We start from the raw sequence: 72,089 nt of genomic DNA on the forward strand, positions 1-72,089 counted from the left end.
TTTCAAACTTAGCCAATTGCTCTCAATTTAACATATCTTAGAGAATATGCCAAGGACTAATGTAATATCACATTACAAGTTTATTTCATTCAATTTAAGACCATGTGACTTAACCTTTCACTAAAGTTAAATATAAATTAAAAGTTGCAATTCCCATGCAATTAATCCTAATTTAATATACGTGAACAACCACACCAAAACTTAATTTTCTAGCATGCCACAATTCAATTCGAAGTTGTATATCACCATGAGGATTAAATCTTAAACAAGGAATTTAATTAAATGAAAGGTTTGAAAACCTAACCGAATATTCTAAATCAAACATATGTGAAGCTATATGGCATGTAAGTCAAGAATATCAAGTCGGAATTTAAATGGAGTGAATAGTGCACTCGGAGCAAATTAATTAATCAAATTAATTAATAATTACTAATTTTCAAAACACCTCCAATTACTTTCAAATTCAACTATGTTGGAGAGCATGCAAAGGCCTAATTTAATATGCTAACACATATTGATTTTAAGCTAGTTAAGGCCATGTGAATTAATCTTTCACCTAAGATAAATATTAAATAAAATATTTAATACTTATTCAAATGTTCCAATTTTAATACATGACAATGAGCATATCAAGGGGCAATATAAAATCATGCTACATGTTTAAACCAAGTCATAAGCAACCGGGAAAATTAGATCCCGTACAAGAAAAATAAATAATAAAATCTCTAGATTTTATATTTAATCATGCAAACAAGTAGTATAAGCATCACAAACATGCTATATAACAAGAATTTAAACCTAAAACATCCCCTACCTCAATTTGAGATGAAAATCTCAAAAGCCATCAAAATGGAACGGCTCCGAATCCGACGAAACTACTAGGTTTTGTCGGGGACAACGCCGTGAACATAACTCCCATGAAAGCCCCATCAAAATCATAACTTGACCTCAAAACCAAACTCAAGAAATGGTCAAAACTGAATTCTAATAAGGGGGAAAGGTAGAGCACGGCGAGGGGAACGACAAACGTTAAGGCCGAAGACTTTCCATCAAGGAAAAGTGAACCAAAAGAGGAGAGAGAAGATGGCAGCACCCCTTGGGCTGCCATGGGAGATCCAGGTCGTGCATGAAGAGGGAAGAAGATGAAAAATGAAATATCTCACCCCCCCTTTTATAGAAATCTCAAAAAGTGCCCCGAACGGGCCCCGTCGGGTCCGAAAAAGTAAAATTTGAGTAGACGTGCTCAAATGGCAAAACTTTGTGAATAAAAAAGATTCAAAATAATAAAATATGAATAACAGAAGAAACGGCGTCAAAAACCGAGTCCCGAGCAAAAAGTTATGCCCAAAACAAGTTTGGCAAAAATCGGGGCCAGAAACCCTGAAACAGGAAAACATCGACCAGGAGGAAATTCCAAGAGTACACAACTCGAAAAAATGTAAAAATGAATCCCATACGAGGATCCAGGCTCAAAACAAGACATTTTGCAATAACTTTCATTAATTGCATAATGGCCCCTCCAAAAAGTGAAAATGCACTGATGGCCCATAATGAAAATATCTTCCAAAAATATTTTCTTAAAAACCCCTGAAATAAAATATCTTCAAAATATATTTACGAGAAACACCCCAAGAAAAGAAAATAATTTCAAAGAACTTTGCATCCATGCCCCGATGGACACCGGGAGCAACCAGAGTACTTTCTTACAAAAGTAAAGAGACGTATTTCGTGGAAACCACTCAAGATGAAGGCACGTGAAGTCAAAAACCAACTCCGAGCATGAGAAGTGAGGTTGTGCCAACAATGTGACAAATGGGGAAAAGACATAATAGGGAAAAAGACGAAATAGGGAAAAGGACGAAAGACGCATAGTGTCCGAAAAGTGAAAATGCAGAAATGACTCGGTCCTCAAAGGAAGTTGTCAATCCACGGATAAGAGTCTCAGGAACCAATTCCGAGCACTTGAGATGACACTAAGTGACACGAAGTAGAGCTCAGAAAAGAAAATTAAACGAAAAAAAAAATTCATTCGTAAAATTTCAGGAAAAAGGAAAGGAAGGCAAATGATCGTGTCGTTACATGTAATAAGGCCATGGGCCATTGTAGCATGTTTAAAATACCATTTTACACTTGCGTGTATGTTCACATCATCACACAATAGCATATAATGCAATTTGATCATGCCATGGGGAGTCATTTTGATGCCTTAGGGATGACGTACATCTCTAGTGGCCACTTAGTTTCCTTCACTTCCGCATTTCGGATCCGTTATCGAGTCATTTTTTGGTTCATCACAGGACGTACCGGGTTTAAAAATCTAGGGTTGTCACAACTATGAACTAGAAAGCAATGAAAGGAAAAAGGCCACTTTCTTAGGGAACACGATTACATTTAGCATATGCAACAAGCCTTTTAAACCTCTAGGTTACTTCTAGTGGACAAGTGAAGTCTTGTCAAGGTTTCCAGAAACAATACCCACAAACATTAAGCACTTTCTCACTAAAGAGACACCAACATACAAAACAAGCATTGGGAGAAAACTACCTCAAGTATGCAATTTTTCAACCATCTCCAAGCAACTTCCCAAAATTTCAACACCAAGCAAGCAAATATGGTCCTCTACACATCAAGATAATGATCATGCAAATCAAAATAACTCTAGAATCCTTTTTAAGTGAACCGGCATCAAATATGTTGCTATCTAAGCCAACTAATGAAATGATTACATCTGGCCTCAAGCTAGCACACAAATCTAGTACCATTCATCAAGATAAAGAATGAACCTTTTATTAAAGCTTTATTTGATTAGGTGCACTTATTCTTTTTACTCAATTTTTTTTTTTTTTTTTAGGATCAAAGATGGAAGCATGGTACAATGTAGTGATCTCTTAAGCTTTCTAGAAGATTCATGAGACGAGCGTTAGGTCAATGACTCCCAAACTGGACGGCTTTAGGGCACTAGGTGTAGAGACACCCCTATAGACTTAGAAGCTTAAATCAACTAGGCTACAAATCAAAATAACCTCCATCTAATCATTTCTTACTCCTCACCTTTGGTAAAAAGTCCTTACCTTATTTGCTTTTGCAAATTTGTATTTTTTTTTTAACCTAGAGTTTGGGCCTTCTATCTTTCAGAGTGAGAAATTCAATGCTTGATGAGGTTAGAATCCTGGTTACTTAGTGAAAAGGGTTTGTTATCCACCTTTGTCAAGAATGAAAGCTCTTAAAGCATTACTAGCTCAATTGGGATATAACCAAATCAATAATCAACAAAGCATGTACCCCATAAATGAATGCTAGTGTGAGCTGTGCTAGTGTAGAATCCTATAGTGAATCTCAAAATAATCACAAAATCAAGATGATGTGGACCACAAATGCAAGCAAGATATCAATCTTCCGAAAAATTTACTCCTAAATGGCATCAACAAGGCATACAAGGAGTATTGGACTCTTAAGCCAAGCAATTTTTAAATTCTAAGTATCATTGTCCTCAAGAGATCAAAATCATAGCTAAATACTCTTAAGTCATACCATATGCATAGAAATTAAGTACGATATGTAATATATGCTAACACACCCCCAAACTTAATCTGTGCATTGTCCTCAATGTACCAAGAAGCAACAGATAATGGAAAGAGTATACCAAATAGGTGTAGCAAATAAGACCAGGCAACGGAAGCTTAGCATTGGAAGGCGCACCCCCAAACTTAGATTTCGAAAACCTGTCTAAAAATAGTCACACTAGCAACTGTCATCAACTATCAAATGGGATAAGAATATACAAATCAAGCATTCTAAGGCAATATGGCACAAAATGAAGAAGAGATATGAGATCAAGCCCAATAGAAAATATGAAAGTAGCATAACAACACATAAGGGCATAATGGTGATTTTTTTTTGGATCGATCGAAAATCCTTCAATCGATCGAGATGAGCCATGATCGATCAAAAACATGAACATTAATGCCATGGGGTCAAAAATTTCCAACGTGGTTGGCGATCAATCGAAATTATTTTCGATCGATTAAGGCAATATTTGATCGATCGAAGTGAGGTTCGATTGATCGAAGGCTCAAAGAAAGGATTTCATATCAGATCAACATACCTTGAAATTTTGAATAATAAACCAAAAACTTTATCAAGATGCTGTAAGAGGAAAAACAAAAGAGAAGGACTAGAGAAATAAAGTTTTGAAACTCTATAAAAGTAGATTTAACGTCTTTAGACGACGTTTAAATGATCTCAATTATCAAGATAGATGGGATCCACTAAGAGGGCAGCTTCCATATGTCTTTGAAAAACTTGCCCTTCAATATAGGGCTTCAATCTTTGACCATTTACTTTGAATTTGTTCCTATCTTTTAAGCTCTTGATCTCAACTGCCATGAGGCGCAACGGAAATGATTTCATATGGGCCTTCCCATTTAGTACGCAATTTTTCGGGAAAGAGTTTGAGTTTTAAATTGAAAAGCCATCCTTTTTGTCCGGGCTCAAAGGATTTTTTCATAATATGTTCATCATGGAAGGCCTTGGTCCTTTATTTATGAAGTTTGGCATTATCAGAAGCATTATGTCTCAACTCTTCCAACTCATTCAATTGAAGTAAACGATTCTCTCTGGCCTTCAAGGTTGAGCTTTTTAATTGCCCACGTAGCTTTATGTTCTAGCTCAACTGGAAGATGGAAAGGCTTCCCATAAACAAGTATGTAAGGAGACATACCAATAGGAGTCTTATAAACAGTCCAATAAGCTCACATAGCATCATTCAATTTTCTTGACCAATCCTTCTGGGTTGTGTTCACTATTTTCTCAAGAATTTGCTTTATTTCTCTGTTTGAAACTTCTATTTGCCCACTTGTTTGAGGATGGTAATGGGTGGCAACCTTATGAGTGACAGAGTACTTTAAAAATAGCTGCTTCGAGAATTGATTACAAAATATTTTCCTCTGTCACTAATCATTGCCCTTGCCATACCAAAATGAGTAAGGATATTTGATTTAATGAATTGAACTACCACGGAGTGATCATTCATTTTGGTAAGATAAGCCTTCACCCACTTGGAAACATAATCGACGGCAAGTAAAATGTATTAGAAGCCATAGGACATAGGAAAAGGACCCATGAAATCAATGCCCCAACTATCAAAGATTTCCACTGTGACAGCCCTGGTTTTTAGGCCAGTGCGTTAGTAATGAACCGAAAGGATGATCCGATAACGGATCCGAATGCAGAAGCGAAAACAGAAAACAAGACTCTAAGAAGTCAAAGTGACCTTCCATGAGGTCGTGGAACTCAACAAGAACTGATACGGAAGCAAAAGATCGAAAATATGACAAATAAGCCTCCAGGGGTAAAATAGTCATTTCTAAAAACTGTAAATTCGGATGCCACCGAGCACACCGCTAGAAGGACAACGAAAAACTAATCAAGATGGACTCAAGAATCGTATGATTCGGAGTCCAGACGAAGGAGAAACGGCATGACGAAGAAAATAAGGCAAAAAGGGTAAACTGGTAATGATCCAGGAAGAACCGGGTGCAACCAAGCACACTGTTGGAAAAATAGCGAAAAATTAGTCAAGTTCAAAAAAAAATTCACTTGAATCGGAGTCCGAACAAGGTAGAAATGAGTATTTGAAGTTGTGATGTCGCGGCGGCCCAACGAAGGCCATCGCATGCCCCATGCGCGCCCGGTGCCAATACCGGCGCCCCATTCGGCGTCCAATGGCATGCACCATGACATGCTAGGAAGGAAAACAACTCAGCCAGAACTGAGAGCAGAAACGAGGTCCGAAACGACTTTTTCTGGAAAAACACGAAGAAGAAACCCCCCCTAAAATCGAGTTTTCTACCTAACCGAAAAAAACTCATTGTGAAATCCCTAAAATGCCCCTAGATCAGAACTGGACAAGAGGGCAAAAAGCTGCTACAGGATTTATCTACATCTGAGATCAAAAACGGGCAAGAAGATGAATTTTTATGGAAAAACACAAAGAAGAAACCCCCCTCAAAATTGAGTTTTCTATGTGACTTAAAAGAGAATTAAAAAAAACGCAATGTAGAATACCGAAAATGCCCCTCCATGAAATCTGGTCATAGAGGTCCAAAAAGCTGCTAAATAAAACTGGAAGCTGAACTTTGCGATGGATTTCCGGCACCAAGACGACATTTTCTGGAAAAACACGAAGAATAAACCCCCCCCTAAAATCACGTTTTCTAAGCAACCATGTGAAGACTAGAATTTATTTCCCGAAAGAAGACCCCAAGATGCCCTAAAATCAGATTATGCAACAAAGTTGTAAAATGAGTCCACAAGAGGCTCAAGTCACCAAGGATGAGGTTTTTCTTGAAAACAATCATGCACACAAACGTAATTTACCTATTTGGACGCGTTATAATGGTCCATGATTTTAAAATACCGTCGATGTAAAATCCGACCCCCCAACGGCCAAAAAGGCAAAAATAGACTTGAAATGGGAAAAATTAAAACCAAAATTGACAAATGATTTCAAATTACCGTTTGGCCCTTGGCCATACTTCAAACATGATTTATGAGACCCTATGAAAGAATGAAAATGGAATTCCCACACCCGATGCAACCATGGTGAGACAATGACTTGGCATTTTTCAATGTTTTCATAATATTTCATGAAGTTAAAACATACATAAAATTCAATATACATGTCAATGGCCTCCGGCCTCATCTCATACATATCAAATACATTGTAAAGAGTGTACTTAGGTACACATTACATACATGGAATCAAAAGATACAACCTTTGTCAAAATAAACAAAAGCAAATATGATATGCTAACATGTGCATATTCAATGTCATCAAAAATACTTCAAGACTTCTAGCATGTCTAAAAGTGTTGTGTATCCCACAACAAAGCTTCTTTACTTGCAAAACACCTAGTAACTTTGGGGTGAATAAATAAGACTAACAAGTTTATTCGTAGGGGATGAGCATGCATCGACTCGATTTCTTTAGAGATTTTTAGGACTAACATGATATAGTTCAAAAGGGATCATGCCACCTAATGTCTATGTCAAAGATTAGACTCAGGGATCATCCTAAGCTACCATTGAGTATAAGCAACAAGAATCAAGATATATATACATATATAAAACAAGTCAAAGTTGGGATAATCCAAGAACATGACAAGAAGGTTACTTGAACATAGATTAATACGAATTGCATTATCAATACAATTAAGCAAGGCTTGGAATAATTCCATACAACACGACAAAAGGGTGCTAGAATATAGATTAACATGAATTGCATTATCAATACAATTAACATGATTGGAGCATTCCAATTAACACGAAAGGGTTAATATACGAAATCAAGAACATGGCATAATATCTATGCTATTAGACAAAGTTGGAACCATTCACATAACACGAAAAGAGTTACACATGACATCGAGGATAATGCATAATATCTACACAATTAAACAAAGATGGGATATTCCATAAAACACGAAAAGGAAGATACATGGAGTCAGGAGCAAGGCATAATATCTATACATTTAAACATGGGTAGAATCTACCACATAACACGAAAAGAGTCTTAAATCTTCAAGGAATACAACACTTAAAATTTAAGGAGTTAAATCACGAATGAAGCATAAAATCTATGCAATGAGACAAGATTCATGCATTTCATATACACGACAAGTTTAAATCTTCAAGGAATAGCAACTTGAAATTTAAAGAGTGAAATCAACCAATGTGGAAACTTGGATATCGCCCGGATTAAAACCGTACTCTTGAGATCACTTTAGGGCTACTAACCCATGGGTACATTTCCCCTAGTGCGCACTATAGTGTAGAGGGACATTCCCCATACTAGAACCGAGTCCTAGCCATGTCAATTCTTGATTGATATCCTAAGTCCCAAAATCAACAAGTTGTGCAAGTTAAGATTGTATCAAAATACAAGAAATGCATTAACCACATATCATGCACAACCAAGATTTTAGAACACACAAGTCATGCCCTAAGTTCTCAACTATGATGGCATGTGAAATGTCAAGAAATCAATGTGTGCATTTATATAGACCACAACAAAGATAAATAACACATGGAATCCATCGAAGCAAATATACCATAAGTATAAGATACATGATTCAATTGTATACTAAACAACACATGTGTGAATAAACCATTCCGAAACAAAATGAGCATGTTCATTAAGCACATTAATGAAACCAAGATGCAAGAAGTCTAGATACATGATATCAAGGCATGATTAACTCAAGTGAAACATAAAAGGAAATTTAATCTACTTAAGGGATTAAATTATCAAGGTTACATGGCAAGTCCAAATGTTCTACGAACAAATTATGTCAAGGATCATGTCAAGGCCAAGTTCAATATCAAGTTTCAAGTTCATTTCATAAACGACACAACCATGTTAGTTAAGTTCCATACAAAGGAAATGAATAAATATAAGTTTCAAAACTTATCCGATTATGCTCAATGTAATACATGTGAATGAACTTATCAAGGAAATCATGAATACAAGGTTAGAAACTTAATCAAGTGCATAGAACTATTAAATGGATTTTAATTATTTCATTTAATTAAAATTTCTAGATTTTGAAAGTCCTCCAAATGACCTCAATTTAACATATGTTATACAACATGTCATAACTTGATTTAAGAACACAATACAAGTACATTTCATGCAGGTTACGGCCTTGAGTATTAAACTTGAATACAAGAAAATTAATAAATGAAAGGTTTCAAAACCTAATCAAATATTCTAAATTTAATATATGTGAAACTATATGCCATGCATATCAAGAATTTCAAGTCGGAATTTCAATGAAGTGAATAGTACACTCGGAACAATTTAATTAATCTAATTAATTAAATATTACTAGATTTCAAAACTTCTCCGATTATTCTCAAATTAATCTATGTTGAAGAGCATGCTAAGGCCTATTATAATGTGCTATCACATGTTGATTTAAAGTTAGATAAGGTCACATGATTAAATATTTTATTCAAGATAAATATTAAATAAAATCTTTATTGCTTATCCAAATGCTCCAATTTTAATATATGTTGATCAACATATTAAGATGTAATATTAAGACGTATTAAATTTCATACTAAAAAATAAATAATCAAAAATTCTAGATTTAATATTCAAGCATGCAATTGAGTTGAATAAGCATCACATGCACGTAATAGAGCAAGAAAGTAAATTATAACACCCCCTACCTCAATTTGAGATGAAAATCTCAAAGGCCCACCGAAAAAAAAGTGTTCCGAATCCGCCGAAACCGAAGGGTTTTGTCGGGGACAACACGATCAACATGAATCCGAAGGAAGCCCCATGAAAATCACAACTTGACCTCAAACCTAAACTCAAGAAATGGTCGGAAATGAATTCTAATAAGGGGGAATGGTAGAACACGTCGAGGGGAACAAAAAATGTGAAGGCCGAAGACTTTTCACTTAGAAAAGTAGATCAAAGGAGGAGAGAGAAGGTGGTAGCTCCATGGGCATCCATAGCTACTTCAGGTCGTGCAAGAGGAGTGGGGATGATGAAAAATGAAATATCTCATCCCACTTTTATAGAAATCTCAAAAAGTGCCCCAAACGGGCCCCGCCGGGTCCGGAAAAGTGGATTTTGAGCAAACGCGCTCAAACGGCAAAACTCCGTGAACAAAAAAGATTCAAAATGAGAAAATATGAACAATGGAAGATACAGCGTCAAAAACAGAGTCCCGAGCAGAAAGTTATGCCTCGAATAAGTTCGGCGGGAACCAGATCCAAAAACTCTGAAACTGGAGAAAAATGACCAGAACGGAATTATAAGAGTCCACGACTCGACAAAATGTGAAAATGAATCCCGTACGAGGATCCAGGCTCCAGACGAGACATTTTACAATAACTTTCGTTAATTGCACAATGGCCCCTACAAAAAGGGTTAATCGCGAAACTGCCACAGAATGAAAATATCTTCCAAAAGATATTTTCTTAGATACCCCTGAAATAAAATATCTTCAAAAGATATTTACGAAAAACACCCCAAGAAATGAAAAAGATTCTGAAGAATTGTGCATCCACGCCCCTATGGACACCGGAGCAACCAGAGTACTTTCTTGCAAAAGTAAAGATACGTATTTCGAGGAAACCACTCAAGATAAAGGCACGTGAAGTCAAAAACCAACTCCGAGCATGAGAAGTGAGGTTGTGCCAACAATGTGACAAATGGGGAAAAGACAGAATAGGGAAAAGGACGAAAGACACATAGTGTCTGAAAAGTGAAAATGCGAAAATGACTCAGTCCTCAAAGGAAGTTGTCAATTCACATGAAAAAGTCTCAGAAACCAATTATGAGCACTTGAGATAACACTAAGTGACACGAAACAGAGCTCAAAAAAGAAAATTAAACGAAAAAAATTCATTCGTAAAATTTCAGGAAAAAGGAAAAGGAGGCAAATGACCGGGTCGTTACATCCACAACAAGAATATTGGTTAAGGGCATCATGTCTTTCTTTAACATTAATCCCATCTTTTGGCATCGCTCACACTCCTTGCAAAAGTTGTAGGCATCTCTATGAATGGTGGGCCAAAATAGCCTACTTTGAAGAACCTTCAAGGCGGTCTTCTTTGCACTAAAATGTCCACCATATGCAAATGTATAGTAAAACGCGAGGACACTATGAACTTCACTCTCCGAAATGCATCTCCTCACTATTTGATCTGGGCAATATCGAAATAAAATGGGATCTTCCCAATAGTATTTCGGATGTTAGCAAAGAAACGGTTATTTTCTTCCCTTGACCAATTGGTTGGAAGCTTGCCAATTGCAAGATAGTTCATAATGTCGGCAAACCAAGGCAATTTTCCATTAGAAATTTAGAAGAGTTGCTCATCTGGAAATGAATCATGGATTAGAGGACTTGGAAAAGATTCAACCATTAGTCTTGAAAGATGGTCGGCAATGACTTTTTCGGAGCCTTTTTTGTCTTTGATTTCAAAATCAAATTCTTGGAGAAGTAAAATCCATCTTATTAGGCGAGGTTTGGTTTCCTTTTTGGTCAAGAGATGCCTAAGAGAGGCATGATCGGAAAACACAATAACCTTTGATCCTAAGAGATATTACCTGAATTTGTCAAGGGCATATACTATGGCACGTAATTCCTTCTCGGTAGTAGAGTAATTCAATTGAGCTCCCGAGAAAGTCTTGCTTGCATATTATATGGCACATGGAAGTTTCCTACCCTTTGCCCCAAAATAGCTCCCATTGTATAGTCGGAAGCATCACACATGAACTCAAACGGTAATGACCAGTTTGGAGGTTGTATGATGGGAGCGGATGACAATAAATCATGGAGTTTAAGAAAAGCTTCTGGCATGCTTGATCAAAGACGAATGGTGTCTCCTTGGTAAGAAAATTGCACAAGGGTCTGGCAATTTTGCTAAAAAGTCTTTGATGAAAAGGCGATAGAAACCGGCATGACCTAGAAAGGAGCGGATCTCTCTCACCATAGAAGGTGGAGGCAACTCGGATACAAGCTCAACCTTCACTTTATCAACTTTAATACCCCTTTTTGATATTACATGGCCCAAAACAATCCCCTCTTGAACAATAAAATGGCTATTTTTCCAACTAAGAACAAGATTTGTTTCACGACATCTTTTAAGCACCAATGATAGGTTTTGAAGACATAAATCAAAAAAAGACCCAAAGACCGAGAAATTATCTATAAAAACTTTCAAATACTTTTCTACCATATCCAAAAAAATTGACATCATACATTTTTGGAATGTGGCAGGGGCATTGTACAAACCAAATGGCATCCGTCGATAAGCAAATGTGCCAAAAGGACAAGTGAATGTGGTTTTATCTTGGTCAAGACAATCAAGGGCTACTTGATTGTAATCCGAATAGCCACTAAAAAACAATAATATTGTTGCTCAGCTAACCTCTCTAGAATTTGGTCAATGAATGGCAAAGGGAAATGATCTTTTCTAGTGGCGACATTCAATTTTCGGTAGTCAATGCTTACACACCATGAATTGGCGATACACTTAGAAATTGCCACACTTTTTGAATTTTCAACCACCGTAATCCCTGATTTCTTGGGAACTACTTGGGTTGAACTTACCCATTTACTATTAGAGATCGGATAGATGATTCATGCATCCAAAAGCTTTACCACTTCTTTTTTAACCACTTCTTTCATATTTGGATTTAATCTCCTTTGGGCACCTCTAAAGGGCTTCTCATCCTCCTCTATAAGGATGCGATGCATACAAATAGAAGGGTCAATTCCCTTTAGATCGGCCACACTCCACCCAATGGCTTCCTTATTTTCTTTAAGCACTTCCAAAAGATCATTCTCTTGGGCCTCTTCAAGACTTGAAGAAATAATGACCGGTAGAGTCTCCTTTGGGCCTAAGAAGGCATACTTAAGATTGGAAGGGAGTGTTTTGAGTTCAAGAGTGGGTGGAGAGAAGGAACTGGTGGAGTGCTAGAGAGTGGAGGGAGAGGTTCTTTTGGAGTTTTCCAAGGTGGAAAGTCCAAACTTGCAACGGAATCCATCAAATTGCTTACCTCACTCATGGATCCCTCGTTATTAAACCCACAATTTCCATACATTTCTAAAAGACAAGATGCAAGAGGGTCCTTAGAAAGAAGAGATGAAAGATTTTCCTCAAGAGGATTCTTTAGGAGCATGGAAAGAATAGACTCCTCTACAACTTCATCCAAGACATCTACAAGACAACACTCATCTTCATCGATAGGATGTCGACTTGTATTGAACACATTAAGCTTGACCATCATGTTACCAAAAGAAAGGTCCATAATCCCAGATCTACAATTGATTGTTACATTTGTGGTGGCAAGAAATGGCCTTCCTAGGATGATTGGAATGTGGTTGGTAGGGTTGGCAACCGACTCGGTATCTAGAACAACAAAATCAACCAGAAAATAGAACTTGTCGACCTTGATGAGAATGTCCTCAACCATGCCTTTAGGCTTTTTGATGGATCTATCAGCCAATTGAATCATAACCAAAGTTGGTTTCAAATCACACAAACCTAGTTAGACATACACGGAGTAAGGAATCAAATTAACACTTGCTCCCAAATTAAGAAGAGCTCTACGAACCTCATGGTTTCCAATCACACATGAAATAGTTAGAGCATCGGGATCTTTGAACTTAGGAGGAGTGTTATGTTAAAGAATGGAGCTCACTTGCTATGTGAGGAGCACTTTTTTAGGGTTTTATCCCTTATTCTTTCTATTTTGAGTGCATAGGTCTTTTAAGAATTTTGCATATAGTGGGATTTGCCTAATTGCATCTAAGAGTGGAAGATTTATTTTGACTTGCTTGAAAACTTCCATCATATCATGAATTTTTTCCTTTTGTCTCCCAAAAGGTGAAGTCTCTCTCAATGCATATGAGAATGGAGCCTTTGGCTCATAGGATTTTCCTACTTGAGGAGATGATGAAGAAGAAGGAGAATTATCAAGGGAACCATTTTCATCCAAAGAAGTAGGAATAGGATCGAAAACATAATGGGTGCTAACATTTGGTTGCACCGGTTCACTATCTTCACTTGGTCTTCCTACCTTATTATTATTTTTTCTACCACTTCTTAAAGTAATAATTGCTTGCACTTGCTCATGGGAAGGGCATCCCGATGTAGGATTTGCTTCCAACAAGTAACGAGCCTTTGGGTTTTTTTTAGGTTGACTAAGTAGCTTACCAATTTCTCTTGCATTCAAGGAGTTAGCTATCATCCCGATTTGAGATTCAAGCTTCGATATAGATTGAGAATGAGAATGCAATAATTTAGTGTTTGCTTCTAAGCTACCCAATGCCACCAAAACCTTATCTTCAAATGTGGGATTGCTAGGAAGTGCTTGAGATTGGGGAGAATAGATTTGAGAATTATAAGCTTGAGGGTGAGAAAAATGGTTTATTCTTTGATGATAAGAAGATGGAACAAATCCTTGAGAACCTTCATTTCTTTTATGAGGAAGCATATACCGACTTTGAAATTTTTTAGTTTGAAATGGACTTGAAATCTCACTCCACACCAAAACATAAGCATTGAAATAAGGATGAGCAAATGTAGCATTGACTTGTTCATATTGTGTACTTTGAGCATGTCCATGAGGACAATTAGAAGTAGTATGTAACACACTTGAACATGTCATGCAAGGTGTGATACCCCTCGGATCCGAGACATGGGTTGATCAGGCCCAGGCCCAAACCCGAGGGAATATCAAACAATTAATATTTAAATCGAACACAGAATACAAGATGAAATAATAAGAAGTAAATAAAAATGGCTGAAAAGAACTCTAATTGAAAATCCTCAAAATAATGTTATAAATATCCAAACTCCAAAACCTCTAATTAATTAACAACTCGGGAATCCATCTAGTGGACCCCTAATAAAAATCCCAATTGTAAAATGAAATAACTGAAATAAGATCCAAAGCTAATAAGTAAGGAGTCCTACATAGTCGGTGGAATAGAAGTCTGTATCTGCTCTGCACGACCAAGCTCTAACCCTGGAATTGACGAGCACCTGAAAATAATAAAAGAGTGGGTCAGGCCCACACGCAAGTCCTGATCTACTACGATCAAACAAGAATCCGATATGCAGATACATCTTAGATAGACTCAACAATATCTAGAGTAGTCCACATATGTATATATTACACACTATAGGACGCTCACTAGTCCAATAAGTCTGTCTTAGCCTGAGTAGAGATACCATGCAAATCGCACATTACGTGGTCATGTGTACCTAGACCTACCAGGGAACAGCACCTCTATCCAACTATCCATCCTAGGCAATATACGCACCCTAACCATGGTCATGAGACTCAAGCCCATACCATGGCATCATAACATAAATATATAAAGTTCGTGTCCTCCTAATACAGAATATCATCCATCTGATATAGTGGCTCGATATCTGTATAACAATTCATCCCAGAAATCCAATTATGTCATTCAGTTGTTTACTGACCTGACACTAATAGAAGTTAGACTTAACTTTTATTGTTAATCCGAACCTCAATCCAGATTAGGTAGGCTTAGTGTCTGAACTAATCCATACCTAGTATGCCACCGTCCCATACCAGTGCATACTATCCTCCATTTACCATAGTTGGCAAAAACAGTATAAATAGTTATCAACTACATTCCAAAATAAGTACAAATACAATTTCACATGTATAAAACGAAATCATGCATCCAATAATAGAGTTAGAATCCAAATCCCAGTCATTTAAATTTGTAAAATAAGATTACACAATCTACCTCTCCAAACAGTACCATATTGATGCAATGTATAACAGATTTAAACACCAGTTAACTCCATTTAAGCATACACATATTTAAATTACTATATGCCTAAATCACAGCTAAAAATATGATTCTCAATTTAAGATTGTTGCAGAGAAATCAAAGTTTCAAAAATAGTAAGCAACAGAAGTTAATTCTCTAATCCTCTACCTACGGACTCTCTGTTTAAGCTTAGGTTAGTCCCATCCTAAATATCTGAATGTAGGCTTGCTTCCCAACAATTTTATAAGTCTTAAGCAGTGAATTACATCATACAGTAGCACATAGATAGCCTTTGAAAAATCTAGTTTAGCCAAACAAACCTCAAACATCAGTTTTACGCTTCAAACAAGAGAAAGAGAAGGCTCTGAAACAAAAGAGCCTTCTCCACTTCAAGGAGAGCCTTCTCCATCTCAAAAGAGCCTTCTCCATCTCAAGAAGAGCTGTAGCTGTTCTGCGTGTGTCTTCTCCGACTCCGGTGGTTATCAGTCTTTGAAATCAGTTTTATTATAGGTTTTAAAGTCCCATCCTCATCCCAGATTGATCATAAGATAGAGTTATACAATTAAAAATTTAATTACTCATCAATATTTAAAGTAAACAACCACCATATACAACCTGAACTTGTAACAACAGAGCAACGGATTTAATTCAATGATGCTAGAAACTGATTTAATATGTATAAGCAATGTAATTAAGACTTAGTTTAATTCCTGGAGTCTAACTAAGCATGCACAAACACAGATTCATGGGAAAGAGAAGAACAAAGACTTGCCTTTGAAACTTTAGATAAAAAGCTCTAACTGTTGTCTCTATCTTCTTTGTCAATGTTGGTTATGTTAAACCACCCTTGCTGCTCCTACTATAGTCCAGTAACACACACCAAACTTTCCTCCTTGACTCTGCTTTGTGAACCACCCAAATTCCCACTCCGGTTCTCTCTGTATCTCTCTGGTTTTCACTACAAGATTAGAGGCTCTATTTGTGGTTTACAGACTTACGTGTTTCTGTTTTTCAAACCCTAAACCATGTATTGCTTTATATTTATAGGTGTATATTAATACCCTAGTCCATAACTAATCAGAGACTAAGCCCTAATCCCCATCCTAATCAGCCAATGAAACTATCTCAGTTTTAATCCTACGGCGGCTCACCTATACGTGAATTATAATTATAGTAATTATAACTATAACCATAAAGAAAATAAATAACCGTTACATTAACTAAGTAAAACAATTAAATAAGTATAGTAATTAAACAGGTAATCAATCCAAGTTACATATTATTCAGCACTTAATTTAATTTAAATAATTAATTAAAACCAATAAGTCAATTAAATAATAAAAAATGCAATTAACTCAAATAAGCCAATTAATTCAAATAATTAATTAAATTCAATTAAACAATTAACTCAATTAATTCAATTTAATCACCACAATAAAACAATTAAACAATTAATCAAATAAAAATGCAATTAAATCAAAGATTAAATACCAGAAATATACTTTTAAAATTAGGGGTATTACACAAGGCTCACTAGAATGATGATGATGAGTGAAGAAAGATGATTGAATTGCCGGTTTTTGACTCAATAAAAATTGATCAAGTCTTTGGGTAAGAGTTTTAACTTCGGCTACAATCTCCATTGGACTTTCAACTTGACACACTTTAAGGTTGTTCCTTCTTGCATTAGAATTTTGACTCACCCGAAAGGTTTGAGATTTATGCATTGAATTTTCACTCATTTTTTCAAAAAGATGCCAAATGTCATCTTCATGTTTCCCAAAATATGAACCTCCACATGAAGAGTCCACTATGTCCTTGTGGGTATCGGATAAGCTCTCATAGAAATATTGAACTACTTGCCATTTTAGAATGTCATGTGGACACTTCCTTAGTAAGTCGTTCAATCTCTCAAGCTTCATGTAAAAGTTCTCCCTCCCTGTGGGAAAATTATCTAATGGTGGTTCTCATTAAATTGGTCAAGCTCACGGGGTAATACTTTTTCAAAAATATATTTTGCATTTGTGTCCAAGAAGTTATTGTATTTGCCCCCAAATTATTAAACCAATGTTTTGCCTTCTTTTTAAGAATGAAAGGGAAGAGAATTAATCTAAGGAGTTCTTCCGGGACATCCATGTATCTCATGGTGGAGCATACCTCAAAAAACTCATCCAAGTGTTTGTATGGTTCCTCATCATCTAACCCATAGAAAAGTGGATACAATTGAATGGTCTCGGGCTTTATTTCATAGTGATCGGCCCCAAAATTAGGAAGCATGATGCAAGTCGATGCATAGTACCCAATGGGATTATAATGATCACGAAGGGCCATTGGAGGATCGGAATTGGAGCTTGAACTCCGGGAGAAAATTGGTCAAAAGGAGGATGTTCAATGAAATTCGGGTTTAGGTAACCAAGATTGTTTTCAAGGTTCTCCATTGGAGTGATGAAGATGAAGAGTGGGGAAGGACCACAGAAAATTTAAGCAACACTAACAAAAACAAGAACTCATCCTCTACAACATAAATCAATCAACAACAAGCCTCCACATACATTGAACCCATACTCCCATGCTTTTTTAACAAATACAAGAAAATAAATTGCCTCCATGCGAGTCGATGATAAACAATGAATATAAAATGTCTCCACGCAGGCTAACGATTTAACTAAGTAAAAGGAGTTAGGATAGCTCACAAAGGGTCCTTAAGCGACTTCAAGAATTTTTAGGCATTTTGTTTTACTTTGCTTTTGCAATTTTTTTTTTTTTTTTTTATGCTTTGTTTGCTTGCTTGCTTTGAAGCTCCATTTGCTTTGCTTCCCTTTGCTCCAAGTACCTAGCTAATCAAGAGTAAACACAATAAGAAAACAAAATAAAATAAAATAAAACAAGGATCAAAGGAATACTAATTCCTAATCAATTCCTAGTAATGTGTTGCTAATCCCAGGCAACAGCGCCAAAACTTGGTACGAGGTCGCTTGTATACACCCAAATTTTGTATTGAGAGTGCGATTCAAGAAAGCCTTTTTGGTTAAGTTTAAATTTATAAAAGCCATTACCACTACTACTACTAACGTAGGAAGAGTAAGTAGGGATCATCCCAAGGGATTTGCAAGGTACTCCGGAATTAATATCGGATTAGTAGGTCGAATGATCAAATAGGGGTTTGGTTGGTTGAATTAAACTAATGATTCAATTAAAAACATGCAAATTAAGATCAATCTAGAGGTTAAGGTAAAGAGAATGAGAGAAAGGTCTTCTGGCATAGAGTTCACCACTAAGCTTTACTTCATTAAACATTAGCAATTGTCAATTTAAGGGGGTTTCATGTTGTAAAACAAATGTGTGTGCCATTAATTGAAATACTAAGCATAGATGGCAAATTAAGCATAAACTGTCTAATCAATCTAGTGAGTAGCACAACCTATCAAACTAAGCCATTAACCATTGAATAAACCCACAATTAATGCACACATAAAAATCTAGAGAAATGTACTACTTGCACTTATAAGCATGGATTATCAAACAACAAGAATGGATTGTTTACCTATCTAGGAATTTAAAGCAACTAAACTACAACTATGCTAATGACATCAAAATTAAATTAATTAAGCTAAGGAAATAGCACAATCTATCAAGAAATAAGCATGATCCATCAAACAAACCACAAGAGTAATCAATTAAGCACCATGCCTTGACTATCTCTAGATTTATAATTTTAACACACATAAATATGCATCAAACTCATAAAACCTAGTGCAAGTACATGACCATTCATTTTAGCATACATAGACATATGGATAGAAATAAAAGATCAATTGGAAGACTTAATCCATATAAATCATGTAAAAACTCAAGATCTATATAAATTCATGGTCAAAACATAATTTACAACATAAATCCTCAAAAACTACAAAATACTAAGTTTAGGAAGCAAGCCTAGGGGTTATCTCTAACCCCAAGAGAGGTGATAAGCGCTAAAAAGTGCGCATTTAAATCCCTTAATCTTGAATGTTCTAGAACCTTTATCTATCTTATTTTCCCGTTTTAGTCTAATTTTGTGTTTTTCCCTTTTTCAGGTACTTATCTCCAAAACATGTCAAACCAGCTGAATTAGATCATTGGAGGAAATAATCTAAAGTCTAGTAGAAGAAAGGAGCAAAGTGGAAGCAAAGTGGTGAAAAAATCCTCTCCGATCAATCAAACCAAGCTATGATCGATCGCATTGTGATCATTCCAACTATGCCATGATGGATCGAACCCCTTGTCCTTATCCTCAGGAAAATTTCCTATTTGATCGATCCAACCTTTCATTCGATCGATTGTACCTTTTGATCTTATCCTCATAACCACTTTTGTCATTTTCCCATAAATATCTCAACCTTTGTCCTTATCCAAATAAATGCGCTGCCTTACTTCGATCGATTAGAGCAATCATATGATTGATCGAACTACCTCAAAATGTGTGCAAAATAGATTTCAAGCTGAATTGAAGGTATGCTCGTGGTGCAATCATTTGGAGGTCCTAGTACACGAAGTTTAACCATTAGATGTGACATTTGAGCTACCTATATAAGGAATTTAGCTATTTTTAGCAAGGAGGTTGGTTAGTTAGAAAGAATTGGCTAGAGATTAGAGAGAAATTACATTTTGGGAAAGTTCTTCCATTCTTTTAGGGTTTCCACCAAGAACACCAAAGGAAGAGGATGAATTCAACCATGGAGAAAGCCCTTGAAGGTTAGATGACACCAATCATGAGTGGCTAGACTATTCTCTTGGGGCTAGAAATAGCCCTAAGCATGCCTCCTAGACTTTAATGTTTGTAATGAATGGGGATTTGTGTTGTAATTCTTGTTTTGACCTCATATATATATAAATCTTGTTTCTACATGATTTGTGTAGTTTAATACTTCCAATTGATCTTTTAATTCTATTCATATGTCTATGTATGTTAGAATGAATTGTCATGTGCTTTGCACTTGATTCTTTACATTTGATGCATGCCTATGTGTATTAAATTGATGAGTCTAGTGTAGGTCAAGGTATGGTGCTTAATGGATTACTCTTGTGGTTTATTTGATGGTTCACACTTATTTCTTGATGGATTGTACCACCTCCTTAGTTTAATTAGTTTAATTTTCATGTTATTAGCATAGTTGTGGCTTAATTGCCTTAATTTCCTAGATAGGTGGACATTCCATTATTGCTGTTTGATGATCCATGCTTATGAGTACAAGTAGTATATTTCTCTAGATTCTTGAGTGTGCATTGATTGTGGGCTTATGGAAGGATTAATGGCTTAATTTGATATGTTATGCTACTTACTAGATTGATTAGACAATGTGTGTTTACTTGGTCATCCAAGTTGAATATTCCAATTAATTGCACACACTTTGTTTACAACACATAATCTCCTAATTTATCAAATGTTGAATGTCTAGGAAAGTAAGGCTTAGTGGTGAACTCTATGACCCAAGAACCCTCTCTCGTTCTTTACATCTCACTTATTTTACTTGTTTTACATTGCACTACTTTAGTTTACATTGTAGTATAATTAAACCAACAAAATCCTCTTTTGATCATTCGACCTACTAATCTGACATTGATTTCGGAATACCTTCCTCTTTCCCTTGGGACGATCCCTACTCACTCTTGCTACTTTAGTAGTTATTAGTGGTAGTAGCATTTTACAAATTTAAACTTGGCCACATTTTATCACAATTCAAGCGTTGGTCCGACGATACGACCAAGTTTTGGTGCCGTTGCCAGGGATTGAGCAATGCAGTATTCGGGAATTAATTAGGAATTAATATTCCTTTAATCTTGTCTTTACTTTATTTTATTTTGTTTACTTATTGTATTTGTTCTTGATTAACTAGTACTTGAAACCAAGGAAGTAAAGCAAAGGAACTTCAAAGCAAAGAAGCAAGCTAAGCTAAGCAAAGCATAAAAATAAAAAAATTTGCAAAGCAAGGCTAAAAGCTAAAAATATCTTGAAGTTGCTTAAGGACGTTTAGTGAGCTTTCCTGACTCTTTTTACTTAGTTAAATCGTCGGCCTTCGTAGAGGCAATTCTAATTTGCTTAGTTAAATTATCGGCCCGCGTGGAGGTAATTTATTTCTTGCATTTGTTGAAAGCATGGGAGTATGAGATCAATGTATGTGGAGGTTTGTTGTTGATTGACTTGTTGCGGAGGAGAAGTGCTTACTACTTGCTAGTTGTTGAGTTGTTGTTTATTTGATTTGCATTGTGCATGAATGGTCATAGATCTTTGAATCTTACTCTTATCCCACTAAATTTTCATCTTGAATCGGTTGTTTATAACCCAAGGGGAAAGGGTAATCCAAGTGACTCCATTTCATCAATGGATGTCCATAATGAGGACCATGTTGAAGACCTTGGTCACATCGACCAACAAGGCATTTTTCACCCTAATGTGCATCAACAACATGATAACATTCAAGTACCATTAGGCATGCCTAAACCTTTCATTCCATAACAACAAGGCCAAGTCCCAATAGGAATGCCAAGGCCATTCTTTGTACCACCACCTCTACCTCTCATTGTTCAAGCAAATCATGGGACTTATGTAGAGCAACCGGTTGTGAATCCTCCCCTTGCTTTAAGAGGCCATTATGTGCCAAATGAGTATAATGCACCAATATGCATTTAACTCCCTCTATTTAAAGCACACCATTATGAGATTATACTACAAACAATTCAAATGCCTCCAAATTATCATGGGCTACCCAATGAAGAACCTTATAAGCATTTGGATGAATTTCTTAAAGTTTGTTCCACTGTGAAATACACGGACATGCTAGAAGAAGTTCTAAGGTTAAAATTTTTCCCTTTCACCCTAAAGGACAAAGCAAAATACTGGTTTAACAATTTGAGGCCTTTTTCTACAATTACTTAGGCAGAGATGCAACAAAAGTTCTTGAAGAAGTATTATCCGGTGTCTAAGACCAATGTAATGAGAACTTCAATTCATGAATTCTCACTAGGGAATGGGGAAATGTTTCATGAGGCATGGGAACGAGTAAATGATTTGCTTAGGAAATGTCCATACCATGACATCCCTAAATGGCAATTAGTTCAATACTTCTTTGAAAGTTTGTTAGACAACCATAAGGGTATGGTTGATGCTTCTATGGGTGGTTCTCATCTTGATAAGTATGAAGATGATGTATGACGCTTATATGAGAGCATGAGTGAAAACTCAATGCACCGTTCTTTATCATCTAAAAATGGTAAAAATGTAGGTGGAAGGAAGAATGTAGTTTTATATCAAGTTGATAATTCTAATGATATAGTCACCGAAGTTAAGTCTCTATCTCAAAGGTTTGATCAATTTTTAATCAACCAAAACTTGGCTCATCAAGTGTCTTCCTCCCCTAATCATGTTAATCATGCTCATTATCCTTCCAATGAATCATGCATGACTTGTTCTAGTGTTTTGCATTATACTTCCAATTGTCAACATGGACACATAGTGAACACCATGAGTAAGTAAATGCCACTTTTGTTAACTAAGGGAATAATCCATATGGCACTCATTATAATCCCGGGTGGAGGAACCATCCAAATTTCTCTTGGAAAAGCCAAGGGGAAGGCTCAAACCCTCCCCAAAGTGGTTTCCAAAGTAAATATGTTCCGCCCTCTATGCAAAGCCAAGGTTCCCGAGGTTATCGTTCATCTTACCAAGCATCAAATGGAAATCAATTTTTCAACTCTCGTTTTCCAAACCAATCTTCATATTCTCAAGGAAACTTAAGAAGTCCCGCATTTGAAGAAAAAGTTTTATTCGCTTTGGGTACTTTGGAGGCAAATACTCAATTGCTTCATTCTCACTCCCAATCGATTGCAAAGCTAGAAACCCAAGTCGGGCAAATAGCTAGCACCTTGAATGTAAGGGAGAAAGGAAAAATGCATTTGAATCCCCCGTCGAAGCAACAATTTGTAGTGAAGACCAATTCCTTTTCGGAAGGTTATACACTTGACCATGTGAATGCGGTGACCACTTTGAGAAATGGGAGAGTTATTGACAATCAAGTTGGTGTTACCAATGAAGAGAGTGAACCGGTGTAACCTAGTGTTGACACCCATCCCATCTCACATCCTATTCCTCCTTCGTTGCAAATGAAAAATCCCATTGTTGAAAATGCTTCAAAGAATGTTTTTGAAAAAGCTTTTGAGCCCAAAGCTCAATTTTTGGATGCTTTAAAAGCATCCACCTCTCTTAAAAAGCAACCAAACAAGGCTAATGAAATCATTGATGTGTTTAGGCAAGTAAATCAATCTTCTTCTCTTGGATGCAATTTGACAAATTCTAGCTTATGCCAAAATTTTCAAAGATCTTTGCACCCTTAAGAGGAAAAACAAAAGCCAAGCACCGAAAAAAGTTGTTTTAACCAAACAAGTGAGCTCTATCTTGCAACACAACACCCTCCCAAAGTTCAAAGACCCCAATTCATGAACCACTTCATGCACAATTGGTGATCATGTTATCAATCGGGCTCTTTTAGATTTAGGGGCGAGTGTGAATCTTGTTCCCTGTTCTGTTTATGTTCAATTGGGCTTAGGTGATTTGAAACCGATGTTGGTAGTTTTATAACTAGCTGATCGATCAATTAAAAAGCCTCGGGGTATCATTGAAGATGTTTTGATTAAAATTGATAAGTTCTTCTTCCCGGTCGATTTCGTTGCCATTGACAAGGAACCGGTCCCAAATCCTAAGAGCTAAATTCCCGTTATCCTTGGCCGTCCATTCTTGGCTACCGCCAATGCCAACATCAATTGTAAGACGGGGATAATGAAGATCTCATTTGGTCACATGAAAGTGAAGTTGGACATTTTTAATCCAACCCCTAACTCTTTGGACAAACATGAAGATATATGTGCTGTTGAAAAATGCTTTCCAAATGAATTTGAAAAAAAGGATTCCCTGCTTTGTGTTGAAAATCCAAATGGTTTGCCTTCAAAAGAGTTTTCAAAAGATGTTGTTTTAAAATCCAATGTTGAACGGGCATGGAAGCCCAAAAGTTTTGTTGATCCAAAGCTATTGAAAGCACTTGAACCAAATGCAACAAGTTCTTTAGGGAATGGTTTACTGGGTGGGGTTCAAAGTTCCATTCACCCCATCAAGGAGGGGATGCCTACCAAGATATTTGATGCGAGCTAAAAGAGCTCAAAGTCTTGCTAGAAACGTTAAACACTAGTGCTTCATAGGGTTTCCCAACCCTATTCCTTCCCTATTTCTTTTTATTTTTCACTTCTTGCTTCGTCTAGATACAATCTGGGATCACAACACACACACACACACACACACACACACACACACACATATGTATATATATACATACACACACACATACAAAACAATATGTATATAGATATATATACACACATATAAAACAACCATATATATATATATATATATATATATATAAATATACACACACATACAAAACAACCATCTATATATAGATATATACACACACACATACAAAACCCCCATGTTTTAACATACACATATGCCCTTAATAGAACACTATAACTATGTAATAGTAAAAGTCATTTTAATTAGTCAATTAAAATATTTTACACCTGTCATTTTTTTCCTTTTTTATCATCACTGTAATCACCCAAATCAATGGCACCACCACGTCATCGCCCCCACCGCCACTTTTACCAGTGCCTCCCCTACCACCAATATAGGTGGCTTTGTTACCACCACAATTGATGCCCAAGACACCACCATTCCTTCGAACCCACACCTGAACCAAAAAACAAGCCAACAATCATCGATGCGATTTCCATCGGTGGCGGCGGCAGCGACAATGATTTGCGACAACGATGACGATCTACGGCAGTAGTGACGATCTGCGACGATGACGATCTACGAAAGTGGCGGCTACAACGATGATAAAATTATAATAAAATAAGGCAAACTAATTTTTAAAGGTTGGATTACACATAATTAGAGAGCATAGACTCAACTAAATATTAATATATTTTTTTCTTTTATTTTTGAACCTTCGCATTAGATACGTGGATTATACAAAAAAAGATGTACCTATCATATTTTATTGAAAGAAAAAAAATTTTATTGGTTCATAAAAATAGTTGTTGAAAACTCACAAAGTCACAAAAAGAGAGAATTACTCAACAACAAATACAAACAAGTTAGTTGGATAAAATAGGAAAGTCAAATAAAAGGGACTCCTTTCACGGGAAAATACTATTTTCGCGTGTTTTGTGCGTGAAAATTTTTGCGGACAAATAGACCGTTGCGGGAAACTAGATTTTTTCTTTCTTTTCTTTTTCCTTCTATCCAAACTCCAAAAAAATTTAAAAATTTTCTCTTTTTTTTCTTTTCTAGTTGATTCCACCTAACCAAACGAAGTCTTAGGGTGTAAGTGAAAGTTAAAACTAAAATATTCATCTAGTTGAAAAATGACCTAACCTCAGGGATGCGGGAAATTGTAACCCTTTCTTTTAGTAAGCCTTAAAAAGTGACTAGGTAAATCCACATGGGAGGGGGATCAATGCAGGCTTCCCTCAAGGGGTGTATGTGTAATTTAACCTTCTTTTTTTTTTTTTTTTTTTAATGGTTTTTTTCCTTCCATTTCCATTCTAGCAAATTGGCCCTAATTGTTGTCCTCCCACTCTCGGCGGTACACACCCTCGCTCTCTTTGAAGTAGACACCAAAAGCCCTCAAATTGTTCCCCCACTCTCGGTATACACACTCTCCCTCTATAGGGTTTTGTGTTGTGGTTTTGCAGTCAGTGAGAGAGAGAAGCGAAGAGACATGGCGTGGGGTTGCAGAGCTCTCGTGGCGGCTGCCAAAAATTCCGCCGCAGCGACCCCCACCGCCACCTCCATTTCGATGGTCACTAAGCAAACCGGCATACTGAAGCCTGTACCGGTATCGCCGGCTCTTGGAAAGTTCCTCGGCGGCGTCTCTGAAACTTCCCGCGCCGTGGCCGTCAAGAAGTTGTGTGTATATATCAAGAGCAACAACCTCCAGGTCTCTTCTCCCCCCCCCCCCCCCCCCCCCTCTCTCTCTCTCTCTCTGTGTAACCATTTCTACGTGTATATACACATGTGTACATAGATTCCATTTCACACTATATGTGATTTTTAGTTGTAATCGCGTATCATTTCGCTCTTAGCGTTTTATTTGACTATACTGTACTTTAGCCTCCAGGGTTTCCTCCGCCAAGGTTCTGTGTATAACTACTTTATGTTTAGGTAGATGGATTGAGAATAGCGTTATGTTTTTCTTTTTGCAAAACTGTACTGCATTTGAGCTATTGCATGTTTTTTTTTATTTTTTATTTATTCTTCTGCGGATGTTCCTTTATTTATTTATTCAAATTCTCTGTTTAATTATTTAAACAGAGAAAGAGGAAAAGAGGAAGTTGTTCAGAAAAAACCAAAGCACTGCATTAGATGCATCCCTCTGAAGACCATGACCACCCAGAGCTCTAGAACCAAACTGTTGAATCAGAGACTGACCCTGTACCAAGGATCATGGAACAGACTAAAAGATGAACCATCACCAATCTGAAAGATTTTATTGTCCAACATAAAGTCTCTAACTGAAAGAATGTTCCTCCAAATCATTGAGTCACCATATTTCTGTCCAAAATTCCAGAAAGAAACTTTTCGCCAACAACTTTAACAGAGCCTCATAATTTCTATATATGTGACATGATTCAATTTCACACTCTATATGTGATTTTAGTGTTATACCGGTAAGTGATAATGTTGATTTCTGCTTGCTTCTAGGTAACTTATTGTGTTTGTGTATACATGACTTTATGCATAGGTTGATGGATTTAGAAATTAGTTTGAGGTTTTTTCCTTGCAAAAACAATATTGGGTTTTAGCTATTGAATTGATATTATGTTTTATTTCTTTGTGCCCTTTTAAACCCCCTGTTTAAATCCTTAGGAATGATTGAGCTAAAAAGAAAGCCAACTACTAAGCATAGGGTATTATTTGATGGCAAATATGCGGCAACTATTCTTCTTTTTTCCTTTTCATTTCAATGAACGAGTGTTGGTTTATTCTGACATTTGAATGCATCAAATTTTCTTTGTTTGTGTAGATAATATTGCTTGTTCTGTTAGATTATTGTTCAATACGTGGCAACTGTTTTTTTTCTTCTTTTTCACTTCAATGACTGAGTGTTGGTTTCTTTTGACATTTTAATGCATCAAATTTTCTTGGTTTGTGTAGAGAATATTGCTCCTTTTGTTAGATTATTGTTCAATATGCGGCAACTGTTCTTTTTTCTTTTTCACTTCAATGAATGAGTGTTGGTTTATTCTAACATTTGAATGCATCATATTTTCTTGGTTTGTGCAGGTAATATTGCTCCTTCTGTTAGATTCTTTTTTTGATTAGTAAATAATGTATTAAAGAGAATTCAATAGGGGAACACATCCCAAAAGAGCTACAAAAGAACAGAGGGCCTCAAAGAACCCAAAAGATCTACAAACTCCTCTATGGATTTACAATATCTCCCTATTACCCAAGAAAAAAGGGTGCTAATAATGGAGAATTTCAAAGACCCAATAGGATTTTCCTTTACTTCAAAAGATCTCCTATTTCTCTTAAGCCAAATGCACCACCAAACACATAAAGGTGTAACTCTCCAAAATGCTGGACTTGAGCCCCCACTGAACAGCCTTTTTAAGCCCAAATAAAGCATCTGGGAGACCTCGGCATAACCCACTGATACCCGAACAACCCAAGAATCAACATCCAACAAACCTGCTCCATTGGGCATTGCAAAAGAAGGTGATCAATTGTTTCCTCATCATTCTTACACATAAAGCCCTAGTTAACCACAATCTGTCTCCATCTCCTTAGGTTATATCGAGTCAAAATCTTCCCTAAGATGGATGTCCATGGAAAAAAGCCACTTTGAGTGGAGTCTTAGAACGCCAAATAGCCCTCCACAGAAAGGGAGGAGTCGGATTATCCGAAAGACACCTATTTTGGGATCTAACATCAAGGCGCCCATGACAAGAAGGAAGCCACACCCAAGAGTCAAAAACATCTCCCTTGATCTCCTGGCGATAGAAGAGCTCCAAAAAACCACAAACATCCTCAATTTCCCAATCCTGAAAATGTTTCAAGAATCGAACATCCCATACTGTTCTCCCACTGTCAAGGCGATAACAGTTGACCACCATAGCCTGACGGTTAAAGGCAATCCGGAAGAGTTTAGGGAAAGTGTGTGCAAGAGTTCAATCACCACACCAAATGTCCTCCCAGAAATGGATTTCCCTGCCATCCCGAACACGAAACCTAACATGTTTAGAGAATTCATCCCATCCCTTCCGAATAAATTTCCACCCCAACTCCACTTGGGAGTCTCACCTCCGAAGAATGCCAGCCCCCTCTCAACTCCCTATATTTGTTCACAACCACCGTCTGCCATAATCAATGCCTCTCAATCCCAAATCTCTAGAGCCAGTTCCCCAACAAGGCCTTATTGAACAACACCAATCTTCTGATGCCCAAACCCCCCTTCTGGATCTGAGTGTAGGCATGCTCCCATTTAACCAAATGAAACTCGAACTCCTCCCCCTCACCTCCCCGTAGGAAGTTCCATTGTAACCTCTCAATTCTCTCTGCAAAACTACAAGGAATTTGGAAGATCGATAGGAAATAAGTAGGAGGACTCGATAGAGTGATTTTCATTAAAGTGATCCTCCCATCTTTAGACATATACCGCTTCTTCCATCCTGCCAGTCTCTTATCAAATCTCTCAACCACTGAGTCCCAATTACCCACTCTCCTGGATGGAACCCCAAGAGGCACTCCCAGATAAGTAATGGGAAAAGAACCAATACTGCAACCTAAAGTGTTGGCTAAAGTTGAGATCCGAGGAACATCCCCAACCGGCACTAAAACACTCTTCCCTACGTTCACCTTCAAACCAGAGACAACTTGAAACCAAATCGAAATACATCACATGAATCTCATCTGGAACTCATTAGCATCATAGAAAACCAGCATGTCATCAACAAACATCAAATGAGAGATCTCCAACTGGCTAGTGACATCTCTTCCCACCCTAAAGCTTCTAAAAAGACCCAAATCCACACCACTTGCCATCATTTTACTGAGACCCTCCATCACAATCAGAAAAAGAAAGGGTGACAGCAGGTCTCCTTGTCTCAACCCCCTCGAGCTGCCAAAAAATCCGTTGGAGCATGAGGACCAAAAACCTAGCACTTGAGATGCAGAACCCAATCCATTGCTTCATCTCTCCCCAAAACCCATTCTCTCAGAAAAAGAAACAAGAAAATTCTAGCTGACGTGATCATAAGCCTTTTTAATGTGCAGTTTGCATAAGACCCCTGGAACCCCAATGCACAATCTAGAATCAAGACATTCGCCAACTATAAGTACTGAATCCAAAATCTGACTTCCCCTGGCAAAAGCATTTCCCGTCCAATACCTCCCTCAATCTCAAAGCCAAAACCTTAGCAATTATTTTGTAGATGCATCCCACCAAACTAATTGGTCTAAAGTCCTTCACATCCATCGCTCCCCCTTTATTTGGAATAAGGGCAATAAATATTGAATTTAAGCTGGGAATGAAAAGCATGGTAAGTGTTCATCACCTATCCCTTAATCACCCCCAACTCTATTTAAGCTCATCTGTTGGATTATTGATCCTGGGATTTTGAACAAAAGGGTTATTGTTGGCATCCACATCTCCTCCTCTTATGTAGTTTGTTTATCTATTAATTATCTGGGGATACACATCCTTCACTAATGATGCCTGAAGGAGCTCTTATCCTATCATCAATGCTTAACTATTGATATATATATATATATTAGGGTAAAGTGCATTAAACCCCCCCCTGAACTATTGGGGTATGTGCAAGAAACCCCCCTGAACTATAAAAGTTGTAAAAAACCCCCCTGAACTATTGGGATATGTGCAAGAAACTCCCCTGAACTATAAAAGTTGCAAAAAACTCCCCTGAACTATTGGGGTATGTGCAAAAAACCCCCTTGAACTATATATTTTTTTGCAGTTCACCCCATCCACGTGAATTGATTGACTGAAAGGGATGATGAAGCCGAGGAATTTGTTGCTGGGATCGGTGGGTCTCCTGTCATAGCTCCATCATAGCCGTTGCACCACCCGCCAGATCCGTCGGCTATATATATCGCACTTCTTTGCACCGTTACGTCAGCTCATCGCCGTCACCGCCTTGCCCGCCGTTTAGCTCACCTTGCTCGCCGATCCATTCCACCGTCCATTCCAATCTCGCCGGCCCATTTCGCCATCTCCATAGCCGAGCACACAGCCGTCCACAGTTCACCGCCGAGCCCCCTTGAGCTCGTTGCCGCCTCCACAGTTCACGGCCGAGTCAACCGAGCTCTCATCACAGCTGAGTCCTCCGCGCACAAGCCGCGATCATCCGAGACTGAGCCATCCCGCTGACCTCGGATTTCTTTGGTCTCTTCTCTCTCTCTAGCTCTCAGTTTTGGGTTGTGTTGGGTGAAAAACATATTTTGGCAGAAAAAAAAGTAAGAAGTGTATAAGTTAAAACGACGCAGTGTGTTGTAAGGGTAAACTGGTCTTTCAAAATTTTCGATGCCGGAAGCTGATGTCATGGGGGTAAATTGCAACAAAATCATAGTTCAGGGGGGTAAAATTGCAACAAAATCATAGTTCAGGGGGTTTTTTTGTAGTTCATGGGGGTTTCTTGCAAATGACCAATAGTTTAAGGGGGTAAATTGCAACAAAATCATAGTTCAGGGGGTTTTTTTGTAGTTCAGGGGGGTTTCTTGCAAATGACCAATAGTTCAAGGGGGTTTAATGCATTTTAACCTATATATTATTTAACTACCAGTAGCCATCTTTTCCTTTCCATGATTGACCTTTCAAAGTAATACATAGCTTCATTATGGAGTTTGATTTGGATTTTTCATTGGGCTGTATTTTAGAATGAGATGCTATTTGATGAATACATTCATCTCTTCTTGATTGGATCAAATGTCAATTGTGCCAATACATCTTTCTCTTTTTGTTTTGATGTGTCATTCAAATGTTTATGTAGTTATATACTTCGAAATTGTGCATTCTTTTTGCGTTGTGAACTTAAACTAGAGTCTGCCTCTTGAGCTGCTAGACTGTCTGCAATTATAGCTTTCCTTTTTGTTAACATGTGGTCATGCAAATGTTTATGTAGTTATGTAGTTATATGTGGTATTGTGATGGAGGCTTTTGGCAGAATGATGCCAAGGGCAGTTGATTTGGGTTTGTTGAGAGGTTTGATGTTGCTAGTCGGCTAGAGATCTCCCATTTGATGTTTGCGGATGGCACCTTGTTTTTTTGTGATGCGGATGTGTTTCAGATGAGATATTTGAGATGTGTTCTAATTTGGTTTCAAGTCGTTTCTGGGTTGAAACTTAATATGGGCAAAAGTGTCTTAGTGCCAGTGACAGAGGCTCCGGATATCTTTACTTTGGCTCTTGTTTTAGGTTGCAACACTGGTTCATTACCCATTTCTTATTTGGGTCTACCTATTGGAGCTTCATCCAGGAGTGTGGGTAGTTGGGATCCGGTGGTGCAGAGGTTTGAGAAACTGCTTGTTGGGTGGAAGAAACAGTACCTCTCCAAAGGGGGGAAGGTTATTCTTTTGAAGAGTACTTTGTCGAGTCTTCCTACATACTTTCTTTCAGTCTTCCGGATTCCCTCTTCAATGGCTGAAAGGATCGAGAGGCTGCAGAGGAATTTTCTGTTGGGTGGTAAAGGGGAGGAGTTCAAGTATCACTTAGTACAGTGGAGAGGGTTTGCACTCCAATTCAACAAGGTGGGTTGGGAATCAGAAGATTAGTGCCTTTTAATAAGGCCTTATTGGGTAAATTGCTTTGGAGATTTGGGATAAAGAGAAATAGACTCTAGAGAAGGGTGATTGTGAGCAGACATGGGGAGGCGAGAAGAGGGTGGCACACCCTCGATGTTAGATTGCCATATGGGATTGGGGTTTGGAAACACATTCAGAAGGTGTGGGACGAATTCTCTAAGCACATGAGATTTCGTGTCAGAGATGGCAGGAGTATACGATTTTGGGATGACATATGGTGCGGGGAGCGTTCCCTTGCTAGCACTTTCCCTAGACTCTTTAGGATTGCTTCTGATAGACATGCCATGGTGATCGACTGCTATCGCCTTGATAGTGAAAGAATAGTGTGGGATGTACGCTTCTTGAGGTTGTTTCAGGATTGGGAGATGGAGGATGCTATGAACATTTTGGATATGTTATATTGCCAAGAGATGGTTGAGGATACTTCCGATATATGTGTTTGGGCTCCATCTTCACTTAGGCGTTTTGCTGTTTGGTCATTTTATCATTGTTTTGTGGATGCTCCTGGATTGTCTTTTCCATGGACGACCGTTTGGCGAACAAAAGCACCTCTCAAAGTAGCATTTTTTGTATGGACATCCGTACTGGGAAAGATCTTGACTCAAGACAACCTTCAGAGAAGAAGATAGATCGTGGTGAATTGGTGTTTTATGTGCAAAAATGGCGAGGAAACGGTTGATCTTCTTTTACATTGTCCAGTGGCTCGAGATTGTTGGCTTTTGTTTTTGGGTTTGTTTGAGATTCATTAGGTTATGCCACGGTCTACCAGAGGCTTGATTGAGGTCTGGAGAGGATGCATAGTGGGGGCCCAAGCTCATGACTCTTGGAAGGTTACTCCTTTGTGTATATGGTGGTGTCTATGGGCTTGAAAGAAATAGGAGATCATTTGAAGGAAAGAAAAATCATGTTGGGTTGTTGAAATTCTCCATCCTTAGCACCCTTTTTTGTTGGGTTCTAGGGAGAAATTGTAAATCCTTGGACGAGTTTGTAGAGTTTTTGGATTTGTTGAGGGTTTAGAGGCCCTATTTGGCCTTGTGCTGTTTTTTGAGGGACGCGTTCCCCTTCTGAACGCTTTTATTGAATTTCTTACTTATCAAAAAAAAAAAAAAAAGCTTCAAAATTTTGCATTCTTATTGCATTGTGAACTTACACTAGGGTCGATGTTTACTACAAAATGCTAATACCTAGCAAACCTTGATTGAATTGCGCGAATGAAATTGGTAACCCATAACCTTTTGTTGACACCTTGGATTCAGTAGTCCAACAATTTTTTAAGAGAGAGAGTATCGTAGATAGAGATGGAGAGAGCGAGATGGCAGAAAGGCGTGAATTTGGGAACGACAACTTGGAAAGAATGTAGGTTTAGGGTTTGGAAAGTATGGCTTGTATACTTTTAAAGGGCTTTAAATGCATTTATTGGGGGTAGGCAAATTATGGATTCTGCACTCATTGCGAGTGAATGTGTGGATTTTAGGTTAAGGAGCGGTGTTTTAGGAGTTCTGTGTAAGCTTGATATTGAGAAAGCATATAATCATGTTAGTTGGAAATTGCTGTTATATTTGTTAGGGAGGATGAGTTTTGGGGAGAGATAGAGGAAGTGGATTGAGACTTGCATTTCTTCTGTTAGATTCTCTGTATTGGTGAATGGGTCCCTATTCGACTTTTTTGGAAGCTCTCAAGGTTGGATCCCCTTTCTCCTTTTATTTATTTATTATTGTTATGGAGGTCTTTAGCAGATTGATGAGGAGGGCAATGGAGTTGGATTTTATCAGGGTATTCAGGATGGGCTCGGATACTGGGCAGCAGATGGATATCTCTCATTTCCTTTTTGCGGACGATACTTTGGTTTTTTGTGATGCGGATGTGTCCCAACTCAAATATTTAAGGTGTGTACTGGTCTGTCTTCAGTCGTCTGGGTTGAAAGTTAACGTGGGTAAAATTATGCTTGTCCCTGTGGGGAAGGTTTAAGGGGTGACTTCGCTTGCTGCAGTTCTCGGATGTGGGAGGAGTTCCTTTCCGATTGTTTATCTAGGTTTGCCTTTGGGTGCTTCGGCCAGGAGGGTGGATGTTTGGAATCCAGTGATTCAGCGATTTGAGAATAGATTGGCTGGATAGAAGAAGCAATATCTTTCGAAGGGCGAGAAAGTCACTCTGATGAAGAGCGCCTTGTCTAGTCTCCCAACATACTTCTTATCCCTCGATCAGATCCCGTGCATGGTTGCTGAAAGAGTCGAGAATCTCCAACGGAATTTTCTCTGGGGTGGTCGGGGTGAGGAGTTCAAGTATCATCTTGTCAGGTGGGAACATGCTTGTAGGCCGCTTCAAATGGGTGGTCTTGGTATTCGGAGGATGATCCCCTTTAATAGGGCACTCCTTGGGAAGTGGTTATGGAGATTTGATAGTGAGAGACATCGTTTATGGAGGAGGGCTATTGCGTGTCGTTTTGTGGAGGAGAGAGGGGGATGGTCTTCTAGGCCAGTTAGATATGTTGCTGGTGTGGGGGAGTGGAAATTTATTTGAAAGGGTTGGGACGAGCTTTCTAAGCATATTAGGTTCAAAGTTTGGGAGGGCAGGGATGTCATGTTCTGGGAGGATTATTGGTGTGGGGATTGCCCGTTGTCTCGTTTGTTTCCAAGACTTTTTAGGATTGCTGCATATAGACATGCTATGGTAACGGACTGTTATCGGCTTGATAGCGGAAGGCTTACGTGGGATGTGCGTTCTCGGCATTCTTTTCAGGATTGGGAACTTGATGATGTCCTTGGCCTGTTGGATCTTTTGTATAGAAAATATTTGGACAGTAGAGGGTTTGATTTCTTGGTTTGGATGCCTTCTCCTCAGGGGAGGTTTGATGTCTGTTCTTTGTTCCTTTGCCTCGCTGGTTTTCATACTTTTAATTTTCCGTGGAAGAAGGTTTGGCGTTTGAAGGCCCCTCTCAGGGTGGCATTTTTTGTTTGGACTGCAGCTTGGGGCAATATTCTGACTCTGGACAATTTGAGAAAGAAAAGACAGATTACAGTCAACTGGTGTTTTATGTGTAAGAATGATGGAGAATTTGTGGAGCACCTTCTTTTGCATTGTCCTGTGGCCTATGATTGCTAATCTTATTTTTGGTCTTTTTAGCATCCATTGGGTTATGCCTCGGTCTGCAAGGGAGTTGATTGATGGTTGGAGGGGCCAGAGGGTGGGGGGCCATGCTTGTGTATGTTGGAGGGTGACCCCCCTTTGTGTTTGGTGGAGCATTTGGAAAGAGCGAAATAAAAGATCTTTTGATGGGGAGGAAACCTCCATTGAGGCGTTGAAATTTGCTATTATTAGTTCTCTTTTTAGTTGGGTGATGGGGAGAAATTGTATATCTTTAGATAAGATTGTTGACTTTTTGGGTTCTTTGGGTCCATAGGGTTGTATTTTGGTTTGGTTCCTTGTATATCTCTTGGGATGCGTTCCCCTTTTGAACGCTTTCTAATACATTTTATTTATCAAAAAAAAAAATAAATAAATATAAATAAAGGGCTTATAATGCTCTTTGGGCTAATAGTATATGATATTGTTTTGGGTTAAACTTTTGTCTAAACCAAATTGGGCCTAATATAATTTGAAAATTAATTAAAATGTATAATATATATATATATATATATATATATATATATATATAGAGAGAGAGAGAGAGAGAGAGAGAGAGAGAGACGTACATACATACATACATACATAATGGCCATGTTCGCGAGCTCGTTCACGAGCTTTTTGTTCACAAACATGTTTAGGAACTAATGAACCGAGCTTGACGTTGTTTGGTTTGTCACAACCCGGAAATTTAGAACACAACAATTATATTAATAATCTCAAATAAATATCTAAAGACTCCCAATTAATATAAATAAAGTCTCAAATAAATCAAGACAACAAAAATTAAAGCCTAATTAAAAGTCCGGGGTATTACAATCTCCACCCCTTTAAGGAAATTCGTTCTCGAAATTCAAATCTCAATTGGTTTCCGTATCATCCAAAAAAACATAAACCACACAAGTCCTTTACACTTTTCCCCCAGGCGATGTGAGATAGTGCGACCTTTAACTTGGTTGCGGTAGCTTGCCACCTGCCCACCCACTGTAAGTCGTCATGGTAGCTAGTCAATGTCCATCGCCCTCCCACACACAGCCAGTGTCCAACACCTGTCCACTCACACTGTAGCCCGTTGTGGTAGCTAAACGGTGCACGTCATTCGCCCACACACACCCGTTTACATGTGGTAGCTAGCCAGTATCCGCCACTCACCCACACACACCATCTACATCGTCACTATCACCACACTTCCGGATGGGTAATAGCTTTGATACCAAATCTATCATGACCCGAACTAGGGGTTAGTAACAAAACAGGATTCCGAAACTGTCAATTTAGAAAAGTTGGTGGTGGAAATCACACTATACCAAAATAGGAGAAAGCCCATGAAGTTAGAAAACAACTGGCGGACCCAATGGTATCCGGATCAAGGCAGAAGGGAGGGGCCTTAGGGGTGAGAATCTCTTGTACTCGGCGTTGTTTGGGATTGGCTTGTTTATTAAACGAGCTTAGAAATACTTTTTTAGCTTGGTTCGTTTACTAAACAAACGAACACGAACCAAGCCCTTGTTGAGCCAAGCTCGAGCTATTCGTCGATCGTTTGGAATGATAGGGGAGGGGTGAAGATGGCTTGGGTGTAGCAGATCTATGAACCATAGTTTCATTTGTTTTAGTGTTGTGCGGAGGAGGTCTAGTTGGTTGGCATACAAAGGTTCCATTTTAAGGGGATTTCTTTGCTTGGCTAACGACCCTTGTAAATATTTTGATGATTGATCATCATGGAGCGTGGCGTTGCTGTTTTTGTGTAAAGGAGCCGAGAGATAATGTATCAACTGATTTAAATCATTGTAGGGGTAGGTAGGAAATAATTTAGAGGTGGTTCAACAGTGCATAAACTTGTATATTAAATCAACTTATTTGTATATTTCTTTTCTCCTCAGTAAATTTATGTAATACAAATGTATAATTATATATATATATGATTGTTGTGAGATCTGTTTCTGTTGTGAGATACGTTTTGCCTCTTTCTTAACGAGCTTTGAGCTTGGCTCAAATTTGTCGTGAACATTTTTGAGCCGAGCTGAAACACTGAGGTGTGAGCTTGGCTCGAGCTCGAGCTGAGCTAAATCAGCCCATTACTCGGCTCGGCTCGGCTCGGCTTGTTTATAGCCCTGCAACCAACTATTTAGGTAGGTAAATTTTAGCTTTAAGGAACAAAAAGTAAATATAAGGACACTCATAGCAGCCATAAAGAAAATAAACATTTCATAGCCGAAGATGACAAATCACGGAGTGTCATGAAGTAAGAGGGGGAGAAAAAATGAAGCACCTCTCACAAGCTGAGAGGCTAGGTTTGCTTAACGCATCCGAATGTGCCAAGGCACAAACTATCAAGGAACAAAACCCAAATCTAGAGGCCAACCAAGAATTTGAGGGTCATTTCTCCCGCATTTTGGATCCGAAGGGATTGCAGGTCTCCTTGAGTTTTTAAGATATGGTTTCTTAGACTTGAGATTTACTATTTTTGTCCCCCTTTTACACCTGATAAGTGTTTCTCCCTTTAGGGAAGTTTTTCTTTCTTGGGCTGCTGCTTTGGAGGCTACTGATAACATGAGCAAGGTGGGGAGTATTCCAGTGGCCATCATCTATTATTCTATTTTTGTATTCCAGTGGTTCGTCTTTATCTCCCTGTTTGGTATTGAGTGAATAATGTCATGATTAACGATGGATTTTCTCAGCAGTTGGGAAGGGGTTATCAGCGGGGGAGAGTTATGAAGGTGTGGGATAGGGTCCCCATACATCTAGTGTGGTGCATATGAGACAAAAGGAATAGAAGAACTTTCGAAGTACTCGAGTTTCCAGTTTTTAGATTAAAACATGTTTTTTTTTTTTTGGTTATATTTGAAGTTGTTATTTCTGGCTTAAAGGTCCCGTTTTGTAGATTTTTGGCAATATGTGCTTAGGGGCTTGATCTTTTTGTACAATTGGTATACTTCACATGTGGCTCGCGGCCCCAGTTTGGTGCCAGTTGATTTACTCTCTTACCCCCACCTCAAAAAATATTTGTTTTATTCACTGTCTAGTTTTTGCTTCTGTAAATGCAGTGGGCAGATATGGTTTGTAATGTTTAGAACTTTCTAGATGAACTAATGTCTGTAATGTTTAGAACTTTCTAGATGAACTAATGTCTGTAATGTTAGGCATGGCTTTGTCTTTATAAGCTCCCATTAAATAATGTCACTTAGCAAAAACCAAGGGTCATCTGAAGTTAAACGTAACCTGGAGCTAAAGCTTGAGAGTTTGTTTTATGTCCTATTCCCTGCACCATGCCTTTATAATTCAGTATCATTTTAGCTAAAATGATTTTTTAAATGATTTTCTACCATAGTTGCTGATGCACTTAATGCATGTTGCACTGCAATCGAAGAATTCCAGATTGTGTACTTCCAATCTAATTCTAATTGTTGAATTCTTGTTCTTTGATTCCTGATTGTTGAATTCTTATTCTTTAATTCCTAATTGTTGAGTTCTTATTCTTGAATTCTTTATTGATCAATATTGCATGTAATCTACATATTAAATATGACATGCACTCTGTTCAGCATTAAAAGTCCATTTTATTTTTAGGGTCTTTTTTCTTCCTTTTAAATATATAGAACTGGAGAGTGGCATCTTAACTGTTGGCATATCAGTTATAAACCTGTTGTCCTATTTTTCCATGTAGAATGGGTCATCTTTCATTGCTTGTCGATGGCTTTCAACTTCCATCCTAACTCTTCAATCAAGTGAAGCTGCATTTCCCCCCAATTTATTATCCACAAAGTGTGTTGTAACTCCAGAACGTACTCCAGGTATGAGGAAGGCCTATGACCTAATATTTAGTAGGTTTCATTTTGTTTCTGAAGAGAGAGTTTACAGTTTTAAGAATCTCAATTTAAATGGTTTACAAAAAATTCTTGGCTGGCATGTTAGACATGCATGAGCACTTTGTAAGCATTTTCCTTGATATTAAAAATAGTATGACTAGGAAAGTGGGGGATAGTATTCCCATGCCATACGATTTTGTGTGATATCTAAATTTGAGTCCAACTGTGAAAAAAAAAAAAATAATAAATAAATAAATTTGAGTCCAACTGCTTGATGCCTTTGCATTTAGCAGCACCCAATGGGTCAAAATAAGAGAGTCAATAGTGTAAATATTAATAGAGTAGAGGCACTTGAACTTTGGCTGAAATTTGTTACCATATCTCAAGGCATTTAAGAACAGAGTATATGTGCTGGGAGCCTGGGACTCATTCTAAAAAAAGTGGAAATAATTGCATAAATTTCAGTATTCTAATATCACCATGTGATGAATATAAGATGATAAGATCTTTTAAGTTCGTGATTTTTATGAAAGTGTGTTCTCTTGAGCCCAAGTTTCAGCATTGAAAATGAAAAAATGATTTTAGAGAATGTTATAACAGTGAAATTTTTGTTGCTTTAAGAAAAAAAATTAAGGACATTAAACAAATATAATCTTGATTTTTCTTTAGAGTAACAAAATTTTCTTTAATGATACCACTGCCCTTTCCCTATTGGAGATGTAATTTGCTTATCGCGTATTTCATTTTCCAGACATTTTGGAAATTCTATACAAATTCAAATTGCCCCATCAGCATGACTGCTCCTAATTCATAAAATGAAAAATATTGTCATTGTTTACTATGAATCTCAAATGGTGGCAGGTTTTCCTCAGAGTTGACATTGATGCCACACCATTGCCTATGGTGATGGTTTAAGGTTTCTTTTCTGACCCCATTTTGTTTAATTCATACCCTACAGTGCTATGTCAACCACAAAGAAGTCATTCACCTTCAATGGGAAGTTCAAACATGCCCAGGCCCAATATATAAATTAATAATATATTTCAATGTACTTGAAAATTTTGGTATATCGCTCTGCAGATGGTACAATGTTAATGTGATACGATTTGCAGTTGGCAATCCTATAATTAAAGTAGACTCATATATATGTATAACTTTTTGCCATATCTATCCAGCTGCGATCATCATCTTATGGTTTTCAAGATCTCTATCCTTTTTTGTTTTATTTTTATTTTTTTTCTAAAAAAATCCATTGATAGATTGGTATGCTGGAGAGATCTATTAATTGTACACGACTGGCGTCCACCATTCTCATGCATTTACTTAACCTTATTTTCTCTCTCCATAGTTGTTTACAGTGGGAAAAATTATAGGCTTTTAAGATTTATTTGCTGGAAGTGGTGGATGAGTTGATGAAATATAAAAATTGTCTAAAAATATCTATATGATGCCTTTCACCTTAAACATATTAAATGTTTCCTGGTACTTTAATCACTTTTTACATCCATGCAGACAGCCACTCACTGCAAAAGAACTGATGTGGCATTTTGTGTTTCAATTGGAAAATTCTAAATGTTCTGTTGATTTATTGGATTGATGTCATAGGACTCTGCCAGGACCTGGTAATCCCCGTGACAAATTTTTATAATGAAGACAAAGGCTTTATGGTTTTAGCTGGTGATGTTTTTGATTTACCTATAAGAAAGGATATTGTTCACCGTGTTGTGCGATGGCAGCTTGCTAAACGACAACAGGTATGAGATAATCTTCATGTTTCAACACAAATTGTACGAGACTCGAACGCCTTTATGTATCGAAACACAAGTATAGGTGTTGTTCTTGTCTTGTTTAGTCAACTTCTGAGCAAGATGGTTGATGCAACCATTATTAAGTGTTGTAGTTATTGAATTCTTATTTTTAACCTCGTTATTCTGCTTCCACACATGTTCTCTATTGTCCAGAGAAAAAATAAATTGATAAATTTCTTTGTCCATGTAAAATGCTTAATTTTTCACAGTATATGTAATTATCTTCGCATTTTGAGCTGTGGGGCTTTGTTTATGAAGTGGTGATGTTATTGAGAATGCTGGGATGTGTGTGGTTTGCAGGGAACTCATTCAACAAAAACTATTAGTGAAGTCAGTGGAACTGGGAAAAAGCCATGGCGACAGAAGGGTACAGGTCGAGCAAGGCATGGAACTCTGCGTGGGCCACAGGTAATATATTCTTATGGTTATTGCTTATCTGATTAGGATCGATTGCCTTCAACAATGTTGTGTGTAGATGATGCTTTTTAAATAGATATTAATGAATTCAGTTTCTGGTTAACAGTTTAGAGGTGGCGCTACCAAGCATGGCCCAAAGCCACGAAGTCATGCTTTCAAGCTGAACAAGAAGGTGCGGCGGTTGGGGCTAAAAATTGCACTGTCAGCTCGTGCGGCAGAAGGGAAGGCAAGTCCCTGTGTATGTGTATGTGTGTGTATCAGTTGTACAGCAGTCCAATTTCAAAGTTATTGTGCCAGGGTTCTTAAATACCATCATTTTCACATCCGAACAATTTTTAATGGTTGGTATGAAAGGCAGTTTTCATGCTATCAGAAAGACTTGATTTCGAGTCTGCACTATGATCTCTCAAGTCTCGCTCGCTTTCAGAATGGAGTAGTTCTTTACTATTTTGGTGTTTGTGTGATGAATCATTTTCAACCAGTAACCACAATTTGGCAATTGTATGAGTACTCTGTTACATATTACTCAAAATATCTTTTCTACACATTTGTTGGGTAAGTGGCTTTGGAGATTTGGGAGGTAGAGATCCAAGCATTGGAGGCGTGTCGTTTCCTGTCATTATGGGGAGGGGGAGGGTGGGTGGGTTTCTAGGGAGGTGAGATCCCCAGAAGGTATGAGTTCTTGGAAGCTGATCCGAAGGGGTTGGGATGAGTTTTCCAAATGCATTCGGTTCTAGATTCGGGGTGGAAGGAATGTCAGATTCTGTGAGGGTGGATGGTGTGGGGACTTGGCTTTGGCTCGTAAATTTCCTCGTCTTTTCAGCATTGCTGTGAATCGTCTGGCTGTGGGCGCTGATTGTTATCTTCTCGATAATGGGAGGGTGACCTGGAATGTGCAGTTCCGTAGACAGTTCCATGATTGGGAACTTTTGGACGTTACAGACTTTCTTGCCTTGTTGTATTGCCAGGTGATGGTTGGGGTGGGCATGGATGAGATGGTGTGGCTGGACTCATCGAGAGGAGTGTTTGAGGTTAGGTCTTTCTACAGAAGTGGTGGAGATTACTGGCCCTTCTTTCCCTTGGAAAGCCGTTTGGAGGACAAAAACTCCCTTGAAGGTGGCCTTTTTTTTTTTTTTTTCCCTGGAAAGCCTTGAAGGTGGCTTTCTTCTCGTGGACTGCTGCCCTAGGTAGCATCCTTAGTCTGGATAACCTGAGAAGGAGACACCAGATTACGGTTAATTGGTGCTACATGTGCAAGAAGTCGGGTGAATTTGTGAATCACCTTCTTCTCAATTGCTCGGTGGCTAGGGATGGTTGGTCTATGTTTTTTGCTGCTTTTGGTCTTTTTTGGGTCTATCCAGAAACCACAATTGATATGTTAGAGACTTGGAATTGGTGTATAGTGGACAGCCGAGTCAGAGACCCTTGGAGAACCACTCCCCTTTTCATTTGGTGGGGGCTCTGGCGTGAGAGGAATAGGAGAGCTTTTGAGGGACAGGAAACTCCCACTTGGTCTCTCAAATACAATATATTATCTTCTTTATTCTTTTGGGTTTATGGGCGGGATTGTATTTCCTTGATCTTCTTTTTGGATTTTGTGGATTGCTTAAAGTTATAGTATCGTCGTGCTCGACATCTGTTATCTTTGGGAGTGCTTCTCTTTTGGGTGTTTTTTATGAAATCTTACTTATCAAAAAAATTAATAATAATAAATCTTTTCCACAAGCTCAATCAGTTGACACGAGAAAATAAATTTTAAGGATAAAAAATAGATAATTTATTATCTTCAATTAGATGAAGCAATTTATGTATTTTGATTGTAAGATCTTTTTGTGAGTGTAATTTCCTTCTTGAATATCTTTCAATCTTTTGTTATGCTTTCTGTGGATTCTTCTCACATATCTTGATTAATTTTCTCCGTGATTTCTATGTGATGTCTGCAATCTAACTAGAGAAAGTTGAACCGTATACAGCTTATCGTTTTTGAGGATTTAGAAGTTCCTACACATAAGACCAAGAACATCGTGAACTATGTAAGCCAAATGGAGAACAGCAAGAAACTTTTGATGGTGGATGGCGGTCCCATAAATGAGAATCTAAAATTGGCCACAGGAAATTTACACTATGTTAACTTACTGCCTTCAATTGTAAGTTCCATTTTGTTTTTTGTTTATCTCTTGTTTTATTCTTATTGCAATAGAAGAGTCTTTTTATGCCTCATTAAGATATTCCTTTAGTGGACACATAACATATTGAAAATGCTTGATTTTCAAGTTTAACAACTAGTCATGCATCATACTCTTCTTTTGTATAATTTAATAAGATTAAAATTAGCCATGAAATTTTGCATGTCATGCTTTCGATTAGTCATAATTCTTTTTCCTTGAATATTAATGTTTGGACGATTACCTAAAACTATTATTATTAGTACTTCTACCCTAGCATTTTTTATTTATTTTTTCATTCTCATGTATTTTCTAGTTTAATTCTGAATATAGAATAATCCTTCTAGTACGAAGTTTCCAGAACCTGGAATCTATTACCACGCCAGTCGAATTCTCAACGAACCCACCTACTAATTATTGCAAATTTTATTAGATTCTATTCGAGTCACTCATGTTACTTAATTTCCATACGTGCGCTCATCACTGTTCCTCTTTATGGTTTTGCAGGGTTTGAATGTCTATAGTATATTGCTGCATGACACCTTAGTGATGTCCCGTGATGCCGTGAACAGGATTGTCCAGCGGATGCACACTCCAATTAATCGTTGAGTCTGTTGTGTGTTCAGCACCATTAATTTCAGGTCAGTAGGATTTTGGCGTTCCCTTGTAGTTCCAGGAGAAACAATATAGAAGCGCCAGAAATAATTAATAGTGCATTTTGTTATTTTGGAAGACATGCATGGCTCGAGATACCTGTATCGGTTCTTGTGTTAAACTTGTAACAGGAATTTTGTATTCAAACCTTGGTGATGTACTAGTATGAATTTTCTCTACGTTATATGTGTGCTCTATCCTGCAGTACGATTCATTTATTTTTTTATTTTTTATTTTTATTTTCAGTCTTCTCTTTATTGGTATTGAGGTAGTTTACTTTTTTTTGGCTCGCCCATGGGAGAGAAAAATGAAACCGAAGACTTCCGGCCTACTTGGTTTGTAATTTTGAGAATAATTTTTTATTTTTAAAAAAATTAATAAAAGACAAGACACGGAAGAAACATCGAATATTATTTGATTAAAATAAAAGATAAGAGGAAAAAGAGATGGAAACCCAAATTGATATAAGATGTAATATAATAAAAGGAAGAAAGAGAATTCAGTGAAGTCCCCACTTGATTTGGCTCGAAGCCGGTAATGACAAACAGACCATGATTAGGTAATTAATTTGCTACCCTATGGTAGTTCAGGATAAATATATATATGTACGTATATGTATATAACTATATATATAGTGTTTATATCCATTCATTTTCTTCCTGTGCTATGTAGGGCTATTTCCTACTATAAAATAAAAATAATAGAAGAGATTTTGTTTTGTTTTTTTTTTTTTTCTCCTTTCCCGACAAACATAGAAGAATTACATCTGAACACAAAGATCAGCCTGAACAAGTTGTACAATATGAGCAGGAACACACTTAACACAATGTCATCCTGATTTAGATGCTTTGAAAGGTTGGCAATCTCATGAGCCACTGTATACCTTTTTTTTCCTAACATGAGAAATATTCAGCTCCTTGAACCAACTCACAGCTTCTTTGACATCAAAAATTAATGTTGAAATTTCAAATGGAGGAGATTTCACCCCACAAACCGCATCAATCACCATCTTAGCATCACATTCCACCCAAAGACTTTGACACCCTAAGTGTTGAGCCCACCAAAGTGCCCTCTGAAGACAACAGGCCTTAGCTATAGTAGCTGAGGCGACAGGAAAATGCTTTAGAGTAACTGCATGAGTGATAGAACCCTCTGAATCCCTAAACACCACACCACCATCCCCTACCTGTGATTGTGCACAAAACCAAGCATCAACATTGCACTTTATCCATCTTGCCGGCAGGGGCTTCCAGATCTTGTCATGCATTATATGAGAGACCAGTGAGATATTAAGGATGTAGACTAGCCAAAGAGATTTCTCAGTGAAGGTAGGAATATTCGCTTAAGTGTAAGTGCAAGCATAAAGCTAGGAATTTTGTACAAAATCACCCAAATGACCCTTCCAAAGGTGTTGGCACAAGATCTTAAATTAGATAGTGTGCAATCGTATAGCTTTCGTGTCCAAATTGAACCTAAAAATATTTATGAGGCCGAAAATGATGAGTTAGGATCCTTGCTATGCAAGAGGAGCTAAACCAATTTGAACGAAATCAAGTTTGAGATTTAGTTCCAAGACCTAAGGGCAAGACTATAATTGGCACCAAATGGGGTTTTAGAAATAAAAAGGATGAGTCGGGCACCATTGTAAGTAACAAGGCAAGAACTGTTGCTCAAGTTATAATCAGGAAGAAGAAATTGATTATGAAGAGACCTTTCCCCCTGTAGCTATATTAGAAGATATTAGAATGCTACTTGCATTTGCATCTTATATGAACTTCAAATTATTTCAAATGGATGTAAAAAATGCTTTCTTAAATGGCTTTATTAAAGAAGAAGTCTATATAGAACAACCACCGGACTTTGAAAGCTATGATAGTCCAAACATATGAGTTTTATATGGTTTAAAACAAGCTCCAAGAGCGTAGTATGAGAGAGACTAAGTGGATTTCTACTTGATAATGGTTTTATTAGAGGAAAAATTGACAATACATTTTTTTACTAAAACCATTAATAGCAACTTGTTGATCATTCAAATATACGTTGATGGTATTATTTTTGGATCAACTAATTGTGAGCTATGCAAATAGTTTGTTTCTACCATGCAAAATGAGTTTGAAATAAGTATGATGGGAGAACTCAACTTCTTCTTAGTTTGCAAATCAAACAAACACTTGATGTCATTTTCATTTGCCAATCCAAGTATGCTAAAGATTTGCTAAAGAAATTTCGCTTGGAAGAAGCCAAACATGCAAAGCAAAGACTGCAATTAATCCATCCTTGATACTTGATAAAGATGAAATGGGAAAAGATGTGGACATTAATAAATATAGAGGTATGATTGGTAGACTTTCATATTTAACTGAAAGTAGACCGGATATCATGTTTTGTGTTTGCTTATGTGCTAGATTTCAATCATGTCCAACAAAATCTCATTTATGTGTCGTTAAACGTATTTTTTGATATTTATGTGGCACCATTGACTTAGGACTTTGGTTTCCAAGAGAGACGTCTTTTGATCTTGTGAGTTATTTGGATGCCGAATTTCCTGCATGTAGAATTGATAGAAAAAGCACGAGTGACACTTGTCACTTCCTAGGACACTCACTTGTATCTTGGTCATCCAAGAAACAAAATTCTGTTGCCTTATCAATGGCAGAAGCTATGAGGACCATTTTTATTTATTTATTTATTTTATTTTATTTTTGTGTTTGGGCCATGTGGGCTCGGGTCGAGACAAGTGCTCAGGAATTTTTCCCAGCACTATTCACTTATTTCATTGGGGTCACATTCATCATTCATGACATTGTGGGGCATTCCATACACGTGTTTATTTGTTGCATTGGGGCTTTAGTGTGTTTAATGAGATTGGTGGACTCCACCCTTACCTATTTGACTCGTGTTGTGTAGTGGAGAGTGAGTGGATGAAATGTGTGGTTGTGTGTGTGAGTATATATGTGTGTGAGGACTGAGGGGAGAGAAAAAGATGACAACTCTATTCTTCTTTCCCCATTCGGCTCTATCTCATCTCTCTCTCTTTTATTTTTCTTTTTCCCTCCACCTTCATCCACCATTTTGAGCTCATTCCTTTATGGTTTCCACCTTGCCATAGAAGGGAGATATAATGGGGACACCAGGAGTGACATAACCCTTGTTTTCATTTTTGATTTGGGGCACTTTGGGATTTCGGGTGGAGGCTACGGCTTGGATTTGGAAGGGTTTGTAGGAGGATTTTACGTTCTCCTTGTCATCCTCTTCAACCTTCCAGAGTTTGTTTTGCGTTTGGAGTTTTCGGTTTGGTATATTTGGAGTTTCACTCCAAAGTGAAGTAGGGGGTGTATTATGTTCATAAATCTACAATTTCTTTGAGTTTTGTGGGTTTATAATGTGTTGTGCATGCATATATGTGTGTGTATATCTAGAATTGCATTCTTAAGGTTTGTCATGCTTAAAAATGTTAATTCAATGACTTCGCTATTGAATTTCATGCTTAATATTCTTATTGACTCATTATTGTGAATATGGTAGATAGCCAAGGTGCCTAATTGATTCATTTTGAATGTCTATATGTGGTTTTAAGTATTTCCTTTATATGAGGTCTATTTCACAAGTTATGCTTGACATTGTGACTATATGAATGATATTGTGAGATTATTTTGGAAGTATGATTATGGGGTTACTTATATTGTATAACATAAATTACTTATATGAGTTATATTGAGATATTAGTGGTTTTGTATTGCTCTATTGGTTGTCATTGCATTAATAAGTAGGCCATAATAGTAGTTGGACCTAGGGCATGATTCGTGTGGATAACATTGCTTATGTGCACTTGAGAGGTATAATGTGGTTATATATTGGTAGGTGCAACCTTATGAAATTAGATGATGATTTTGGGATATACTCGGGGGTTTTGTTTAGATTTGATTCCATATGATTGCAAGGGCTTGACGCTCGCGGGTGAAACATGAATTTCTTTATTTTATATTGGCTAATTGGTTAGTTTCCAACGGGTTAGTAACCCGTAAATGACCATTTTATTTTAGGCGCATATAATGGCTATATGACCGAGAGTGTGGGTGTGTTCTGAGTTATCCGTTGATTAATTTCGATTTTATTTTCAAGTTGGCATCCATGTGTAGTTGCAATTTTGTTTTTTGTCTATATTTCCAATTCCATGTATTTTTTTCAAGTTGGCATCCATGTGTAGTTGTGACTTGATTAGTTTTTTTATATTTTATATCCTACGTATATGATTACTTGAGATGAAATTGATATGTCTTCTATGCATAGTTGCTAGCTTACGATGATGCGTTTAGGACTATCCCAGAACTAGACGTTAGGGAGCATGTCCCTTTGCATCATATGGCATGGGCCTACTCTTGTGAGGCCCAAAGGAATGTAGTTTATTTACCTAGTATGTTTCCTACTGATCATTGTAAGCTCGCCCCACGTTAATTCCCCTTTTAGGTTAAAGGCATTGCCTTAAGGATCTTCTCCTACATTAGTCTGGATGATGTTTTGATGAGGCTTTTGAAAGCTTAGAGCCCGTTTGGCATGCGTTATGATATTGTTTTTCTAATATTGGTATCCAAATTTGGGCCCATATCATGTTTGGGATGGTTGATATTGGTTTGGAATAGTTCATAACATATCATATTTTTTGGCCCAATCCTATATCACCAAAATGGTGATATTATGTGTTTTGGTATTATAGCAGAGGAACTAAAGTAAATTTTTGAATTTTCCAAAATAAATTTTCATTACTATTGTGATTAGGGTTTCTAAAGGAGATAAAAAGATGGAGAACTTAGAAAAAAACTGTATTAGAGAGTCGCACTCTCTATCTAATTCTTTCTTCTCATATATAGTTGTATACAAGGGTAAGAGACAATACAAAGACTAAATTACCCCTATGGGGTAAACTAATTACATATGTGTTCTAATATGACTATTCCAACACTCCCCCTCAAGCTGGAGAATATATATAATATAATCCCAGCTTGGAACAGATAACATTCAATCTGTTATGACCGAGAGCTTTAGTGAACATATCAACCATCTTCAGACTTCACGAATGGAGTAGAAATGTTTTCACTCAATATTTTGTCTCGAATAAAATGATAATCAACTTCAATATGCTTAGTCCTTTCGTGGAACACTGGATTAGAGGCAATATGAATAGCTGCTCAATTATCATAAAACAACGGAGAAGGGGTTTGAACTCCTAAACTAAGTTCTTCAAAAAAATGTTGTATCCATGTTAACTCACTAGATGTATGAGCCATTGCCCTATACTCAGCTTCTACATTAGACCGTGCTACCACTGTTTGCTTTTTACTCTTCCATGTAACTAAATTACCTCCTAAGAGGGTGTAGTATCCTATAGTGGATCTTCTATCTGAGGGTGAACCAGCCCAGTCAGCATTTGTAAAACCTTCCATTTTAAGGTGCCCATTAGATTTATATAACAACTCGAGCCCCAGAGCTCGTTTAAGATAACGAATAATTTGAACAACAGCATTCCAATGTGACACTCTAGGAGTTCCCATGAACTGACTCACTACACTAACTGTATATGAGATATCGGGCCGAGTAATAGTGAGATAAATTAGTTTTCCAACCAACATTCGATATTTGCTAGGGTCATCAAATAAATCACCATCAGTTATAAGTTTTGTGTTCGGATCTATAATGACCCGGTCATTTTCCTTCCTTTCTTTTTTCTCCATTTTTATCGATTAATTTTTTTTGTTGATATTTTCTTTTGTGTAACCTCACTCTTCATGTACGGAGTTGATTTTTGACTTCCTGTGCTTTCATCCCAGTTGGTTTCCTTGAAATGCGTAGCTTTACTTTTGGAGAAAAGCTCGCCGGTTGTTTCTTTTTTCCGCAGGGGCGTGGATGAAAAGATTCTTCAGAAATATTTTCGTTGCTTGAGGTGTTTTTCATAAATATCTTTTGAAGATATTTTGATTTGGGGGTTTTTAAGAAGATATCTTTTGGAAGATATTTTCATTTATGTCATTTGCGCAGTTATCCTTGTGTAGTGGCCTTTGTGCAATTAATGAAAGTTAATTGCAAAGTATTTTCATAGGGCTTGGATCCTCGTACAGGATTCATTTTTGCATTTCGTTGAGTCGTGTACTCTTAGAATTGTCTTGCGGTTGATCTCCCCAGTTGTTGAGTTTTTTACCTCGGTTGCCGCCGAACTTGTTCGGGGCATATCTCTTTGTTCGGGACTCGATTTTCGATGCCATTTATTCCGTTATTCAATTTATCTCATTTTGTTTATTTTTCTTTCACGGTGTTTTGCAGCGCGTCTGTGCAAATTCCACTTTTTGGAGCCGGATGGGACCCATTCGGGGCACTTTTTGAGATTTTTATAAATAGGGGGTGAGGGACAAATTTTTAAAAGCTCTCCCTCTTCCTTAGCCGGCCAGCCATGGTAGCCAGGGCTGCCACCCTTTTTCCTTCCTTTTGGCTTTCCTCCTCTTGGATTTTTTTGTCAATGTCTAAGGCTTTAATGTCGGCCTTGGCGAGGCCTTCGATTCCAACCGATTGGAATCTCGTTTTGGCCATTTTTTAAGTTCGGGTTTGAAGTCAAGGGTTTATTCAGGTGAGGGTTGTTGTATGTTTATTTCCTAAGTGTTTAGGTGTTTTTGGAGCTTAATATATATTGTTAATGTGCTTGATAAACTATAGTCTTGTGTATAGATTGTAAATCTTTGAAATGACTTAGGGTTTAGTGATTTAAAAGCATGTTTTGTGTATATATATATATGTATAGCTTTCCAAATTGTAGTCTATATATATATTGTGTAGCTAAATTCATGATTTAGAGGCATACTTAGCTTATATATATATAATGTGTAGAGATATCATGTATTTAGTGGCTTCAGGAATTATAGTATAATGCATTGTATAGCTTATTTGATAATTCAAAGCCTTGGAAGCATGTATATCTTGCCGTAGGTAAATTGTCTCATTCACTAAATTAGTTGATTTTAGAGACTTTTTATGTTAGGATGATAATCTCTTGAAATGTAGTACATTTGGTTACCTTGTGAGCATGTTACTAGACTTGCGTAGAATTAGTACTTGTGGCCTCTTAAAATGGTAATTGGACTTAGAACGATATAAGATATCATTGTCTTGCAAAACTTATTTAAATATATCTTGCATAGGTATATAGCTTGTTTAGAATATTACAATTTATTACCTTTAAATTTAGTTACTAAATTATAGCTTATTTAATACTTGTGGCTTAGGATGGTAATTTGGCTCAATTGTTATAAAATATTCTTGTTTTGTGTATAAATTGCATATTGAGGATTTGACATGTCATATGTCATTTAGACTTGAATTATAGGACATGGTTTGTGTGGATTCAACCTTACTTGTGCATGGAAGATGGTTTTTATGCATTATTTGATTTTGTATAAGTTTGGTTTAACTTATTGATTTTACATAAGTTTTGAACTTATTAATTTTGGAAGGCTTGTAAGGACAATATATATGTGATGGCTAGAGTTTGGCTCTAGTACGGAGACAAGAGTTTCCTAAGTCACATAAAGTGCGTAATAGGTAGTACCTTGTAGGTTGTAATTGCCCAGAATAACTTGCTTGGTCTGTGACCACGTATCCTAGTCTTTCCACTATTTGATTTCGCATTAAATTCCAAGTAGTTAATCATGGATTACTTGTAGCTTATGAATTGGTACTTGCCTTGCATATTTAAATTTCATTTAATATACTTGAACTTGTATACTTGCTTCGTTTGTGTAAACCTCATTCTGTATATTGAACTTGTATACTCATTTTGTGTGTTTAAAATTACATTTAGTATACTTGTGAATGTATACTTGTGAATATATATATATATATATATATATATATATATATATATATATATATATGCATTCCATTTTAATATTGATTTGTGTACTTGTGGACGTATACTTGCTTATATTGAATATTTAGCTTCATATTGTTTAGTGTACCTAGCATGTATACTTGTATATTGATGATGTAACTTAGAGATAGCCTAGTATACTTGTACCGTTTATACTTTTCTTGTGCATGTTTCATTTAGCTTAGTATAATTGTGCTTGTATACTTGATTTACGAGGTTCTCCATATTAATTGTATACTTGTGTATGTATGCTTAGATATTACATATCTCGTTTTAATATGGTTCAGTATACTTGCAAGTGTATGCTTATATATCGTGTATTGTGTTTTAACATTATTTTGTATACTTGAACATGTGTACTTGTATGTTGTCTTTTATTTCAATTGCTAGCATAGCTTGAGATGATCCCTTAGTTCACCTTGGAACATAGACGTTAGGAGGAATGATCCTTTGTGATGATCTATGTTGAACTTGCATGGCATTTGAAACTTTAGGGTATACGTATGCACTTCTCCCTACGAGTAACATGTGTACTCACCCTAAGTTGTTCGGTTATTTTTTAGGTACGGATACCTTGATTTGGGATGCACAACATCCCTAGGTTACCTTTTATATTTTGATGTGATTTGATGTATTTTAACGAGCATGCATGTGTTAGCATGCATCGTTTTGCCTTTTCAAGTTGTAATGCATAGTTAGGTTAAAAATATCATTTTTACCTTGAGACTTGTAATGTGTGCCTATGTACACTTTTTGACATTCATTTTATGTATATGATATGTGGCCAAGGGCCAAACCTTATTTGAAATCACATAAATGTAATAAATGTAGAATTTTGCCTTTAATGGAAATAATATTAAAATCAATGGTTTTAGCATGCCATTTTTGCACCGTAATATGCATTGTGTATGAAATTTACTATTTGGCATTCATTTAATATGTATGAGGTGTGGCCAAAGGCCAAACACCATTTCATTTTTATTTTTGCATTTTGGTTTCATATATTGCATTTTTGTGCAAAAATAGGAAAATGCAAGGTTATAGCGGTCAATTTTCAATTTGGGTGGTGCAAAGTGTGCACGAGCACACTCATTAGCACTCAATTGATATGCATGAAGTGTGGCCAAGGGCCAAATGGTCTTTTGATTACATTTAGGTCCGGTCGTTACATTATTTACCTTTAAAAGGCATTTTTCACGCATTGGGGTTTGGATAGGTCATATTTTGCATCGGCGGTATTTTTAAACCGTGGATCATTGTAACACGTTCTAATAGGTAATTTACATCTATGTGCATGATCGTTTCCAGGAAAAACCTCTTCCTTGGTGATTTGAGTACCCTTTGGACTCATTTTGCATTTTTCTTTGCAAATATGGTTTAAAGGGCATTTTGGGTATTTCACTTGAAAAATAAATTCTGATCTTAACATGGTTGGCCAGAAAACATGATTTTAGGGGGGGTTACTTCACAACTTTTTTCCAAAAAAGTCCCTTAAAGGCCTCAAAATCACATTTCAAGTTAGCTGGTCTGGTGCATTGGTGGGCATCGGACGAGTGCTCGTCAGCAACGAACGAGCGCTCCAACTTTGGGTAGTGGGCTCAAGCCTAACTATGATAGCCACATGATAGCCAGATGAGCACTCATTTGACATGTCAGCATGGACAAGCGCTCGTAGCTCTTGGATGAGCGCTCTAAGCCCCTTTTTCAAGTTGACTCAACTTTGACCCTCCGACTTCACATTGATATATCTCTTTCGTTTTAACTCCGAATTGGTCCGTTCTTGAGTCTAAACTGACCACGTCGAAATAAGCTTTCTAATAATGCCAATTATAGTTTCATATTCCACTTGTACCTCAATATTTTCAAGTTTTAGTGAGGGACTATCAGGATTTGGTTCGAACCGGGATAGAGTTCTTTTGGGGTTTCTCTTCCTTTGACTTCGGGACTTGCTATCTTTGTCGTTCGGACTCTGAATCAAGTGATTCTTGAGTCTATCTTTGTTAATTTTTCGTTGTCTTTCCAATGGTGTACACGATGGCACCCATTTTAGTTTGAAATGACCATTTTGCCCTTGGTCTATTCTTTGGAGGGTTTTAAAACCCTAACTTCGGTCTTGCTTCCGTTGAGTTGCGGGACTCCTTGTGTCTTAGGGATTATGTACATCTCTAAAGACTTGTTTATGTTTTACTTTCGCATTTTGGATCCATTTTGGATCATCACAAGACACACTGGGTTTGTAAAATCAAAGGTCATCACAGGCTAGGAACATCGACTAGACGACCACTTAACAAACTTATTTTTTCTAACAAGCCCATCACATACTTTCTTTGAGACAAGCTAATACCTTTTTTTGATCTAGCAACCTCAATGCCCAAAAAATATTTGAGTTTGCCCAAGTCTTTAGTATGAAACTAGTGTTGTAGAAACTCCTTCAACTTAGCAATGCTTGCATAATCATCACCTGTGATAACAATGTCATCCACATATATTACAAGGAAAATGAAACCTACTCCAGTATGTTGATGAAATACTAAATGATCTGTCTAGTATCTACAAAGACCAAACTCTAATGTAGCCTCAGAAAATTTACCAAACCAAGCTGTCGGAGATTGTTTCAAACCATAAAGGGCCTTCTTTAAGCGACAAACATTATGTTGGTACTCCCACTAAGCAACAAACCTAGGTGGTCACTCCATAAAAACCTCTTCAACTAAGTCACCATGTAAGAAAGCATTCTTAACATCCAACTGATACAAAGGCTAGTTACGATTAGTAACAATAGAAATGAGAACTAGAATAGACAAAATTTTGGTAACAGGAGAAAAAGTCTCGTCATAATCAACAACATTAAGTTTGTATGTATCCCTTTGCAACAAGGCGAAACTTTAAATGCTCAATAGAACCATCAGGAAGGTATTTGTCAGTATATACCCACTTACAACCAACGGGTCTGGTACCAGAAGGCAAGGGAACAAGCTCCCATGTCCCATTACGATGAAGGGCATCCATTTAATCTTCCATTGCTTTCCTCCAACCTGTATCAGAAAGAGCATCCTTCACAGTCTTTAGAATAAGAATAATAGACAACTGGGATGAAAAACAGGAGAAAGAGGGTGACAGAATTATGACAAATAGTTAGTAATGGGATGATGAGTGATACGTGACCAAGTACCCTTATGTAGAGTAATGGGTAATGAGTCAGATACAATAGATGGGGCTGGATCTATAGGCTCCAAAGAAGGCGGGTGAAGCATGGTAGGCCACTTAGGCCTGCGAGTGTAAACTTGTAAAAGAGCAGCAGATTAGGGAGGAAAAAGGCTTGGAGATAATGAGGGAATAGGAATAGGTGACAAAGATGACTCTGGAGTAATATCAATAGGAGAATTGCAATCTGAAAAATACGGAACTGACTTGTAAAAAGAGACATCAGCACTAGTGAAATATTTCCTAAGAGTATGATTGTAACACTAGTAACCCTTCTGAGTGTGAGAATATCCAAGAAACACATATTTAGTGGCATGAGGGTCAAGTTTGCCAAAGACGGGAGGAGTAAGAAGGAACAAAGCGAATCAGGAAAGATGACAGAATGAGGAGATTTTCCACTTAACACGGAGGATGGCATACGGTTAATTAGATAACAGGTGGTAAGGATAACATCACTCCAAAATTGTTTAGGGACATGCATATGAAACAAAAGAGCGCAAGCCACTTCCAAGAGATAACGATTTTTACGTTCAGCCACCCCATTTTGTTGTGGGGTATAAGTACATGAGGTTTGATGAATAATGCCTTTAACGCGAAAGTAACTATCAAATGGATCAGAGGCATATTATTTTGCATTATCAGAACACAAAATTTTAATAGAACATTGAAACTGAGTTTTGATTTTTTGCGAAATGTTTGAAATATGGAGAATAATTCGGAGCGATTCTGTATTAAAAACAACCAAGTCATACGAGAATGATCATCCACAAATGTCCTAAAATAATGAATTTTATTACTAGAAACATGTTTTATTGGTCCCCATACATTTGAATGAATTAACTGAAAAAGACTAGACACATGATTATTGACTTGAGATTTGAAAGATACATGATGATGCTTACTAAGCTCATAAGTTTCACAAGACAAAAACAAAACATTACTTAGACTTGGGACTTGACGGTGCAAAACATGAAGCAAAAGGTCGCCATGACGACAATGCCGCTGAAATGGGGATAAAGATGACTGGAGGGCTTTAGGGTGCTGCTCAAGATTGAAGTAATACAAACCACCTATTTTATACCTCGTACCAATCTTTTGCTTCGTCTTGAGATCCTGAAAAACACAACATAAGGTATAAAATGTAATGAAACAATGAAAAGTTTTAGTAATCTTACTAATAGACATCAAACTAAAATGAAATTAAGGAACATATAAAATAGAAGAAAGAGATAAAGAAGAGCTAAGATGAGTTGTCCTTAAACATGAAACCTTAGATGATGAACCATTAGCAAGAGTAACACTGTGATACCCCCGAGTTTTCAAGTGCGGGTTGGCCAAGCCCATACTCGAAGACTCGGGGATATAAGATACAATATAGCAATAAACGAACATAGAATACAAAAGGATAAATAAGAATAATTAAAATGCTGAAAAAAAAACTAAAATAATAATTAAATCCTCAAAATTACTTTTATTAAATAAAAATTTCCTCTGATAACAATAATCCTCCAATATATAAATCGAGAATCCATACTATGTGGATCCCTATAAAATCCCAATCTGAAAGAAATAACAGTAATAATTGTCTACATCTGAATACTGAAAACATAAACTAGAATCCTACGTAGATGACCGGAAGGGTGATGATAATTGGTCTCTGCTCTACATGAACAAAATCTATACCTGATACTGACATGGACCTGAAAAATAAATAGTGGGTCAGACCCATAAACAAGTTCTTTCTACTACATCTCACAGAGATCTAATGAATGAAGACATCCTAGTTAACTCATGCAATAACTATATAGTTGGTATACATATAAATACACACTAAAGACTCTCATTGGATTATAGGGCAAACTCATCCCGATATTAGGCATCATGCAAAACACGTGTAGTCATGAGTACCATCATCTACTAGGGCGTACTCATATCTTCTATATCCAGCTACGCATCCTAAGGGCAATATAGCCTTCCTAACCACCAATCCTGAGAACTCAAGCTCATATCATGGTACATACATATTTATATAGCGATATCCTAACAATGGCAAAACCTATATCCGTTATCCGTATCCTGACAATGGCATAACAAGGAATGAGTTTAAACTTATTAGCCAGCTCACAATTAATATACAACCATATCCTGACAATGGTGTATGATCCAAAATCATATCCTGACAATGGTTCTCACACAATCAAACATATAACAGATAAAGATCAAATATATATAATAGATCACTTAATACTGCCATAATCATGATTATAATCATTAAAATATCCATTGCAACTGTAATAACAATTAAAGCAATATATATCGTCATATAAACAACTTATAATTCAATATATTATTCATAAATTATATTATGATTAATATCATTTATAATATGATCAATATCATTTATCAAAATATTCAATAATAATAATGATATAATAAATATCATTTATCAACGAGAATGAATAGTTACGCTTAACAGTGTTTATCATACTATACCATATACTCCAACTACGATTATTATATTTTAATACCATACCCAGTATGTTTTCAATATAATTAATATTATTTATCAAACATACACATGCTATGTAACTCATTATTTAAAAAATACCTCTTTTAGAAATGAATAAGGTCTTTTCCTCGTTTACGGGATCCAATGGAATTTGGTTGTAGTATGCATCAAGAAATGAGAGCTTTTCAAAACCAGTGGTAGCATCAACCATTTGATCTATCTTGGGGAGGGGAAAGCTATCCTTCGGGCAACCTTTATTCAAGTTTGTGAAATCGATGCACACTCTCCATTTGCCATTCTTTTTCTGCACCACCACGACATTTGAGGGCCAATCCGAGTAATGAACTTCTCTGATGAACCCAGCTTGGAGTAGCCGGTTCACCTCTTCAGATATGATCTGGTTATTTTCGGGAGCAAACCTCTTCTGTTTCTATTTTACAGGATGAACAGAAGCATCAACATTTAAACTATGACATGATATGAGAGGATTAAAACTTGGCATGTCTAGATGACTCCAAGTAAATACGTCCGCATTCCTTCTTATCACCCTGATGATTTCATCTCTTTCTTCTGGGGTTTGGGCTGTCCTGACTTGCGTAATCTTTGTTGGATCTCCCTGAACGATCTCAATCGAGGTTAGCGGCTTCATAGTTGGAGTACCGTAGTTGTCCTCCGCTTTTAAATACTTAGGCATAGGGCTATGTAACTGTTATTTGGAATCCTCTTCCAAGGGCATTGTTAGTGGCTTCAGCTTCTGAATGTCCTTTACAGTGACGGTGTAGAATTCCTTAGCTACTATTTTGTCTTTGTGAAGATATATTAAGTTCTTGCCATCCGGGGTAATACATCTCATGACTTTCAATAGGTCTACTTTGGTTCTATCGAAACCGGCTAATGGACTTGTTGTGGATTTGATGTGCCAGACATCTACCCTAAGTTGCTCAAAGGTCCACTTGGTGATTATATTAGCACTGCTTCCCAGGTTTATTAGCACTCTTTTTATTAGGCAGTTGGCTACCAATAGGCTGATAACCAATAGATCTTCGTGTGGTATCTGGACTCGTGTTAAGTTCTCTGCCCCAAAGCTGATTCTGGCTATAACATGGTTGATGGTGTTGACCGTACTCAGCTTACTCAATTTATGAACTTGCTTGAGCTTAGACCTATAGGTATCCTCGAACTCTGTTTCCTCCTCGAGTTTGCCGTGTATAATGTTGATTACCCGTACGGGGTTCCCTTCGGTGGTGTTCTTCTTCGGTACTGCAACCGTTTCCTTCATTTTCATTTAGTCTTTGCCCAATACGTACTCTGCTAGGTCTCCCCTTGCGATCAGTGATTCCACCTACTGCTTGAGAGTTCTGTAGTCATTGGTGGAGTGGCCGTATTCCCTGTGGTAAGCGTAATGCTTGCTTTTGTCTCTCGATTTGTTCCAAAGATTGTTTGATAGGAGGAGGAATGGGGAACTGTGACGACCTTGGTTTTTAGGCCAGCGTGTCCTGTGATGAACCGTAAGGATGATCCGATAACGGATCCGAATGCGGAAGCGAAAACAGAAAACAAGACTCTAAGAAGTCAAAGTGACCTTCCATGAGGTCATGGAACTCAACAAGAACTGATGCGGAGGCAAAAGATCGAAAATATGACAAATAAGCCCCCAGGGGCAAAATAGTCATTTCTGAAAACTGTAGATTCGGGTGTAACTAAGTACACCGCTGGAAGGATAGCAAAAAACTAATCAAGATGGGCTTAAGAATCGCATGATTCGGAGTCCGGACGAAGGAGAAACGACATGACGAAGAAAAACGAGCACTTAAGGCAAAAAGGGTAAATTGGTAATTATTCAGGAAGAATCGGGTGCAACCAAGCACACCGTTGGAAAGACAGCGAAAAGTTAATCAAGTTCAAAAAAAAATTCACTTGAATTGGAGTCCGGACGAAGGAGAAAAGCCCAAAAGAAGAGTTGACGTTGCGGCGACCTGACGAGGGGGCCATGACAGCCCCCATGCACGCCCATGAGCACGCCCATGCGTGCGCCCATGCACGCCGCGCGTGCACTGGGTGCACCATGGCTGGCAGCAGCAGCCCAAAAGCTGCTATGTGGTTATTTTTCAGAAAAATCCGTAACAGAGGCTGAATTTGGAGGTCTAGATGAATTTTTTTGCAAAAACACAAAGAAGAAACCCCCCTCAAAATTGAGTTTTCTACGTGATTTGCGAAAGAATTAAAAAAAAATGCAATGTAAAATGCCCAAAATGCCCTCCCAAGAAATCTGGTCCAGAGGGTCAAAAAAGCTGCCATATAGAAAACTGAAAGTTGAACTTTGTAAGCGATTTCTGATGCCAAGAAGATATTTTCTGGAAAAACACGGAAAAGAAACCCCCCCTAAAATCATGTTTTCTATTCAACCATGTTGAAAGAAGAAAATAAAACCACCGTGAAAAGTCTATAATACCCCTAGATCAGAATATGCAAAAAAAAGTGCGAAATGAATTCACAAGAGGCTCAAAATACAAACAATAAGGTTTTGCCCGGAAACGACCATGCACGCAAACGTAACTTACCTATTTGATTGTGCTACAATGGTCCACGACTTAAAAATAGCATCGATACAAAATCTGACCCCCCCAACGGGCAAAAAGGCAAAAATGGAACTTGGAATGAAAACTTGGAATCCAAAAATACAAAACGGGGTCAAATGACCGTTTGGCCCTTGGCCACACTTCAAACATGATTTATAAGACTCTATGAAAGAATGAAAACGGAATTCCCACACCCGATGCAACTATGGTGAACCAATGACTTGCGATTTTTCAAGGTTTTCATAGCTTTTCAAGAAATCAAAAGATACATATGATACAATATAATGGTCATTGGCCTCCGGCCTCATCTCATACATATCAAATATATTGAAAGGAGTGTACTTAAGTATACATTACATACATGGAATCAAATATACATATTTTGACATATAAGTCTACAAAATGACATTTTATGCTAACATTTGCATGAAATGGAAACTTGAAAGCTACACGACATCTAAGGAATGCTAGGTGTCAAGAACCAAGTCTTCGTACCTGAAATATGCCCTAGTATCGTAGGGGTGAGTAACATAAAGCTACTCGTAGGAGATGAGCATGCATCGACCTAGCATTTTACAAATTTATCACCTTAAGGTGAAACATGTTAAAGGGGCTCATGCCACTTAACGTCTATGTCCAAGTGAGACTCGGGGAGCATCCTAAGCTACCTTAGAGTCTAAGCAACAAGAATCATGATATACATACGTGTATGAAACGAATCATGGTTGGGATAATCTAAGAACACGACAAGAAGAATGCTTAAGCATAGATTAACATGAATTGCATTTTCAATACAATTGAACTAGGTCTAGAGTAATCCATACAACATGACGAAAGCATATTTTAATACAAGTTAACAAGAATCACATTATCCATGCAATTCAACAACAAAAGAGCATGTTATACAGTGCAACAAGGTTTAAGTTCTCAAAGCCATCAACTTAGAATCTAGAGCACAAAATAACAGTAGTGGTTCATGCCACCTAACGTCTATGTTATAAATGAATCAATAGGATCAATCCTAAACTTTATTAGAACGTTAAAACACGATTTTCAATATCGGTGCAATTTAACCAACATTGGAACTTCCAATACAACGCATAAAGCACAATTTCGCAAAGTTAACATCCTGTAACTTAAAATGGAACGACAAATAAGAAACAACAAGTTACAACATCATTTAGTTATCAACTTGAAAATGAAATGCGAAATCAAACAAAGTGGATACTCGGACGTCACGCCGGATCAGACCGACAACATAGTTACTTTAGGGTTACTAGCCCATGGGTAACTTCCCTATGTGCGCACTAGATCATATAGAGGGACTATCCCCCGTACTAGAACCACGTCTTAGCCATAGTCAAACAACGATATCCCCAAGTTTCCAAAATCAACAAGTTGTGCAATAACGCATATATCAACAGGAATATGCAAGATAATCAACTATCTACCAAGCACAACCAAATTTGGAAACCTATACAGTACATGCTCTAAGTTTACAACTAATATGATGTGATGAATGTCGAATCTTCAGTGTGCGATTCGTTACACGTTATGCATGAATGATGTTAAATACAAAATGTGCAAATCATTACACAAGACAACAGTATATTCAATAAGGAAAACATATTCTCATGAGTATAAATATAGCAACTATGTTATCCAATGCTCAAAACATAACCAAATGAATATACAACAAGTCCATGTCCAGGATTTTGATATAGAAACGACTTTCAAACACAATTAAATCCATGGCTCAATTCAATAGAATTTAATTAAATAAAAATAATTAAATTCCCTAGATTCTAATTCAATTCCAAATAACCTCAAATTAATACATATTAAAGAACATGGCATGGTCATCACCTATATCCATTCTAAAACTCAATTAGGCTATTGGAACAACAAAGTAGAACTCTAATTAAATCATGCTAATTTAATTACCAAGGTTCTAAAGCAACTTCAAATGGTCCACAATTAATAAATACTAGTAAACAAGTCATGGCCAATATAAACATCAAGTTAAAACCTTAAGCTAATGGGACCACAAAATAGATTTTAATTAATTCTTTTAATTAAAATCTCTAGATTTTCAAACTTAACCAAATGCTCTCAAATTAACCTATGTTGGAAAGCATGCCAAAAACTAATGTAATATCACATTACAAGTTTATTTCATTCAATTTAAGACCATGTGAATTAAACTTTCACTAAAGTTAAATATAAATTAAAAGTTGCAATTCTCATGCAATTAATCCCAATTTAATATATGTGAACAACTATACCTAAGCTTAATTTTCTAGCATGCCACAATTCAATTCCAAGTTGTATATCACCATGAGGATTAAATCTTAAACATGGAATTTAATTAAATAAAAGGTTTCAAAACCTAACCGAATATTCTAAATCAAATATATGTGAAGCTATATGGCATGTAAATCAAGAATATCAAGTCGAAATTTAAATAGAGTGAATAGTGCACTCGGGGCAAATTAATTAATCAAATTAATTAATAATTACTAATTTTCAAAACACCTCCAATTACTTTCAAATTCAACTATGTTGAATGGCATACTAAGGCCTAATATAATATGCTAACACATATTAATTTCAAGCTAGTTAAGGCCATGTGAATTAATCTTTCACCTAAGATAAATATTAAATAAAATATTTAATACTTATTCAAATGTTCCAATTTTAATACACGACAATGAGCATATCAAGGGGCAATATAAAATCATGCTACATGTTTAAACTAAGTCATGAGCAACCGGAAAAATTAGATCCCGTACAAGAAAAATAAATAATAAAATCTCTAGATTTTATATTTAATCATGCAAACAAGTAGTATAAGCATCACAAGCATGCTATATAACAAGAATTTAAACCTAGAACATCCCCTACCTCAATTTGAGATGAAAATCTCAAAAGCCATCAAAATGGAACAGCTCCGAATCCGACGAAACTACTAGGTTTTGTCGGGGACAACGCCGTGAACATAACCCCCATGAAAGCCCCATCAAAATCATAACTTGAACTCAAAACCAAACTCAAGAAATGGTCAAAACTGAATTCTAATAAGGGGGAAAGGTAGAGCACGGCGAGGGGAACAACAAACGTTAAGGCCGAAGACTTTCCATCAAGGAAAAGTGAACCAAAAGAGGAGAGAGAAGATGGAAGCACCCCTTGGGCTGCCATGGGAGCTCCAGGTCATGCATGAAGAGGGGAGAAGATGAAAAATGAAATATCTCACCCCCCTTTTATAGAAATCTCAAAAAGTACCCCGAACGGGCCCTGCCGGGTCCGAAAAAGTAAAATTTGAGCAGATGCGCTCAAATGGCAAAACTTAGTGAACAAAAAAGATTCAAAATCATAAAATATGAATAACGGAAGAAACAGCGTTAAAAACTGAGTCCCGAGCAGAAAGTTATGCCCAAAATAAGTTTGGTGCAAACCGGGGCCAGAAACCCTGAAACTGGAAAACATCGACTAGGAGGAAATTCCAAGAGTACACAACTCGATAAAATGTGAAAATAAATCCTGTACGAGGATCCAGGCTCAAAATAAGACATTTTGCAATACCTTTCATTAATTGCACAATGGCCCCTCCAAAAAGTGAAAACTGCACTTATGGCCCAGAATGAAAATATCTTCCAAAAATATTTTCTTAAAAACCCCAAAAATAAAATATCTTCAAAAGATATTTACGAAAAACACCCCAAAAAAAGAAAATAATTTCAAACAACTTTGCATCCATGCCCCTATGGACACCGGGAGCAACTAGAGTACTTTCTTGCAAAAGTAAATATACGTATTTTGTGGAAACCACTCAAGATGAAGGCACGTGAAGTCAAAAACCAACTCCGAGCATGAGAAGTGAGGTTGTGCCAAAAACTGACAAACGGAGATAAGACGAAATAGGGAAAATGACAGAATAGGGAAAAGACGAAATAACGCATAGTGTCCAAAAACGATAAATGCAAAAATGACTCGGTCCTCAAAGGAAGTTGTCAATTCACATGAAAGAGTCTCAAAAACCAATTTCGAGCACTCGAGATGACACTAAGCGACACGAAACAGAGCTCAGAAAGGAAAATTAAACGAAAAAAATTCATTCGTAAAATTTCAGGAAAAAGGAAAGGAAGGCAAATAACCGAGTCGTTACAGGAACTTTCCCTTGTTCTCTTGAGAAAGCCTGGCCATTGTTGTTCTTATAGGCGTGATCCTTTCTTTGGTCTTTTACTTTTTATCCGAAGCTGGGAAGGCTGAGGCCGAAGGTGGCCGTGGGGTTTTACCTTTGCTGCTTTTCACTTTAGATTTTTCTTCCACCAAAATTAGGGTTAACTTCATATTTCGGTTTGTCTTGTTTTCCTCTATCCTGATATAGCTTCGTGCTTGGGCATTGAAAGATGGCATATCTAGAGGGGTGTACTTGAGCAATGAATTATGAAATTTTGATCCTTGGATGACAACAATTTTGAAGGCTTCCACGGCCGTTGGTTGATGGCAATCGAGTATGCCTACTGCCTCCAAATTAAATCTCGTGTGAAATTATTATAGGCTTTCACCCTCCATTTGCCATAGGGTGAAGAGGGTAGAAATAGTCTTCTTTTGCTTTTTGTTGCTGCAGTACTGGGCTAGGAATACCACACAGAGCTCTTCAAAACTAGAGATGGATTAGTGGGGCCTATTTTTGAACCATTCGACCGCTACCCCAGACAAGCTTGTAGGAAAAGCTTTGCACATGAGACGGTCATTATGGGTATACATTACTATCTTCTGGGCATAATGGACGAGGTGATGGGTTGGGTCTTTGGTTCCATCAAATGGGGTGAAAGTTAGTATCCTGAATTTCTCCAGGATATCCATCAGCTTGGTATCATCACTGAATGGAGTCTTGGCGATCGAAGCGGTGAATTCTCTCGCCATCTCTTTTGGGGTCTAAATTCTGAAACCTTTGAACAATTCTCCTGCTGCGCCCAGAATTATGGTTGGGTTGGGCTCGTATATATTCCTCTGACTTAACTCAGCCTAATCCTCCCTTTGCCTACTCTAGTGCTGTCATGAGCTTGCCAGTATAGAGGCCTCTATCCGAGGATGGATCCCGAGGCTCCCTTGGGGTCCTCGATGCTGTTGATCAACTTGAAGCCCGGCTCTCGTGTGGGGTTAGGAAGGACTCCTTGGGCTCCGTTTAGTAAGTTGACAACGGCTGGCAGTGGTTGTGCTGCCATTTGTTCTCTAGCTGTTTGAAGAGCATCATTCCATTGCTCAAGCAATGTGATCTGAGCCGTACTGGCTTCGTTTGCTTGCCAGAGCGTCAAGAATTGTTGCAAGAACTCTTCACGCATCTTTTGCATTAATTCCATTTGTTGATCGGCTGCGGCTCCTCCTATCAACATCCCGAAACGTAGTAGCATAAAAAACAGTAATCACTCGTGGGGGTATATTTCTATACGTTTCCCATATACGGCGCCAAAGTATATGTGCAAAAACTCGATTAACTTTGAAAAAGTCAATGTATTATCACACAATACTTAAGAACATAAATTAACAAAGGAAAAAGGACTAATATCTTAAAGCTAAGCTTGATAATGCAAAGCTTGTATATCTTTATTTGAGGTCTTTGCCTCTATTTGTAATAAATACTAAGTGGTTGAGTCTTTTTAGGACTCGCATTGCTTGTCCCTCAAGAATCTCAATTACATTATACTTTCCTTATGATAATGATTTACATTATTCAGTTTCCTTAAACAGTAATCCTTCTTCTAATAAACTTGTTACCTAAAATGGGTTTAGGATGTGTATTCGTAATTGGGCTTGAAATCCTATTTACTCGGGCTTTCTTAATGAGTCCAGACCACTGTGCTTGGTTAACCCGGCCCACTATTCATGTTGAAGCCCAATTTAAAAGTTGAATAGTCTTCATATATTTTGGGTGGTACCCTCTTGCGTTGATGTGTTAACCTTCTATTGGTGGGGAATTATTTTCCCTCCACACATAGCGACTACACCATTTAATTGTGACTTTGGTTTTTTTTTTTTTTTTTTTTTTTTTTTTTTTTTTTTTTTTTTTTTTTTCATCCAGTGGAACAAGAAAATATACAATTTTACAATTTAGTTTCGAGCAGGAACGTGTTACACTATAGACCAATCACAAAATTTTAATGGGATACAATTTTACAGTTTAGTTTCGAAACAGCCTTATTGATGATTGAGGGATCAATTTAACCAATTTATAAATTTTGTTGGGAGTTTAAGTTGTGATAATAAGTCTTAAGCCAATTTATAAATAAAAATTTTAAAGGAAAAAACTAAAAATTTATTAATCTACTTACACTAGGGTCAAATTTAATGTCAAATTAGTTAAGTGCTTTCTAATCGTCCAACTCTGCCATGACATGTTAGTTAAAAGGAAATGTTTAGAGGGGAGTAGGCAAACATGAGTTTAAAAAAATAAAAATAGAGTGAAAAGATAAGGGTAAAATAAGAACCATCTAAGTCTATTTTATGAAAAATGAAGCACTTATACACAAAAAGATTAATTAACTTTATAAAAAAATAGTTTATGTTCGTTTGTATGGAATTAGAGTTTTAAAATTAAAATTAGTAATATTAGAAAAAAAATAAATTAAAAAAATGAATTAAAATATTCTCTAATTTCTCCCATTTAAATTTCATGCTGTCAAACAGTTCCTTAGTCGGTGAAAGGAAAACCAAGAAGTCCTAAAAAAGGAATTCAGTTCTTTGCTTCTCTTTTTAAGGAGTGTCACTTTCTTTGATCTTGAATTACATTCCCATTAATGGTATATGCGTGTGTGTGTGTTACTAAAGCTGTTATTAAAGACATATACTTGGCAAATATCTTTGATCATGACACCCAGTAATAGGAATGACCATTCCCTTGGGAGAGCAGTAAATTACACATACATTTATACTATAATTAATTTACAGCATTATTTTCTCAGTCTCAAATTAAATATATATTTTTTAAGAATTTAATTTTTTAAGAGTATGAATTTTAATAATTTTTTATCATATTGGTAGTGACTGAATTATTAAATATGTTCATAGTAGGTTCAGATTATTTTTTTATTTTTTTATTTTTTAAAGTTTAATGTAAGAAGGTTAAATGAATAATGTTACAAATAAAATAAAAAAAAAAATAGTATTTTGACTTTTCAAATGAGACATTTATTTTGAGATAATAAAAAAAAAAATGGATGGAACATTTTTTTTGAGATAGCAAAAAATGAAAAGATAGACATTTAATTTGAGACGAATGAAGTATAATATATTGAATTATTTGACATATTTGATTTATTATAATATATTATATATTTTATATATTATAAATCACATATTAATGTTTTTTTTTTTTTTTTTTTCCTGATTCATTTTTAAATTTTCATTTTTTTAGAGTATGAAATATATAGGGCGAAATTTTTTAGCTGCTCAATGCTAGGGTTTTTTTTTAATTTTTAAAAAAGGCGTAATTGTTATATAGAAATATAGACCATAAAGATATATAACTACAATCTTTCTATCGATAGTTTTCTTTCCTCGCTGAATTGAAAATTACGTAAGTTCAACATAAAAGAATAGAATCCAGTCTCCTCTATATTTTGGTTGGTTAAACTATCTTAAACCGTAATTATTTACTTTGGCTCAATAATCTCAAGAAACCACATTGAAACTTTTACAAACAACAATACATACATATATATATATATATATATAGATTTTTGGTAGGTATTTGTAGTACACACATATATATATATATATTGTCACACACACATAGAAAGACACAGAGCAAACTCTTATTTAATTTGATCAAGAGAGTGAACAATTAATAACCACACACATTGTTCACAAGATATATATATATATATAGATTTTTGGTAGGTACTTGTAGTACACACACACATATATATATATATATATATATATATATATTGTCACACACACATAGAAAGACACAAAGCAAACTCTTATTTAATTTGATCAAGAGAGTGAACAATTAATAACCACACACATTGTTCACAAGCTGTTAGGTTTGTGGCTCAAAATTTGTGTGCAGAAAATTAGTTTCCTTTTTTGTTTTGGAAGTTGTGAGAAATAGTTCCTGATTGGTTTTGGAATCCAAAAGACTTCGGGAAAAAGGCTAAAGATTTGGGAAAGAAGTTATACATACTATTTTAGTGTTGAAGATGGATATGGTAACTCTTTGTAGGTAAATTGATCCTTGTCCAATAAGAAATTGGATTTGAGGAATACTTGTCCAATAAGGAATTAAGTTTTGAAGACTCTATAAATAGAGATGGGTATGAGGGGTTTAGAGAGAGAGAGAGAAGAGATAAAAGATGTAAGGGGTTTAAGGGTGAGTGTTGTGACGAGGGGAGAGTATATGTAATTCCCGAGTGTATACATGTAGCCTCAAAAGAGATGATGAGTGAGTGAGTGGGGTTTTGATATGTGGTTGTATATTCTCTTCCTTGATTCATAATACTGAAATCTCTCTCTCCCATGGACATAACCTTAGAGTTGGGTGAACCATGTAAAATAATTATGTTGTGCGTGGATGTGTATGATTGTTATCTCTATATATATGCTTGTGTTAATGTGATGTGATGATGCTTCCGCTATGTGTGATGAAGAAGGGATTTAACTCTCAACAACAGCTGATCGTTGAGTGGGTTGGAGGGAGTTAATTATTCCCAACAACTGGTATCAAAGCCGATGGTGCGTCAGAGCCTGTGATTGGTCCTGAGGATCAGTACAAGAAGATTGCTGCGAAGTTTGTCAGAGCAGAGGATGATAGTGAGGTGCTATGGAGATTCAATCAAAGTTGATGATGACACGAAGGTATGAAGATGGTGATGGCGTGAAGCCCATGAGGAATAAGTCTTGTGACAAGACAGAGAATGCTCATTTCCAAGATAGGGCAAAGGTGATAGAGATGAAGCCCACGAGGAATAAGTTTTGAGGACAAGTCAAGAGTGGGTGCTAGTTCTCAAGATGGGGCAAGGGGTATGAAGAATGAAGGGGTTTGCTCTAAGCCCGATAAAGAGCAAATGGGAGTATGAAGAGTGAAAAGGAGAGGTTTGTTGCTTTAGCCAGAAAAGCAATTGATAAAGATGAGTTGAAGATTAGTGGGTTGCCATGCATGAACAATTGAACACCAATGGGGTAGATAGAGAAGATAGAAGAAAAAATGAAGAATGATGAATTTGAGAAAAGGTGGAGATTGTTAAAGTGTTTCTCAAGTTCATCATAGTGCTTTATTTGAGGTGGAGATATTTTCAGTTGAGGTGGAGCTATGAAGAGATCCATGTTCAAGGTGGAGTTATGGAGAAGCACGTGAAGATTGAATTTTGAGTCAAGGAGGAGATTTTGTGGCTCAAAATTTGTGTGCAGAAAATTAGTTTCCTTTTTTTTTTGTTTTGGAAGTTGCAAGAAACAGTTTCCTGATTGGTTTTGGAATCCAGAAGACTTAGGGAAAAAGGCTAAAGATTTGGGAAATAAGTTATACCTACTATTTTAGAGTTGAAGATGGATATGGTAACTCCTTGTAGATAAGTTGATCCTTGTCCAACAAGAAATTGGATTTGAGGAATACTTGTCCAATAATAAATTAAGTTTTGAAGACTCTATATATAGAGATGGGTATGAGGGGTTTAGAAAGAGAGAGAGAAGAGATAAAAGATGTAAGGGGTTTAAGGATGAGTGTTGTGAGGAGGGGAGAGTATATGTAATTCCCAAGTGTATACATGTAGCCTCAAAAGAGATGATGAGTGAGTGAGTGGGGTTTTGATATGTGGTTGTATATTCTCTTCCTTGATTCATAATAGTGAAATCTCTTTCTCCCATGGACATAACCCTAGAGTTGGGTGAACCATGTAAAATATTGTGTTGTGTGTGGATGTGTATGATTGTTATCTCTATATATGCTTGTGTTAATATGATGTGATGATGCTTCCGCTGTGTGTGATGAAGGAGGGATTTAACTCTCAACAACAACCGATCGTTGAGTGGGTTGGAGGGAGTTAATTATCCCCAACACATGCACCATCATCTTATAATATAATGCCTAGATGACACAAATCGTGAGCTTGATCATCAGGGAAGAATAGAAGGCCTAGCATGAGAGATAAGGGCTAGTCAGGTTAGCCAAGGTGACTGCATAGAACCATTTCTCTCTCTCTCTTACCCTACAATATCTTCTCTTTATGACAACATGGAACCATTTCACTTGCTCCACTTGAGGATTTTAATTAATGCCCTTGCCTTTACTCAAGGTTGGTTTATACATAATAGCATAGGGAGGGTGTGGAGGGAAAAATTCTCCCGACCAATAGGTGGATCGTCAGGAATAAGATGAATTAGAAGGGATCTGTGATTAGAAACAAGGCTACATTAGTTAACTGTGACGGCCCTAAAAACACTTGATGCAAAAAACGACATACCAAACATATGAAAAATTGGCCTTAAAACTTAAAAATTGGAAACTATGGACATACATGAGATCGGAAAGGTGATTGGCCCTTGGCCACGCCTCAAACATATAAAATGAACTTCAAAAGTAAATTCGTAAACTCAAAACATGCCCCGATGCAAAAACAGCATATTAAAATCCTTAATTTGACAATATTGCTTTTAAAAGTGAAATTTCCATACTTAGTGCATACATGTAATTCCAAATGTAATTTGGCCCTTGGCTATATGTCATGCATACAAAATAAGCGTCAAAAAGTGTACTTAGGTACACATTACACGTTTCAAGGCAAAAGTAACATTTTAAACCAAAATAATGCTACATCCGTTACTTGCATGTATACTTCAAGGCATCAAAGTAACTTAAGGATGTGATGCATCCCAAAACAAAGTTTTTTTACCTACAAAATGATCCAAACAACGAGGGTGAGTAAACAAGTTACTCATAGGATGTGGTGCATGCGTATACCCTATAGTTTCAAATATAATGCAACTCAACATAGATCATTACAAAGGAGCATTCCACCTAATGTTTATGTTTTCAAGGTGGACTAAGGGATCATCTCAAATTACACAAGTATTTGAAATGATAAAAACATGGCATCCAAGTATACAAATACAAGTACTCTAAACCATATTAAACCTTAAGCACCAAATCACAAGCTACAAGAAATTCATGATTTACAACTTAGAATTGAATGCGAAATCAAGTAATGGAAAGACTAGGATATGTGCCCACAAGACCATACAAGTTATTCCAGGCAATTACAACCCACAATGTACTACCTAGTGCACACTATGACTTAGGAGAATTCTTTTTCCCCGTACTAGAGCCAATCTCTAGCCATCACATATTTCATTTCCTTACAAGCTTCCAAAAATCAACAAGTCTATGACATTTATATAACCACAATATATGAAACTACCTATCAAGCACAAGTAGGGTGAAACCACACAAACTATGTCCTAAGGTTTCTTATCTAAAGTGGCATACACCATGTCGAATATTCAATGTGCTATTCATTACACATTCAATGAACGTCAAATGTTGAATCTTCAATGTGCGATTCGTTACACGTAAGTTAATGATACTAAACATTGTATTAAATCAATTTAGTATATATCAATGTAGGCCACAATTGCTAATCCACACAATATAGTAATTTACC

The 72,089-nt window shown here is 36.9% G+C and overlaps 1 protein-coding gene across 2 annotated transcripts; it reads left to right on the forward strand.

The window, feature by feature from the left end:
• Positions 1-25,979: 25,979 nt before the first annotated feature.
• Positions 25,980-44,409, forward strand: LOC132306112 (uncharacterized). 2 transcript variants are annotated; one of them, XM_059803353.1, is made up of 7 exons: positions 25,980-26,371; positions 39,040-39,166; positions 40,787-40,935; positions 41,290-41,397; positions 41,513-41,644; positions 43,380-43,553; positions 44,079-44,409. In XM_059803353.1, the coding sequence occupies exons 1-7, from the start codon at positions 26,153-26,155 to the stop codon at positions 44,178-44,180; spliced, it is 1,011 nt and encodes a 336-aa protein (XP_059659336.1). In that variant the 5' UTR covers positions 25,980-26,152; the 3' UTR covers positions 44,181-44,409. The 2 variants fall into 2 exon arrangements, with proteins under 2 accessions (XP_059659336.1, XP_059659337.1); XM_059803354.1 differs by having other exon boundaries at positions 25,982-26,371; positions 41,513-41,632.
• The last annotated feature ends 27,680 nt before the right edge of the window (positions 44,410-72,089 follow it).

The sequence above is a fragment of the Cornus florida genome, unplaced genomic scaffold, assembly GCF_030987335.1.
Source record: "Cornus florida cultivar Cherokee Brave unplaced genomic scaffold, ASM3098733v1 CherokeeBrave_3.0.0_Hap2_Chr05, whole genome shotgun sequence".
NCBI lineage: Eukaryota > Viridiplantae > Streptophyta > Magnoliopsida > Cornales > Cornaceae > Cornus > Cornus florida.

What these genes read in the sequence shown, in the direction of transcription:
- LOC132306112 (XM_059803353.1), top strand. Translation starts at nt 26,153, where the DNA reads ATGGCGTGGGGTTGCAGAGCTCTCGTGGCGGCTGCCAAAAATTCCGCC. An exon ending in GAACTCTGCGTGGGCCACAG is followed by an intron (nt 41,398 to 41,512) that starts GTAATATATTCT and finishes TCTGGTTAACAG; the next exon opens with TTTAGAGGTGGCGCTACCAA. An exon ending in AAGGGAAGGCAAGTCCCTGT is followed by an intron (nt 41,645 to 43,379) that starts GTATGTGTATGT and finishes AACCGTATACAG; the next exon opens with CTTATCGTTTTTGAGGATTT.